We start from the raw sequence: 60,948 nt of genomic DNA, 5'->3' as shown, positions 1-60,948 counted from the left end.
GGTTAATAGTTGGTACAGGTAAAATTTCAATATAATAGAGTAGCAATGAGGTTATAGGTTTTCTTTATGCAATGTGGTGAAATATCTGTTAAACTGTGTGTGCTGATTGTATTTTCTTTTGGAGGGATTTGTATTTAAATGTGTTTGATTCATTTGTGAAAAAGAAATACTTTTTGTCATTTTATTGTTGTAACCATTGTTTAAGAAAGACAGGAAGTGACATGTTGAGGAGACGCAGGGGAGAGAGAGAGAGAAAAAAAAAGGCTAGAGGAGTGCAAGGTACGAGTGGTTGTTGGAGGACAACGAAAGGACAAAGAAAGAAAGAAGAGGAGGAAACCGGATCCAGCGTGAGAAGAAAAAGAGGAATGCACAGAGCCTACAACTGAGTGTAGGGACTTTGAATGTTGGGACTATGACAGGAAAAGCTCAGGAGTTGGTTGACATGATGATTAGGAGAAAGGTTGATATTCTGTGCATCCAAGAGAGCAGGTGGAAAGGTAGTAAGGCTAGAAGTTTGGGAGCAGGGTTTAAATTATTCTACCACGGAGTAGATGGGAAGAGAAATGGAGTAGGGGTTATTTTAAAGGAAGAGCTGGCTAAGAATGTCTTGGTGGTGAAAAGAGTATCAGATCGAGTGATGAGACTAAAATTTGAAATTGAGGGTGTTATGTATAATGTGGTTAGCGGATATGCACCACAGGTAGGATGTGACGGAGAGTTGAAAGAGAAATTCTGGAAGGAACTAGATGAAGTAGTTCTGAGCATCCCAGACAGCGAGAGAGTTGTGATTGGTGCAGATTGTAATGGACATATTGGTAAAGGAAACAGGGGCGATGAAGAAGTAATGGGTAAGTACGGCATCCAGGAACATATAGTGACCTACAAGAGCGGAGGTAGAACCACGCAGGTAGATTATATTTTGTGCAGACGATGTAATCTGAAGGAGGTTACTGACTGTAAAGTAGTGGTAGGGGAGAGTGTAGCTCGACAGCATAGGATGGTAGTATGTAGGATGATTCTGGTGGTGGGTAGGAAGATTAAGAAGACAAAGGTAGAGCAGAGAACCATGTGGTGGAAGCTGAGAAAGGAAGAATGTTGTGCGGCCTTCCGGAAAGAGGTGAGACAGGCTCTCGATGGACAACCGAAGCTCCCGGAAGACTGGACGACGACAGCCAAGGTGATCAGAGAGACAGGCAGGAGAGTACTAGGTGTGTCATCTGGTAGGAAAGGGGAGAAGGAGACTTGGTGGTGGAACCCCAAAATACAGGGAGTCATACAAGGAAAGAGATTAGCGAAGAAGAAGTGGGATACTGAGAGGACTGAGGAGAGGCGAAGGAGTACATCGAGATGCGACGTAGGGCAAAGGTAGAGGTGGCAAAGGCTAAACAAGAGGCATATGAAGACATGTACACCAGGTTGGACACGAAAGAAGGAGAAAAGGATCTCTACAGGTTGGCCAGACAGAGGGATAGAGATGGGAAGGATGTGCAGAAGGTTAGGGTGATTAAGGATAGAGATGGAAATGTGTTGACTGGTGCCGGTAGTGTGCTAAGTAGATGGAAAGAATACTTTGAGAAGTTGATGAATGAAGAAAATGAGAGAGAAGGAAGAGTTGAAGAGGCAAGAGTGAAGGACCAGGAAGTGGAAATGATTACTAAAGGGGAAGTCAGAAAGGCACTACAAAGGATGAAAAATGGAAAGGCAGTTGGTCCTGATGACATACCGGTAGAGGTATGGAAGCAATTTGGAGAGATGGCTGTGGAGTTTTTGACCAACTTATTCAACAGAATACTAGCGGGCCAAAAGATGCCTGAAGAATGGAGGAAAAGTGTTCTAGTTCCCATTTTTAAGAACAAAGGGGATCTTCAGAGCTGTGGGAACTACCGAGGAATTAAGTTGATGAGCCACACAATGAAGTTATGGGAAAGAGTAGTGGAGGCTAGACTCAGGACAGAAGTAAGTATCTGCGAGCAACAGTATGGTTTCATGCCTAGAAAGAGTACCACAGATGCATTATTTGCCTTGATGATGCTCGTGGAAAAGTACAGAGAAGGTCAGAAGGAGCTACATTGTGTCTTTGTGGATCTAGAGAAAGCCTATGACAGAGTACCAAGAGAGGAACTGTGGTACTGCATGCGTAAGTCTGGTGTGGCAGAGAAGTATGTTAAAATAGTACAGGACATGTGTGATGGCAGCAGAACAATGGTGAGGTGTGCCTTAGGTGTGACAGAGGAATTTAAGGTGGAGGTGGGACTGCATCAGGGATCAGCTCTGAGCCCCTTCCTGTTTGCAGTGGTAATGGAAAGGCTGACAGATGAGGTTAGACTGGAATCCCCTTGAACCATGATGTTCGTAGATGATATTGTGATCTCCAGTGAAAGCAGTGAGCTGTTGGAGTAACAATTACAAATATGGAAAGGAGAGGAATGAGGCTTAGCCGAAGTAAAACAGAATATATGTGCGTGAATGAGAGGGGTGGAGCGGGAAGAGTGATGCTCCAAGGAGAAGGGAGTAAAGAAACAGGTCCAAGCAGGTTGGAAAAGTTGCCTGAAGGTGTCTGCTGTGACAGACAGAAGAGTTTCTGCTAGGATGAAGGGCAAAGTTTATAAAACAGTGGTTTGGCTGACCATGATGTACGAAAGAGAGACAGTGGCACTGAAGAGATAACAGGAAGCAGAACTGGAGATGACAGAAATGAAGATATTGAGGCTCTCGCTGGAAGTTAGCAGGTTGGATAGGATTAGAAATGAGCTCATTAGAGGAACAGCCAAAGTTGAATGTTTTAGAGACATGGTTCGAGAGAGCAGACTTGGATGGTATGCACATGTCCAGAGGCGAGAGAGTGAGTATATTGGTTAAGGGTGCTGAGAATTGAGCTCCCAGACAAAAGAGCGAGAGGAAGACCAAAGAGAAGGTTGATGAATGTTGTGAGAGAAGACATTAGCGAAATGGGTGTTAGAGAGGAAGATGCAAGACATGGGCTTAGATGGAAAAAGATGACACACTGTGGCGACCCCTGATGGGACAAGCCGAAAGGAAAAGAAGAAGCATTTGTTCTGTATACATTGTTTTAATTCTTCATTATTTTTCTTTCTTATGTGCATTCTTTATGTACACTCTTCATTATGTCATCTGACACAGAATCTTTGTTGAACGTTCTGAAAGAGGGGACTCTATTATGTTGTTGGACGCAGTAATCTTCAAGGAGTGCCTATATAAGGACGTGATGACTTCTTGACAGGGATTCTTACAACCACCCAATGCTTCGGACAAGTAACGACTTGCCTTCTGCCACCCTGCCTTCTGCCTCATGCCTTTTGGACATTTTGGGATTTGTTACTCATTCGCTGGAAGCAACATTCATCTAGAGGAATGAGTAACATTTGTCTACAACGACATTCATATGGACTTTGGTGACTATACATCGTTTTGTTTGTTTGCTCATGTTACACATAACTAAACTGCCATTGTACCTCTATTTTGTGTTAGTTGTTGTATTATATTGTATGTGATTAAATTGTTTTAGGCGGCACGGTGGGTCAGCTGGAAAGCATTGGCCTCACAGATCTGAGGTCCTGGGTTCAATCCTGTGTGGAGTTGGCATGTTCTGCCCATGCCTGTGTGGGTTTTCTCCGGGCACTCCGGTTTCCTCCCACATCACAAAAACATGCAATAATAATTGGAAACTCTAAATTGTCCCAAGGTGTGCTTGTGAGTGTGGCTGTTGGTCTCTATGTGTGCCCTGCGATTGGCTGGTAACCAGTTCAGGGTCTACTCCACCTCCTCCTGCCTGTTGACAGCTGGGATAGGCTCCACGACCCTTGTGAGGATAAGCGACTAAGAAAATGGATGGATGGATCAGTTGTTTTAAACACAATACAACTGATTTGATATATTTTGCTGGTTTCATTATTCTAAATTTGCATGAAACAAAATTGGAGGTTCATCCGGGATCAAATTCATTTCATATTTAAGGAATTCTTTGTATTATTTTTGTTAAATTTCTGTATATTTGAAACTGAACTGTGAAGCTAGCAAAATGGTGTTTACACTTGAGGATCTTCTGGGATCCCCTTCCCAGGAAGCAATTAGTTCCCTGCAAAAATTTAATCTTTTGCAAATTGCTAGTCATTTCAAACTTGATTCCAAATCTGCTATGAGTAAATTCCAAATTTTGAAAATTGTTCTGAATCATTTCATTGATGTGGAAATTTTTGAACCTAACATTGGTCAAAGAGGAACCTTCAGACTTTTTGGAATTAAATAAACAGCAATTATAATTAAAAATTATACAACTTTGAAAATTGGAAATTGAGGGTCAAAGAGATTGAATTTAAAAACTTGAAAATCCCTCTCCTTCAGTCAGTTCTTCACATTTTGACATTACAAGGCATGCCAGAATGCTTCCTCATTTCAATGAGAAACAAGTTAAGTACTTTCTCCACTTCGAGAAAACCTCAAGTGGGCTAAAGAGTCATGGGCTATGCTTTTGCAAACTGTTTTAAAGGGTAAAGCTCAGGACGCATATTCGGCCCTTTCTGTAGAGCAGAGTTCTGATTCTGATTTTGTTAAAAAGACCCAAAGGAAAGCTGATGAGTCAGTGCCCGAAGCTTAAAATCAGAAATTTAGGAACACTCATAAAAGGGACAATGAGAGCTGTGTAGAGTTTGCCAGGGAAGAGAAAGCTTTGTTTGATATGTGGTGTAGTTCTAAAGAGGTTTCAGATTTTGAGGGGTTTGAAGGAGTTTGTTTTGATGGAGGATTTTAAAATGTGTTCATTCTGATCTCGAGACATTTTTGGATGAAGAGAAGGTTAATGGCTTATATGATGCAGCAATGTTGGCAAATGTCTATTTTTTGACTCACAATAGTTGTTTTTGGTCTCCCAGAAATTCCTTTTCTCGCGATAAAGACTTTGTCGGGTAAGACTACTTATCATAAAGGGTGAAGTGGTGAAACGGCAGGTTCCAATTCTTCTGACAAGCAGTTACATTTTCAGTCCAAACTCAAGATTTCTAGTGACTCTTGTGACTCTGGTTCTGTATGTGCTTATTGTAAGAAGCCTAGTCACTTGATTTTTATTTGCCAAAAGCTCAAGTACAAAAATCAGTCCACTGGCTCCCCAAACGCTCTTGTATTATCTCAACTAGACCTTTCTTTCCAGGTGGTTCTGAGGAAAGTTTTGTTCATGACAATAAACTAAGATTCTGAAGTTCCAAAGAAGTATTTCCCTTTCATTCACACTGGTTCAGTTTCACTTATTGGAGATAATTGTACCCCACGGCCCATTACAATTCTGAGGGACAATGGAGTGCTTCAATATCTGATTTTGAAGGATATTTTGCTGTTTCTGCAGACTCTTCAGCCAACTCAGACTTTATTCTTCAGGGTATAAGTGGCTGTTCTCTTGCTCCTTAACATTTTGTGAGTTTGACTTCAGATCTGATTTCTGACATAATCAAAGTTGAAGTTCTTGACTCTCTTCCATTCTCCTCCCTTGTTGATTTGTTGATCAGCAACAATCTTATGGGAGCTCAAGTTGGCCCTGATCCAAATGTCACGGTTTCTCCAAAGGGTTTGGTCACTGTGACTTTCAGGGTATTTTTCAGTCTTGTGCACTGACTCATTCGATGTCGAAAGAAATTTCTTCCAAGACTTCTTTGCTGAATGATTCCATTTCTGATTTGTCAGACACATTTATGGTTCATTCTTTTGATGCTGAGGCTGATGACTTATCTTCGAAGGGGAGTAACAAAATAAAACAAAATTACGACAAGATGTCAAAAGAAATAAGTTATATTCCTGATGAAAAGAGTGATAGTAATGTGAACATGATTAAGAAATATTGTGACCGAGTTGAAACAAAACAAGTCCGTTGTATTCATACACCCTCCCCAGGTACTGATTGTACTGTTGATTATGATGCACATCAATGACAATGTTGATGATGTTGTTAGAAATGTGAAGTTTGATTATCTGAGTGATAATGCTTCACCAAAGTTGTGCAATTCTGATGTTTTAGCTCAACTTGATGAGAAGTTGACACGTGTCTGCTGAACAGAAACCTGAAATATCACATTTGATTTTTGAGCTATCTCACTTATTTCCTGATGTGCCTGGCTGCACAGATATAATTAGTCATGATAAAGATCTAGGTGATGCTGTGCCTGTGAAACAACACCCACATCGAATAAATCCTGCGAAAAGTGAAATTCTGCACAAGGAGGTGAAGTACATGCAGGACAATGACATTATTGAACCTAGTGACAGTCCGTGGAGTTTTCCTTGTGTTCTTGTGCCGAAGAGAGGTGGTGGTTGGCGCTGCTGCTCTGACATGAAAACTGTCAATGCACTCTCACGAACTGACTCCTACCCAATAATGAGAGTGGATGATTGCATTGATCATGTCGGTCAAGCTAAGTACATGAGTAAGTGTGACCTTTTGAAGCGCTTCTGGCAGGTGCCCCTCACAGACCGTGCTAAGAAGATTGTGGCGTTTGCTACAGCCGACGGAATATTACAATACAAAGTTATGCAGCTGGGCTTGAAAAATGCCCCAGCAATGATATAAAATGCTCGTCAACAATGTGACATCAGGTCTGGAAGGTGTCAAAGCCTTGATGACATCATCGTGAATGTGATGGAACGGGACGACGACCTGATTAGAATCCAGGGACTCCTCGAGAGACTGTGTCAGATATGTTCCTAGAAAAACAGCTAAGACAAGCCTGAGGACTTTAGAGAGTGAACTCAAACCAACCAAGATTGTCTTTCTCACGAGGGACAGATGGGGAGAAACAATGTGTGAGTGCACTCCCTCAGACTGCCAAAGTGGTAGTCCTTGTCTGCTCTTTTTATTGCTTTTCAGGTTCAAAGGGTTACATGGTTACACAGTGAAAATGCTGACACAGATGGCTACACTAACAGTACGTAAACACTAAGGTACATGTTCAAGGCTGCAAGAGTGTCCTGAAAAACCCACAAGAGAAAAAGCAGGGCATTGTTTAAAGACATATTTATGGCATTTTGGGGGTATCATCTTGTGTCCCAGTGTTGAGGAGTATCTGCTTAAGATCAGAAGAGAAACGTGCCGAGGTCAGGATGGAGACATCACTTCCCAGTGTTCAGGAGTATTAGCTTGAGGTCGGCAGGGGGGCATCGCCTCCCAGGTGTCACTGGGTCACACTTCACGCACGCAGCTCACAAAGAGAACAATTCAGACTAAGACTAACAGAAACAAATGCATGATAAAACAATCCTAACAGCAACTATAGTAATAATGATATACTTTTATCATGATAACTAACATAGTAATAAATTCCTTAACAGACTGTCACCAGGCAAATTGACTGACAATCTTGCGAAGTTCAAGCTTGGAATGGCCCAAGTTGTATTTTTAGGGCATGTTAAAGGGCACAATCAGTTAGTGGTAAAGTTGAGGCTATTGTACATTTCCCAGTTCCACAGTGTAAGAGAGAACTCATGAGATTCCTGGGTATTGCAGGCTCTTATAGGAAATTTTGCCAAAATTGAGAAAGCGTTTAAATTGCAATTTGATGCAAGTGATATAGGTGCAGGTGGTGTCCTGATGCAAGAAGATGACACACGTCTTGATCATCCAGTGTGTTACATTTCCAAAAAGTTGGATAAGCACCAAAGAAATTATTCAACCATTGAAAAGGAAACTCTGCGTCTTTTGTGAGCTTTGCAGCATTTTGAGGTTTACTTCGGTATTACCACATTTCCCATTTACGTCTTCACTGATCACAATCTCTTGACTTTTCTTCTCAAGATGAGGAACAAAAATGAAAGGTAGAGACAATGTTCTGATGCATTTTCCAGAGTGTAAAATTGCTGTCAATGTTAGATGTTCCATCTCTACAGTATTGTATTTTTCTGTATTTCAACATGTTTGAAGTGTTGCTTATTTCATTATAGTACAACAGGTTACTTTGTAACTGTCTTTTCTTTAAGGGGGAGAGTGTTATGAGTGTCTATATTTAGTTAATGTGTAACATTGTATTGCTTTTGTTCTGTATTGATAATTTATTCTTTATTTTTCTTACTTACGTACATTCTAAATTATGTGCACTGTTTGCGTCATCTGACGCAAACCCTTTGTTGAACGTTCTGAAAGAGGGGGACTATTACATCGTCGGACGCGGAACTTTGTGGAATGTTCGAGAAGTCCAGATATATCAGGAAGACATGGCTTTTTGACGGGCATCTTAAAACTACCTGCTGCTTCCACCACCATGCCTTCTGCTTTGCGTCTTTTGGACATTTTGGGATCCATTACTCCATCACTGAAAGCTACAGGAATGAGTAACATTTGCCTACAACGACAGACTGTGGCGACTGTACGTCGTTTCATTCATTAGCTCATGTTGCAAGTAACTAAACTGCCATTGTACCTCTTTGTTGTTGTAATGTATCGTATTGTATGTAAACTGTTTTAAACACATTACAACTGATTTGATATATTTTGCTGTTTCATTATTCGAAATGTAAACGTTATATATATATTATACACACACAGCACCTTGTGGAAGTATTCGGTCCCCTTGAACTTTTTTCAACCTTTCCCCACATTTTTGGCTTTAAACATAAAGATATAAAATTGACATTTTTTGTCAAGAATCAACAACAAGCGGGACACAATGGTGAAGTGGAATGAAATTTATTGGATATTTTAAACTTTTTTAAAGTGGGGTGTGCAATATTATTTGGCCCCCTTGCATGAATACTTTGTAGCGCCACCATTTGCTGCAGTTACAGCTGCAAGTCGCTTGGGGTATGTCTCTTTCAGTTTTGCATATAGAGTGACTGAAATTCTTGCCCATTCTTCCTTGCAAAACAGCTCTAGCTCAGTGAGGTTAGATGGAGAGCGTTTGTGAACAGCAGTCTTCAGCTCTGGCCACAGATTCTTGATTGGATTCAGGTCTGGACTTTGACTTGGCCATTCCAACACCTGGATACAATTATTTGTGAAACATTGTAAATTTGGATTTATGTTTTGGATCGTTTTTCTGTTGGAAGATAAATCTCCGTCCTAGTCTAGGGTCTTTTGCAGACTCCAACAGGTTTTCTTCCAGAATGGTCCTGTATTAGGGTCCATTCATATTCCTATCAATTTTAACCATCTTCCCTGTCCCTGCTGAAGAAAAGCAGGCCTAAACCATGACGCTGCCACCACCATGTTTGACAGTGGGGAGCGTGTGTTCAGGGTGATGAACTCTGTTGCTTTTACGCCAACCATATCGTTTTGCATTGTGGCCAAAAAGTTCGATTTTGGTTTCATCTGACCAGAGCAACTTCTTCCACATACAGTATTTGGTGTGTCTCCCAGGTGGCTTGTGGCAAACTTTAAACGAGGCTGTTTATGGATATCTTATAGAAATGGCTTTCTTCTTGCCACTCTTCCATAAAGGCCAGATTTGTGCAGTATATGACTGTTGTCCTATTGACAGAATCTCCCACCTCAGTTTTAGATCTCTGCAGTTCATCCAGAGTGATCATGCGACTCTTGGCTGCATCTCTGATCAGTCTTCTCCTTGTTCAAGGTGAAAGTTTAGAGGGACGGTCGGGTCTTGGTAGATTTGCAGTGGTGTGATACTCCTTCCATTTCAATATGATTGGTTGCACAGTGCTCCTTGAGATGTTTAAAGCTTGGGAAATCTTTTTGTATCCATATCCGAGATTATAATTCTCCACAACAGTATCTTGGACCTGCCTGGTGTGTTCCTTGGTCTTCATGATGCTCTGTGGAGTTTAAACAGAACCTTGATACTATCACAGAGCAGGTGCATGTATACGGAGACTTGATTATACATAGGTGGATTCTATTTATCACCACCCAGCAACTTCCATTCCACTCTCGCCCTTGTCATTCCTATCTGCCATTTTCAATGCTTTTGAATGTGTGCGCAATGAGAAAGCTTCTTCTGAAGCACCCAAGAAGAAGAGGAAGATGTTGACTATCAGTGAAAAAGTTAAACTGCTGCTTTTGCTAAATGATGGAAGTTACACTTCTGTGACGCGCCATTACAACGTGAATGAATTGACCCTGCTACATGAAGGAGGACCAGGGAAACATCCATAAAACCGCATCAATAACCTTCAAAAAGGAACTGAAATGTGGGTGACTCTCCGAATTAAAAGGATTGCACGCAGACAATGATGCCGCCTGTTGTAATGTGGAGTAAGAATTTCCGAACCTCATCAGTGAGGGAGACTACCTCCCTGAGCAGATTTTTAATATTGACAAAACGGGTCTTTTTGGGAAAAGGATGCCTTCACACAGGAAACAAGTGAAGAGGCAAGGCTTCAAGGGCCACAAAGACCATGTGACTGTCATGTGTGGCAATGCAGCTGTTTTTTTTTTTGTTTTGTTTTGTTTTTTGCTGAAACCAGGCTCTATTTATGAATGAAAACATCTACAGGGATTAAAAAACTAAAATAATGCTCTGCTCCCCATCACCTGGGTGCATAACACCAAGACCTGGCTCACAAAGGCTCTGACACTGGAATGATTCCTCCATTGCGTCATTGTCCATGTCTGTCTAGAAAGGACCCCCCCTTTCAGGACCTTCTCCTGATGGACTGTTCAGGATGCCAGTGTGACAAGGTGCAGATAAGAGTTTATAAGTATTGATCAAGTATGTAGTTATATGTCATTCAAATTAAACTGTCGAGCATATCAGAAAAGCACTATTATTAAAATATGAACATGAAAAAATTAATTATGGTTGTTTTTCAGTCAGCAGTCGTATTTTAAGAAAAACATTTCACAGATTCTGCCAGGGTATGTCAACTTGTGAACAACACTATACATATATGCAGTCATACATACCCATCATATTGGAATGAAAGTGTAGACAACACGTGTTTCAAAACCTCTATGTGGTGGTGGCATATTACAATAAAATTGCACACCTTATTCATAAACTCTAGGAGGTGGTGACATATTGGAATAAGAGTACACAGCTTTTTCAAAAACTAGATGGTGGCATATAATTTACAGGATGTAAAAGCTTTTCCATTTTCCTCTATACCTATGTATGATGTGCACTATTGGTGTCAGGAGGGTGGCCAGGCCACTGCTCCGTGCGCAGCTGCTTCCGGCAGAAGCTCCTCACCTGCGCCTTATTGACACTAACTCGGCCAGGCATTTTAGCTTTGCGTTTCTCATTGTCATTTGCCAGGTTGTTGTGGTTGAAACTGCAGCATTGTGGGTAACTACACAAGCATTTTGTTATATAATCTCCCTCATTATAGCGTCTTTGCCACCTAGTCAAGTCTTGTTCTTGTTTCATCTTTTTGCCATGTGTTATTTGTGCTTCTGCCTTTTTGGATTGCTCACCTTTGTATGACCTCTGCCATAATTAAACTACCCTCAAAAATCATGTCCCTGCCTTGGAGTCCTGCATTTGGGTCTTACCCCATGTTGCCTAACCATGACAGAAGGAACTGGCTAAATATGGACTCAGACCCGATAAATGCAAAACTTCAAGCCCAGCAGACTGAAAATTTCATTGCCCTTCAAGCACAGCAGGTCGAAGAATTTGCTGCCTTCCACCTCCATTTCAAGGATCGCTGGTAGTGGAGGAATTCAACAATGAACAATGAGTTTGGGGTTCTCGTGGTCTGGATTCAGGAGAGGAGATTAATCAACCGCCCGCCGCCACTTGTTTTTGTTCCGGCGACGCCCGGCTCGTGGCGTTCATCTCTTTCCTGTTTCATCGATGCCCGACCTGCAATGTTCACTACGTACTCCTGTTCCGGCAGTGCCCAACACATGCCATCCACGAGCTGCTTATGTCTCATTGGCGCCTGACAAGCAATGTTCACCACGTGCTCGTATTCCGGCAGTGCCTCGCACGTGCCATCCACTCTGTGCTCATGTCTAATCAAAACTCGAACCACAATGTCCACCACTTGTTCTTGTTCTGGTGGCGCCAGACCAATCCTGTCTAACACGAGCCCAGGTCTCATCTGCGCCTGACCCACAGTCTCCATGTAGAGTTCAGCCTTATGCCTCCTGCTGCATTCCTTCCCAAACCACACCAAGCAAAATCCGCCAGTGGATAAAGTCATTCTATATCACTCATGTTTCTCAGTTCACCTTCATGAGTCTGTGTGCACTCTGCTACCCTCGTATCCATACCTACCAATCCTGGATGCCAGCAGGCTGAGGAGGCACCTGATGATCTGCAGCTGCCTCTTGCCTCAGCCGCCTCTTGACCTTGCCTCGGCAGTGCTCGGCCAGCAGCAGTAGCAGGACTTCAACTACAGGAATCGCCTCTACGTGGCGTGAGAGACAATGAAGAATTACTGATAACAACAAGAGAATGTGGGTTCATTCCCACGACTACCACTTGAACTACCCGCTGTTTCTCTCATTGCTCAAAAAAAAAAAAAAAACAGCAGCAGCAGCTCAGCCCTGCCTCAGCGGTGCTCGACCGGCAGCAGCCGCCGCCTCTCGACCACGCCTCTCTGGGGCTTCGTTTCCAGTTGTCGCCTGCTCCTGCTTTACCACTGGGAGCCTGCTTGTGGACGTCCATTGATTCACACCATAGGGACTCTGGTGCTTGGCATCGTAGCCGGCCTCTTGAACTGCTCAGCCAAGCTCCTTGCTTCGGGTGGCCTGGATGGATACCAGACAGACTGGGGTGAAAAAGAACAAATTCATTGTAAAAATCTTCACATTTAATGAATTGTTATTTTACAAAATATATTATGAAATTAATTTATTGAAAAAGGTATGTGTAGCTTCAAAACTAAACATTTGAGTGTATTGTGCATCACAAGTGATCACAGTGCTCATACAATGTCAGAAAACAGTTTGTCACAGGTACATAGAACTTAAAACACAGGCCTGCATGTTAATAATTCAAACGTCAAAATACAGAAATTATTTAAACACTACATTCCATATCTGGGAAGTAATTCTATACACAAATTTACTCCACACACTTAAATCTGAAGTTGTAGCTATTTTAAAGGAACTGTGTCCCTTGCTTTGTAAATGCATACATATAGCATGGACACATGACATTCCACCAACCAAAACTCTTTTGTAATAAGTGTGTTAACTAACACTGAATTACACAGTGATTACTACATCAAGTATTAATTTCACAACTGTATTTTTCATTAGTGCAAGCAATGCTGAAAGCAGCATTTCACAGAATTTAGTCTTGGTTCGTATTTGCTCCTGAAACTTGACATTTTTTTAGCTTGCACAAGAGCATCAATATCAGGCACCATGTCCTGAGTAGCAGCTTATTTCAGAATGTCATTTAAGTGCATATGTGCTTTGCTTTCTTCATGTTCATTACTGAGAAAACTTGCTCACAAAGATAGGTATCACAAAACACGGACAGCAATTCTGCAGCCAGTGCCATTAATTTAGAATAGCTTGGAAGGAAGTACATATCAAAAGGGTTCAAGCCCACACCTTCAATGCTACATAATAGTGCAACTCAATTATTTCAAGTTGCATGTCAACACGCAGAAACCCTGACGATGAATGGTGACCGAAAAAGTGCAAATTCTGTCTCAGGACCAGTCCACTCCGACTCCATCCCGCGCGCTAAAGACAGCGCTACAAATGTTCTCAGTGTCACGAACGGGGCACGAGGGTGGACCCAAATGCACGACTCCAGAGACAAGCGGACAGTGCAGAGGAAACCTTTATTCGGTCCAAGGTCTAGGATCAGGCAGACACTCTAAACAATCAGAAGTAATAGTACGGCAGGCTTACGAGGGTGGTCAGTGGGCAGGCGTGGGTCGGTGGGCGGAGAGCAGAAGTCAGGCAAACAGGACTTCGGGAACGAGGCATCAAGGATGACGATCTAGCGGAGGACAAGTCGTCCCCCAAGTCCTATATATACTGGGCGTCATCAACTGTAACACGGTGCAGGTGTGCTCTGACTAATTGGCTGGCCAAGCCCAGCCTGGGCAGGAAGCCCGGAGCATGACAGTACCCCCCCTCCCCAACGGCCGGCTCTGGACGGCCCAGGAGCATCAGTGTGAGCCGCGTGAAAGTCCCTGATGAGGGCGCGGTCCACGACAAAGCGGGAGGGGATCCAGGAGCGCTCCTCCGGTCCATATCCCTCCCAGTCCACCAGGTACTGGACCCCCCTTCCTCTGCGGCGGGAAGACAGCAACCGGCGCACAGTATACACCGGCCCACCGTCGACCATGCGGGGGGGGGGGGGCTTGACCGGAGGAGCCAGCGACGAAGTGCAATTCGGGCAAAGTCTGCTGACGTGGAACGTAGGGTGCACCTTCATCGACCTGGGCAGTTTGAGCAAGACGGCGACCGGGTTAATGATCTTGGAAATCGGGAACGGGCCAACGAACCTGGGAGCAAGTTTGCGGGATTCCGTCCGCAGCGGGAGATCTTTGGTGGAGAGCCACACTCACTGTCCCACTCTGAGCTCTGGTGCGGCCCTTCTCTTGTGGTCCGCTGCAGCCTTGTAGGCGCTGCTCATGCGCAGCAGTGTCCTCCGAGCTGCTTCCCAGGTCCGTTTGCAGCGTCACACCACAGCCAGGGCCGACGGGACCACGGAGTATGTGACCAGTGGAGGAAACAGGGACGGAGGATAGCCATGCACGACATGGAGTGAAGCCATATCTCTTGAGGCGGAGGGTAGAGAATTGTGGGCATACTCCACCCACTTGATGTGCTGGCTCCACGTGCTCTGGTCCCTGGATGCCAGACATCGAAGACCGGTCTCTAATTCCTGATTTATCCTCAGTCTGGCCATTAGACTGCGGGTGATGACCCGATGTCCGACTAGCTGAAGCGCCGATGAGGTTGCAGAACTCCTTCCAGAAACGGGCGCTGAATTGCGGACTCCTGTCCGAAACGATGTCCTGCGGTAGCCCGTGGTAACGGACGACCTCGTCTAACACCAGCTGGGCTGTCTGCTTGGCCGACGGGATCTTCGGAAGCGGCACAAAGTGGACCATCTTGGAGAAACGGTCCACTACGGACAGCACCACTGTGTTCCCTTGTGAAGGCGGCAGGACGGTGACGAAGTCCAGCGCAATGTATGACCACGGACGAAAGGGGGTTGACAGGGGTCGCAACTCACCAACAGGCCGTAGGCGGGAAGTCTTATTGGCAGCACACACCGGGCAGGCGTCCCTGCTGAGGTTAGGCCACCAGAACCTTTGTTCGACTACTGAACGCGTCTTCGCCATACCCAGGTGGCAGACCGTCTTGTTGGTATGGGCCCAATTGATGAAGTCTCCCCTCAGAGATGGAATGACGAAAAGGCGGCCTGACGGACAATCCGCGGGCGGCGGCGTCTCTCCCAGGGCCTCCTTCACCCGCCCAGGTGAAGCCGGACACGAAGCACGCTGCTGGCAGGATAGTAGCGGCTTCTGAATCCGTCCGCCCTCCCTCGTGGGTCCGCGAGAGTGCATCCGGCTTGCCGTTCTTGGAGCCTGTAAAGCGGAAGCGGGTGAAAAACAGGGGCACCTGGCCTGACAGGCATTCAACCTCTTCGCAGACTTCAGGTATTCAAGGTTCTTATGGTCCGTGAAGACAACGAACTGTACTTGCGAGCCCTCCAGCCAGTGCCGCCACTCCTACGACGCGCTCTTGACCGCCAGCAGTTCCCGATCTCCCACGTCGTAGTTCCTCTCTGCCGGGGTCAGCTTCCTAGACAGGAACGCGCAAGGGTGGATCCTTCCTTCCCTGGGACTCCTCTGCGATAAGACTGCTCCGATTCCTGAATTAGATGCATCCACCTCCACCCCAAACTGGTTATCTGGGTCCGGAACAATGAGAACGGGCGCAATAGTGAAACTTGCCTTTAGCCTGCTGAAGGCCTCCTGGCAGGTCCCGGACCACGCGAAGGTGGTGTGTGGCGAGGTGAGCGAATGCAGAGGAGCGGCCACGGAACTGAAGTTCCTTATGAACTTCCTATAGAAATTGGCAAATCCCAAAAACCTCTGTACGTCCCTCCTGTTGGTGGGGGTAGGCCAACGCAGCACCGCGTCGACCTTCCCGGGGTCCATCCGTATCTCTCCCTCAGCCACGACGAAGCCCAGGAAGGACACGGATGCCCGATGGAACTCACACTTATCCATATTCACGTACAATTGGTGCTGCTGCAGACGCCGGAGCACCTCTCTGAGTTGTTGAATGTGAGAGGTTAGGTCTGCTGAAAAGATGAGAATGTCATCCAGGTATACAAAGACAGATCTATTCAGAAACTCCCGAAGCACGTCGTTAATGAAGTTTTGAAAGACGGACGGGCGTGACGAAGCCGTTGCGTGGGAAAGTTGCGGGGATTTATCAGGTTTGCGTCCGACCCGGAATCTATGAAAGCCGTCACAGTGCATGAACGGGAGTCCGTTCCCAAGGTGAGGTGAAGAAGGGACCTCCCTGACCCCGCCGCGGTATACCGCACACTCACCGGAGTAGAGATCCTGATGTCAGAGTGCTCTGGTCGAATCGGGCGGCGGGCGATCAAGTGTCCCAAACACCCGCAGTAAAAACAGCGCCCCTCCCGTCGCCGGCGCAGACGCTCCTCCACTGGCCCGTCGAGACTCTCCACCTGAGTGGGTTCAGCAGTGGACGACCGGGCGGCAGCCGGACTGGACCCCTCCCTTTCTCCCTCATTCATCACGGCTAGTTGATCCTCCATTACTTGTCGCTGGTCAACCTTAAGGGCCAACGCGATGAGTGCGTCCAGCGAGGGAGGAAGATCTACAGCGATGAGGAGACCCCGGATTTGGGGGGAAAGCCCCTGGAAAAAGGCGTCGTGCAGGGCGTCCTCGTTCCATCGACTCTCGGCGCCTCAGATTCGGAACTCAATGGCGTAGTCGGACACGCAGCGACGTCCTTGACGAATCGTCATGAGCGAGGACGCCGCCTGGCGTTCCGGAGCTGCGTACTGGAAAACGTGGGTGAGCGCGCAGACGAACCTCGTCCATGAACGGCAGATCTCCAAGTTGCGACTCCACTCGGCAGTGGCCCACGCCTCCGCCCTCCCCGTCATGTGGGAGATGACGAAGGCGATACGGGAGCGGTCCGTGGGAAAAGCGGCCGCTTGCAGTTCAAAATGGAGATCGCACTGAACAAGGAAAGGCTTGACGTTCCCCGAGTCGCCTGAAAATCGTTCCAGTCGAGAGAGCGGGGTAACGCCGCTAAAGGGGAGCTCCGTGGAGAATGGTGCGGGCGGAAACGGTGGTACTGGTGGAGTGGCCACCATTGGCGTGGCAACCACGCTAGCCTGGGAGGTTAGCCACGGCTTAGCCGGGTGTATATCTCATGGAGCCTCTTGTTGGTTACCTGGAGAGCAGCCTCTTGCTTGACCAGGCGCTTGCCCTGATCTTGCAGCACACGGCGGATGGCTTCGGAGTCGGCTGGGTCCATGTTTTGGCTAGATCGTTCTGTCACGAACGGGGCACGAGGGTGGACCCAAATGCACGACTCCAGAGACAAGCAGACAGTGCAGAGGAAACCCTTATTCGGTCCAAGGTCTAGGATCAGGCAGACAGTCCAAACAATCAGAAGTAATAGTACGGCAGGCTTACGAGCGTGGTCAGTGGACAGGCGTGGGTCGGTGCACGGAGAGCAGAAGTCAGGCAAACAGGAGTGTGGGAACGAGGCATCAAGGACGACGATCTAGCGGAGGACAAGTCGTCCCCCAAGTCCTATATATACTGGGCGTCATCAACTGTAACACGGTGCAGGTGTGCTCTGACTAATTGGCTGGCCAAGCCCAGCCTGGGCATGAAGCCCGGAGCATGACACTCAGCTGTTGTGTTGTCTGTCATGGGCACCAGCTCAACAAACTCCTTTGTGACAGTCAAGGTCTCATCAAGTCCACGAATGAATGTGTCCAATTGAGTGACATCTGTAATATCAGTGCTCTCATCAATTGCAACAGAAATTGCCACAAATGACCAAACTTTGCTGTCCAAATCTGATGATAGTTATGAAGTTCTCTCTGCTACAGTATTCCTTGTCAGGCCAGTGCTGGCAAAAGTTTGTAGCTTCTCCGGACACAGAATTTCTGCAGTCTTCAGCAAGCAGGTTTTGACAAACTCCCCCTCAAAAGTACAGCTTTGATGCTAATGCTATTTCACTAGCAATTACGCAGCTGGCTTTCATTGTGGCATCACTGGTTTCTCGGCTCTGGATGAAAATAGACTGCTGTTTCTTCAGACCCACCAACATTTCTTTTATCTTCTGTCCTCTCAGTTCTGCTGAACTGCTGTATTTTTCTCTTTGCTGAGTCTCATAATGGCGCTGAAGATTAACATGAGCTCCGAAACTTGCTCCGTCCACACAAGGTACAAAGGTTTCCCATCCACCTCCATCAACAAATAGGAAGAGGTCAATTTTTTTAGGGGAAAATCCAACACTCAGAGTCCACTTTTCTCTTTTTTCACAAAGACATTATGATGATGAGGGTGTCAGGGCCAAATTAAAAGCAGATAAAATTACAAGGATAGGACAAAATGCCAAATACAGACTCAGAAGATGTGTTGCTGCTTTCTGCTGTTAGTTCTGTGGCAGTGGAGTGTGACATGTTGTCTACTCTGACGAAGACTTGCGACTCTGAGTGGGGAAATCAGAAACTACAGATTTAAAAAAAAAAACATTAAAATGTACATTGTAATGTTATCTTTATCCTACGGGCCGGACTGAAACCCCTGGTGGCCCAGTTCAAGCCCATGGGCCATAGGTTTGACATCCTGCTAGTCCATTTTGTTGTCCAGCAAGCGAGCAATGGATTGGGTGATAAAAGAGAGAGCTGGCCGGTGCGGGCTAGCTGCTAATTTATCTTGTACACCTCCGTTCTATTAAAAACAATAATTATATGAAATCCATCCATCCATTTTCTGAGCCGCTTACCCTCACAAGAGTCAAGAGTGCTGGAGCCTATCACAGCTATCATTGGCCAGGAAGGAGGGTACACCCAGAAATCCATCCATCCATTTTCTTAGCCGCTTATTCTCACAAGGGTTGCGGGAGTGCTGGAGCCTATCCCAGCTTTCAATAGGCAGGAGGGAGGGTGCACCCTGAAGTGGTTGCCAGAAAATTCCAGGGCACAAAGAGACAAATAGCTGGAGTCACAATCACACCTAGAGGAAATTTCAAGTTTCCAATTAATGTTGCATGTTTTTGGGATGGTTAGGTTTTGGTTAATCGTAAAACCCACGCGGGCACAGGGAGAACATATGCAAAGTCCATATGGGGAGGGCTGGGATTGAACCCGGGTCCTCAGAACTATGAGGCCAACACTTTCCAGCCGCTTCATCGTGTCACCCCTGAAATTAATTATTTAAAATTTGCATACAATTTCATCCCTATTTCAGATAAAAACAAATGACCATCCCCTCACATAAATAAAGAACTGTCAGTGTCAAAACAGTATTATTCTCCATTTCAAGGTAATTTCCATACACTGCTTGAATTGGAGCGAGCTTTGCTTTATTTTACAAAGACAAAAGGCCAAATTTGAACTAACAAGCTCTAAACTGCAAAGGTGGCTGTCTTAACCGGTTAGCTAAAATGCCATCATTAACCCTGAGGTTGAAAAAAATATTGTGGCCCAATGTTCTTGTCTTGCATTCCCATAACAGTTGAGGTTCCTGGAACATTTGTGTAAATCAGCCGCAGCAGAAGTAATGACAGTACTTTTATTTCTTCACCACAAGGAGAATAAAACTGTCCAGAAGCAGTGGTGTCAAAAATCGGGCAATTAACATTATGATTTATGACAAATTATTTTAATGTTTGTTTTTAATGTTCCAATAATGTTGAACGGGTCATTTTGTGGCAACTGACCGAAGAGGCAAAGGCAAGAATTCTCCGCCACTTGTGTAGAAGCTTGAGAATTACCTCGGCCAGAAAGTAATTGTCACCCTGTTCAAGCAAAGGTCAGCATAGTCACGATAGGTGAACCGCTGACCTCTAAATTGGCAAAATGGGAAGTCAAACATTAAGGCCGTAAACAAAAAGCATCCTAAACGAAATTTAACATGTAAAGACTGGAAAGTTGTAGAGAGCCAATGTCCTTCAAGATTAAAATGTTAAAATTTTGGATAAGAAAATATGATTTTGCTGGCCAACTAAACACACTAAAATTAATGTACCTGCAGGATAAAATAAAAACAATGTCCAAAAATAACAAAAAAAGGATGGAGAAAGACGCCTATAAAGATACAAAACTTGGGATAATTGAGGCAGAAAACAGGCAGACAGCTAAGTTGAAGAGGGAGTTAGTGGAAGTAAAATGGAAAAAAAACGAGCAGAGGGAGAATAATTGAAAAAAATGGGCGAAACATCATGTTTCATTGAGAAGAAGATGATGAGAAAGGGCCAGTGGGGTGATAGGCAGGAAGAGGAAGATAAATACCCATTGCTCCAGGCTATCAGGTATTTTACCCGGTGTTACCCCTTTCTCCTCACCCACAATATAAAGGAGTAGATGAGAGAGAAACAAGGTTAAAAGGAACAGAAGTTGGGTGGTCCAAAACATGGGGAAAAATGTTCTCCCCTAAAGCAGCCCACCTTAATGGGGCCTAGGTACAACAAATTTGGATGACAACGATTGGCATAATGTCAAGGGAATCATGAGATACTCCCTCATAACAGTGGGGAATTGACTAATATAGTTTGAGGATTAATACATCCCACTTTGATTAAAAACCGGCAAAAGGCAAATTATACTGCTATAGGAGGAGCAAAACAGAGAGATGAAGAACCTTTTGAAGATTATCAAATCACAATGACTGCATGCTTAAAGGCCAACAATGGCATTCCTAAAGATCACACCCTGGGAAGTGTTTATCAAGAGCAATTAAAAAATGCTCTCCATGGTCATTCTAATATTTTCATCAGGCACTGGATAGAAAGATATTGGGTGGGAAAACCAACTAGCAACCTCAAACAATACATTAACCAAGCTTTACTTGTTGAAAGAATGTTGCAAAATAAGAAAAAGAAAGCTCATACTTTTCTAACAGAGGACGAGGGAAATTTATGAGGTTTTATGCAAAACTTTCAACAATCAGGGAAAATGAGGAAGAGGTACGAGGCCTCGTCAAACGGCAACATACAAATCAAAAGAAGACATGAAATGACAATAGCAACCCTTACCGTGATACAGAACAATACATCTACCTATCTTTCTGTATTATACGTTGGCCATATTAAACGAATTACCATTACAAACGGGTAATAAGCTCTTAACAGAGGGCCGTCAAATGATGAGAACACAGGAAGACAAAATGGGAAGTAACTGCACATAACGTTGTGGTACAGGCACTCAGAGGGTCATGATGAGGAATTTGAAAGGCATTTAGATCAACTTACGTTGAACAAAATCAAAACTGACTACTTGTATTCTGAAAGAATCTCAAGTGTGGGTGCAGGAGTAATGCTCCTGGAACAGTTTAAATGTCTGTACAGAGGAAGGCATGTTCCACATGTCTTTATACAAAGGTTTTGAGACAGAGTGGTCAAGCTTGGGATCCTTTGTGCAGAGAGGGCAGGAAGCATTAGATTGGACACCGACAGGAAAAGACTACAGTGAGACAGCTGAAATGTACAGGAAGTCACTGTTTTGGACTGCACAGGTGCAGGGAGGCATACATTCACATTGAAGAAAGACAGATCCTCTAAATTTGATGCTAACTACAGAAGAGGATGAAATATTGCATGTGATAAGTTGTTTGTGGTGAGGGGGACCGTCAGATGTTGGGCTGATAAAAGGAGTACTTCATTTTCTGATAAGACCAAAAACGGAATCCAGTTTGGACATTTAAATTGGACGCACGTGAAGGGATCAAGCCAGTAATTGACGATTTAATTAAAGCAGGAGTCATTGTGGAATGTCACGATTCCCCATGCAATAATATTTCCTGTAAGAAAAAAAAAAGCGCCCCCTTCTTTTGGTTGGAGGATAGTTCAAGACTTGCAAGCAGTTAACGCATCAGTTATGCAGCGCAAACCATGTATGCCTGGTCCACACACACTATTGAATAATTTAAGACCGGTCGCTGACATTTTTACCGTGAGTGATATCAGCAATGCATATTTTTCTTTTCCTGTAGATAAGGACAGTCAATTATGGTTTGCATTCACTTTTGAAGGGAAGAAATATACTTATACTCCGTTGCCACAGTGGTATTGCGAAAGCCCCAATATCTATTCGCAAGCAATGACAGCCAGCATGTCCAAATTCGAACCTTGAGGAGGAAGTCAAATTGTAGTATATGTGGATGTCGTACTTGTGGCATCACCTGACTTTAATGGATGGATCTGTGAGAATGATTGACAGCTCCCTTTTGACCAATCAGTGAGCATCATTTTCTGAACACTGTCCATGCTGTCCACAGCTGCGATCTTTTACCCACAAAGAGAGCATGTGGTTATGTTAAGCCTCGGAATTGCAAGTGTATTGTCCTGTTTTTATCCAATTCGGAAATATGGTGCTTCGATGTGGCTGTGTGCCATGTAATGGAGACGAGCGCTATCCAGAGAGATTGCTCGGAGTATATCAGGTGTGCTTTCCCACCCCAAAGCGTAATTTAGATAAATGCAAATGGTGGATTAAGGCTTGTGGCCAACCTCATGACTAGCTGAACCTATCGAAGCTAAAGCAGCACAAAGCCATCTGTTCCAAGGTAAGCTATTTAATTAGTCGGTGTAAAAGCTATAAAGGAAGGATTAAGCCCTACCTCAGCTGGGGGAAACTCAAAGCTTCCAGCCGCACCTTGGCTCTGCTCTCAAGCGTTCTTATCCATGATTAAATATATCACGTGAATACAAATATTTTGGGCCTACATTTATGTGTACAGTACGTAGGTTCAGACTAATAGATGACACGCATACTGCCATAATTTATGTAAATTAATTATCCACTATGAACAAAGATATCATTTCGAATCAACATGTTTTTGTAGCGTAAAAATACAAACTTACCCTGCTTTGCATCAACAATAGGCATCAGAAATCTTATCGCATTCGATGTCCAACATTAGTTTATGAGGTGGTTGATTCTTTCGCATGGACGGCCAACACATTGCAGAAACTTTAACTGACGTTCCAATTTGGGAAACTTTGACATTATTAATATATCCTTGTTGAAAGTAATTCAGGCCTTCCTGTACACTCTTTGTCGATATTTCTGATACCATGGGCAGAAAGGAAACAGAAATACTATCAGGAATTCGCTCCAATGAATCGCTCATAACACGCTTCAGCTGCACTTTTGATCAGTAGCTTGGGGTGCATAACAACAGTATCTAAGTAGGCGTGACTTGGGTGCCCTGCGGGATCTAGCCATATGTGCAGAGAAGACATGATTGTGGTACTACAACATTCAGCCAATGAAGGTCATAAGGGCACAATTTGAGTCAGGGAGGCAGAACAATTTTAGAACATAGGAAAACTAGTGTGTTGAAAGCACCCAAACTGAAAAATAAAAAGCAGATGATGTCATTTTTATGACTTACAAATTCCTCTCGGAGTTGGATTCCTAATTATGCTCAAATTATTTTTCCATTGTCTAAAATTATATATGAAAAGGACCAAAAAATGCCATAATTAAATTGGACACCTGAAGCAGAAAAAGCCTTCTGCGAAATTAAACAAATGTTAGTATCTAACGTAACATTAGCCTGACCGAACTATTCAAAACCATTTACACAAATGGTAGATTGCAAAGGGGAATACTTGACCTCTGTGCTTTTACAGCAACATGGAGACAGGCTGGACCCGTTAGCTTACTTCTCGGCCAACTTAAGATAGTGTGGCTTCTCCACTTCCTCATTGTGTAAGAGCTGTGGTTGCAGTGTCCATCGCAGTAGAAAGTAGTTCCTCTATTGTGTTATTTCACCCTCTGACATTAAAAGTACCTCATTCAGTAGCAGCTACGCTACTCCAAACCAATATAACGTTCATTTCACCAGTGAAACATTTATCTTGCATGGCATTGTTGTTATCACAGCCACACTTAACTTTGGAGAGATACGCAGTTTTAAATCCAGCAAATCTGCTGCCACTTCCGAAAGAGTGTGATCAGCATGACTGTCAAGAGCTGGCAGAACAAGTAACAAAATGCAGGCCAGATTTAACAGACCAACGGTTAGAAAGAGGAACGATCCTTTTTGTAGATGGCTCATCAAAAAAGAATAAGCAAGGCAAAACACAAATGGGTTAATGCAGCCGTGACGCAAGAGGCTGTGATAAAGGCAGAGCCATTTCCCTCTTATTATTCTGCACAAGCAACTGAACTTGTTGCATTGACAGAGGTGTGCAGAATCATGATAGGAAAAACAGTTACAATTTATACAGATGTATGCTTTTTCTACGTGCCATATATTTCCGCAATACTGGAAAAATAGAGTTGGTTACATCTACAGGGAAATCTGTTATGGATGCTAAACTTTTCAACAACTTATTGAATGCTGTTCAGCGAACAAATAAAATTGCAATATGCAAATGTGTTGCACATACTAATAGGATTTGCAAACAAAGCTAAATAAAAAGACATTCAACTTAATATGCACAACAAAGTCCAATTCACAAACAACAAAAAGGTGGCAAAACAAGGGTGCAACATTGAGAAATGAGATTTATATCAGCATAGACAACAAGCGTATTCTATTAAAATAAAATTTAAAAAAAAAAAACTTTTTAACTGAGCAGCAATATTGAGCCACGGGAAGTCTCATGTCTCAACAGGTGGGATGGAATGGAAAAATAAAAAAAAAATAAAAAAGGTTGAAGAAATGTATGGAGAAAACCTAATTGCTAGTGAACCTACTAAAACAATACATCAGCATTACAATTCTGACATTTTTGACTCCATTTGAAATTTTTGTTTGGGAGACCATAAAAATTACCAATATTTTCCACACAATGAAATTAGATTTTCTTCTTCTTCTTTTGGCTAGTCCCGTTAGGGGTCGCCGCAGCGTGTCATCTTTTTCCATCTTAGTCTATCTCGTGCATACTCTTCTCGAACAGCCACTGTCTTCATGTCCTCCCTCACAAAATCCATCAACCTTTTCTTTGGTCTTCCTCTCGCTCTTTTGCCTGACAGGTCCATCCTCAGCACCCTTCTACCAATATACTCACTCTCTCACCTCTTGACATGTCCAAACCATCCAAGTTTGCTCTCTCGAACGTTGTCTCTATAACATTCAACTTTGGCTGTCCCTCTAATGAGCTCAGTTCTAATCCAATCCAACCTGCTAACTTCCAGCGAGAACCTCAACATCTTCGTTTCTGCTACCTCTAGTTCTGCTTTCTGTTGTTTTTTTTCAGAGCCACCGTCTCCGTACATCATGGCCGGCCTCACCACTGTTTTATAAACTTTGCCCTTCATCCTCGCGGAGACTCTTCTGTCACATAGGACACCAAACATATTCCGCCAACTGTTCCATCCCGCTTGTACCCGTTTCTTCACTTCTTTACCACACTTTCCATTGTTCTGTATTGTTGACCCCAAGTATTTGAAGTCGTCCACCCTCGCTATCTCTTCTCTCTGGAGCTTCACTCTTACGCCTCCGGCCCTTACATTCATGCACATATATTCAGTTTTACTTCGGCTAATCTTCATTCCTCTCCTTTTAAGTGCGTACCTCCATCTTTCTCACTGTTCCCTACTTTCACTGCAGATCACAATATCATCTGCAAACATCATCACCTCATCTGTCAGCCTAACCATTACTACCCCAAACAGGAAGGGGCTCAGCGCGGAACCCTGATGCAGTCCCACCTCTACCTTAAATTCTTCTGACACACCAACGGCACATGTGGCTTTCTCTAGGTCTACAAAGATACAATGGAGCTCCTCTGACCTTCTCTGTGCGTTTCCATGAGGATCCTCAAGGCGAATAGGGCATCTGTGGTACTCTTCCCGCACTATGTCAATCTTATAATGAGTGCCTTTAGCTGTTTGCCGCTCCCATTATTAACCAGTGCAATGACAATTGTGCAAAGGGAGCAGTTTAAAGTGACAAATCAAGCAGTCTACAGCAGGGGTCAATAACCTATGGCTTGCGAGCCATCCCTGGCTCTTTTGATGGTTGCGTGTGGCTCGCAGAGCCCTCACAACGACATACTGTATACAGTATTTCATTTCTGTCATGTAGGCAATGTAAATGAGGCTAGGCCAATTTATTCTAGTAGGGTTGCCATAGTTTGCTGCCCAGTGTGGAAGTCGATATGGGCAGGTGCAGAAGGATCGAACGCAGATCAGGTGGAAATATATTGTGGAAATCCTTTTGACAAAGATGGCTAAAAGAAAAAGATGAGGAGTACAGTCGCATACTTTTCAGTCAGAATGACAGACGAATTGGCCTTTGTGGAGAAAGAAGTTTCCTTTGTGTCTAATTTATAATGACAAATTGTAATGATGAAATGCTCAAACATAAAGTGCCACTTCAACACACGCCATGGGATCAAAATATCCTGCGGGGAACAGCAAGAAGAAAGCATGTCACGAGCTACTGTCCAGATTCCAAGCTAGTTTATCGCAACTCTTTCTTTGGACACAACAAGGTAACTGCAATTCATATAGCTTTGCTGGTGTTTTGGCAATTGTGAGAAACGGAAAGCCATTGACAGATGGGAGTTTGCCAAAACGGTCTTGCTTGATGTTGCCACTGAATTTATTTTATTTCTTTTTACATGAAAATGAGCTAATCACTTCCCGTCACATACCACACACTGCGGTGTGTGAGTATTGCTGTACCAACAATGTTCTACCTAATAATGTGAAAAGACCTTCTCACTGTCGGAATAATTGTGAAGATAATTATCATACATCTGCTCTCAATGAAGAAATACTTTGCTCTGCTCTAGATTACATGGCAGCCGCTTAGCAAGAGATAGCACAAGAACAAGAACATCTAATCATCAGAATTATTAGAACCAGGAGCGCTTGTTGTCTGTTGAAGAAATGATTACCACACATGTACTCAGCAATCTTCCACACACATGCACACCCACACACACGAACAAACAAGTACACTTTGTTTCCAATTACGTTTTGCTCCCCCGTGTCCTTTATGTAACATCTGTGTAAATAAAAGGCGTTTGAAACCAAATAAATAGAGGTCCTGAGGAGAGAATAATATGACAGTGCAGTGCTGAATTGTACGAGAGAGTTCCTCTCCTCTCTCCTGGCGAGCCATCAAACTTGAACTGGTGTCTTTGCTTCCCTTTTTGTCCGGTTTAATGAATGTCTAACTGGTAAACCTGATACATTTAAAAAAAAAAAAAAAAAAAACATTAAGACCAACCTACGTTCACAAATAACGGAAGTCTCAAAGGCTGCATAAAGTTTAATTTTATGAAGTATGAAACAGACAACAAAGCCATCAGCAAAGAAGTCGCATAAGTGGTAAGAAGTACTTTTGTCATCATTGGTTAGCATTAGCATAATGTTATTCCAAAGAATTTAGAGACTTGTTGTACTCTTTTAGTGTTGGTCTAACATAAAATGCACAAATACAATAGAATTTGGTTTTCAAAATATCATATAGCTATTTTGGAATTACATTTTGAAATATTTGGCATTTATGGCTCTCTCAGCCTAAAAGGTTCTTGACCCCTGAACTAGCGCAATACACAGTGGAAATGGTGTGAATCAGTTGAGAAATAATGAAATTAGAAGTACATTAAGTTTGGGAAAAAATGGGAATTTCAGGCTTTTATTTAGAAATGTGGAGAAACAAGGGAAATGGTACCGTGCACAGGTTGGTTTGAAGAACCGGAACATGTCGAAGTTGGAACAGTGGGAATTCGTAGAAAAGTAAGGAAGTGAGAAGTAAATTAGTAAAAAGCAGGAAGTTCAATCTTGAAAAGAGCACCATTATTTTTTTTTTAAAATCAAATCGTCGGGTCAACTAAAATTTGTCTTGCCGACAGGCTGTTTCTTTACGGCACGTGAAATGGGCCAGTTCCTTGACCACCCCCCAAGCTATTTTTCCTTTAGTCCGCCCCATGACATATTGTATATACTGTACTCTCCTCACCGTCATCCATCAAATTAAATGAAAATTAGCCAAATATGTGTGAATTAAAGCATAATGCATAAAAAGGATACTTTTTACTCCTCCTTGAGCCGTCACCTTATCGTGGTGGAGGGGTTTGTGTGTCTCGATGATCCAAGTAGCTAAGTTTTTCTGGGGATTCATGCCCCTGGTATGGTCACTCATGGCACACAGGTCCTAGGTGAGGGACCAGACAAAGTACGACTCCAAACCCCCTATGATGACTGCAAAAATTGGATCTTGGTTTCCCTTGCCCAGACGCGGGTCACCGGGGCCCCCCTCTGGAACCAGTCCTGGGGGTGGGGCTCGAAGGCGAGCGCCTGGTGGCCAGGCCTGCACCCATGGATCTCGGCCGGGCACAGCCCAAAAGGGTAACATGGGTCCCCCTTCCCATGGGCTCTCCACCTGTGAGAGGGGCCGTTGGGTTTGGGTGCCATGTGAGCTCGGTGGTGGCCAAAGGCTGGGACCTTGGCGATCCGATCCCCAGCGACAGAAACTAGCACGAGGGACATGGAATGCCACCTCTTTGGCAGGGAAGGAGCCCGAGTTGCTGCACGAGGTTGAGAAGTTCCAACTTGGAATAGTTGGACTCTCCTCTGCCCTCCACTTGGGCTCAGGCACCACTCCTCTTGAGAGGGGTTGGACTCTGTTCCACTCTGGAGTTGCCCATGGGGAGAGACGCTGAGCAGATGTGGGTGTACTTATTGCCCCCTGGCTCGGGGCTTCTACGTTGGTGTTTACCCAAGTGGATGAAAGGGTAGCCTCCCTCCGCCTGCAGGTAAGGAGACAGGTCCTGACTGTTTGTGCTTATGCACCAAACAGCAGTGCAGAGTACCCACCCTTTTTGGAGTCCTTAGAGGGAGTGCTGGAGAGCGCCCCCTCTGGCGACTCCATCACTCTGCTGGGGGACTTCAATGCCCACATGGGCAATGACAGTGAGACCTGGAATGGCATGATTGGGAAGAACGGCCAGAGCATTTCATTTCTGTAAAAAGCACAGAATACACGTTTTTATATATATATATATATATATATATATATATATATATATATATATATATGTAGTACAGTTTCAGCTCCCTCCAAAGATTTTTTATTGGGTTTAAGTCTGGAGACTGGCAAGGCAATGCCAGAACCTTGATATGGTTCTTACGGAGCCACTCCTTGGTTTTCCTGTCGGTGTGCTTTCTCATGTTGAAAGAACAAGCCACAACCCATCTGCAATGCCCTGATTGAGGGAAAGAGGTTGTTGCCCAAAATCTCACAATACATGGCCGCGGTCATCCTCTCCTTAATACAATGCAGTCATCCTGTCCCATGTGCAGAAAAACACCTCCAAAGCATGATGGTGAATTCTAAGTGGGAGAACTTGCAATATAGCAAGGTGTTCAAATACTTATTTTCTTCACTGCACATAATACAATAAAAATGTATGCCAAGTATGCCAAGTATAAATACTGTTGACATGTTTTAAACATTCTGGTACCCCAACCTCCAACACACCACACACAGAAAACAACACTCCATCTCAAAGGTAACAAAAAAAAAAAAAACTCGGCTACATTGCCAGCACCTCCAGCAGAGAAGTCTCCAAGTAATGGATGGTAACTATACAGTAATACAGGGGTCAGGAACCTTTTAGGCTGAGAGCCATAAACGGCAAATATATTTACATGTAATTCCAAAAGAGCCATATAATATTTTTAAGACTAAATACAAGTGTATTTGTGCATTTATGTAAGACAAACACTTTAGGAGTACAATAACTCTCTAAATTCTTTGAAATAACATTATGAGTTTCCTAACCAATGATGACAAAGTACTTCTTACCATTAGTGCGACTTGTGGTGCTGCATGGTTTTGCTGATAGCTTTGTCTTCTGTTTCATACATCATTAGATAAAACATCATGCAGCTGTTGAGATTTCCTACAGTTACTCGTGAACATAGGTTGGTCTTAATGTTTTTGTAAATGTGAGAAAGACTTTATACATGCATAGGCAGAACCAAACATTGTCAGTACAGCAATACCCACTCGTCGGAGTAAGTGGTATGTGATGGGAAGTGCGTTCCAAGTTTTCACAATCAGCTGGTCTGCAGGTTTCATGTTTTTTCATTTCTCCTCACTTACAGTATGTGTGCTCGCCAAGAATGCTTGCTGTCAGAGGCATGTATTTATGTAAAAAAAATAGTTCATTGGCAACATCAAACAGTGGTGTGTGTGAATGACTTTCCATCCATCCATCCGTCCATCCATCCATCCATCCTCTAAGCCACTTATCCTCACAAGGGCCATGGGACTGCTGGAGCCTATTCTTCCTGTCAACGGGCAGAAGGCAGGGTACACCCTGAACTGGTTGCCAGCCAATCGCAGGGCACATCAAGACAAACAGCCACCCTCACAATCACAATTAGGGGCAATTAAAAGTGTCCAGTTATTGTTGCATGCTTTTGTGATGTGGGAAAAAACAGAGTGCCTGGAGATAACTCACGCAGGTACGGGGAGAACATGCAAACTCCACACAGGGAGGGCTGGCATTGAACCTGGGTCCTCAGAACTGTGAGGCCAACGCTTTCCAGCTGCCGCACCGTGCCGCCTCAATGGCTTCTTGTTTCTCAAAATTGTCAAACCACCAGCAAAGCTATTTGAATTGCAGTCTCCTTGTTATGTCCAAACAAAGAGTTGCTGCTGACTGGACTCTGGACAGTAGCTCTTAACATGCTTTCTTCTTGCTGTCCCACGCTGGATATTTTGATTCAATGGCATGTGTCAAAATGGCTCTTTATATTTGAGTATTTCATCGCTGCAATTTTGTCATTATAAATTAGACACAAAGGAACCTTCTTTCTCCACAAAGGCCAATTCCTCAGTCCATTCTTATTTCAAACTATGCTACTGTACTCCTGATCTCTTTTTCTTTTAGCCATCTTTGTCAAAAGCGTTTCCACAATTAATTTCCACCCGATTAATGTTGGACAATTCTGCGCATGCCCACATCGACTTCCATATAGGACAGCAAACTACAGCAACCCCACGAGGACAAATTGTTTCTTCCTCATTTCCATTGCCTGTGCGACAGAAATGACATACTGTATACAGTCGTCGTGATGAGGGCTCTGGAAGCCATACACAACCATCAAAAGAGCCAGGTATGGCTCACGAGCCATAAGTTCCCAAACTCTGCTCTAGTTGTACCGTGTGGTGCGCAACCCACGGCCAGGGGTCCATTTGCTCTCCGAGGCCCGTTTACTGCTCTCACTTCGACGCACCTGTACCACGAGTTTCCAGGTTACTGCTGGTACTCCAACATGGCACAGCCTGTGTGGTGCACAAACAATGACCTAGGGGCTGTTTGCTGCCCTTGCTTCCACGTGCCACTACCCTTACCTGTCGCTTTCCCCAATACTGGTTGTACCCCAACGTGCAAGTACCTGCAACGTGCAAGTTTCTCCAAAGTCACATGGGTGTGAGGTCCCATATCATACCTGCTGGAAGGTCAACTCATGATTATTATTACTTTTTATTTTTTCTTTTCCCATATATTTTAGATCGGTTTTCAATGTGGGACGACACATTCATGGAGTGAAAATTGTCTTTGTCGCTATTTTAACAGGTCCATCTCCTGTGAGGTTGGAACTTTTTTTCCACTCTAAGCTGATCTCAGGAGTAGGGCATTTGGACCACATGGGTGACTTCTCTGAAGGTACTAGCTGTGTGATTTTGACTGGCCCATGTCCCGTGAGCGCTTCAGTGGTGACGGTAGGTATCCTTCTGCTGGTAGGAGGGGTGTGGCCCCTTTGTTTTTCCTTGGGCTAGCTTCTTCTCTCCATTCCATGCATCCCTCTCCGCATGCCTCCTCCTCTTCCCACGGGGGGCCCAGGTGGTTCCCTGTGGGCTGTAGGATCTGGTGTGTTTTTTTTTTTTAAGTCCCTGCCTAGTCTCGGGGGAGTCCACCTTCCACACTGAGAAGCTGGTAGTGGGTGCCGGTAAGGTGTCGGGGCCATCCCTGGAGTGTACTACAGGTCTGCAAATGGCGCCCCTTTTCGTCAATGGTTGTCCAGCCTGATGGGCCTGACCTGAAGGAGCTATACCTCTGAATCACTCACTTAGCACACATGCTATTCCCTGCACATACTTTCTCACTGGTCCCCCAGATTTCAAAGGGGAAGTGTGGTTGTTTGGATTAACAATGTATCCTATAGGTCATATCATATGTAATGTACCTTGAAAATTTCAGGTTAATTCTCTATCATTTAATGGTGTTTTGAGAAGATTTTTTTATCGGCAATTCCGAATTTTCATGGCTGCCATTTTGGCGAGTCACATGACCTACGTGTGGAGATGTGAGGTATTACGTATGCAAACAAAGAAATCATCACCGGTTTGTAGTGTCTTCAGATGCGGCACCACAACAATTGGACACGGTAAAATCCCTTACTGTGTCACAAAATTTTGCCATAATTTGGATAGAAATAATTCGCGGAATGTTCAGTGGCATGTTTTGTTCAGTAAGAAAAAGAATCATTCAAGGACCGGAAACCGGAGTGCCTGAAGAAAACCTACACACACACACAAAACTCCACAATAAAAAAAAACAACTCCACAAAAATCAAACCCGAATCCTCAGAACTGTAAGGCCAATGCTTTAACAGCTGACCGACCATGCCGCTATTGTGGAGGCAGTATTAACTTCCACCAAGCCAAAGATCATTCCATTATATACCATACCATACCACCCTGTTGGCTAAAACAACCTTTCCCACAATATTAGGCCGACCTTTAACTGATGGGTTCTACCATCCTTCATGGCAATGAGTGCTGTCCTCACTGCAGTCCTTTGACGGCTGGCCTAAACACACTCCAAAATTGATAGGATGAATAGTGTGTCCCACGCGTCGGCCTCCGCGGAGTCAGACTTGCGTCATTCCCGTCCAAATAACCCTCAGAATATTCAACATTATTTACAGCCACAGGTTCAAATGTGTATGAGCGTATTCCTCCGTCTTCCCAAGCAACCGATATTGCTATTTCTTCATCAGATGAGGAAAAATCCAAGAAATCAGCGCTGGCCATAATTGTGTGCCAACATAAGCGAGCCTTTGTTGGGGCACCTAATATATCACATCTGCACATGTAGGTCATGTGATTTGCCAAAATCGCAGCGCCCATGAAAATTCATAATTGCAGATAAAAATCTTCTCCAAACACCATTAAATGATATCGGATTAACCTCAAATTTTCAAGGTACAGTACATATGATATGACCTATCGGATACATTTTTAATCAAAATGCACACTCTTCTCCTTTAAATGCACCACACCACTTGAGGAGGGGCACTTATTCATGGGGTAGGGCCAATGGCAACATGTGTGTGCTCTGTGGCCCCCCAGGCCAGATGTTTTTTGGCGGAGCTGCTCCCTGGGTTCCCAGCCTCATCCTTCTCTTGTTGGATGCCCCTATCACCCCCACCCTTTCCAACAAACAAGAAATATTCTCCCACCTTCAGGCTAAATTGGGACTGGTTGTATCACAGGGCCTACAGGTGTGAGGGGGAGGGGCTTCCTGTTCTCCTTGGGGGAGGGGCAGTCAGGGAGAGAGGTTGTTGCTAGGTGGGTGACATTGGGTTCCTGGAGCCACCGCCCGGTGTTCAGTTGTTGGGGCGCCTTGGGTGGGCCCTGGGTACCTCATCGTGGGACATGTCCTGTCCACGGTGTTGCTCTTTGGCAGAACCTTGGTCCTGGTTTCCATCTACGATTTATTGGGTGACGTCTTTTGTTTCCCGTCATGGACAGCAATTGTTGGACATTTCGGTTGGTCTTTTTGCATGCATAACAGTGTGAATTCACCTGCTTGTGTTCGAAGGCACACTCATTTGATTCTTTCATTGGGTGTGGGATTACTCACTACAGTCTCAAACAACATTCAAAAATATGAATCTTTGTTGTAGATATGGCATCACGTTTCTCATTCTGTTTACAGTTAGCATAATGTCTTGTTTCTCTCTCAACCCTCTGGAAATTCTGGTTCGGTTCAAATTCAGTATTCAGTATTCTGCTTGATCTAACAGCTACACAGATCAGATATATGATGTGAAAGTATCTTTTTCACAAAAACCTGTACTTACACACAATGGCGCAGTGTCTAACACAACAAATTGGCAACTGACAATGTAAAACACAAGGTTTATATGCCTAGCCTAATTAGCGTCGATGAAGTACAGGTGTGGAGCTGCTTGCAGAGGCAGTGGCCTGACCATTCCCCTGACAGAGCCCCCTCCCAAGGCGCGGATCCCAGACACGACAAAACAACAAACAAAGTACCGACTAGGGGCAGACAAAAGGGGGCCCAGAGGAGGCCACAAACACCCACCTCAAGCTGTCTGGTGCTCATCCAGGCCACCCAAAGTGAGGAGCTAGGCAGAGCAGTTCAGGAGGTCAGCTAGTACGCCAAGCACCAGTATCCCTATGGGGTGACTCAGGCGGATATCCATGAGGAGGGTCCCAATGGCAAAGCGGGAACCGAACAGGAGCAGGTGACAGCTGGGAATGAAGCACCGCTGAGGCATGGTCAAGAGGTGGTAAATGCTGCTGCTGCTTAGCACCTCAGAGGCATTGTCAAGAGGCGGCTCGGGGTTCAGCGGTACTGAGGGTAGGGGGAGAGGTGGCTCGGGGTCGAACAGCGCTGAGGCATGGGCAAGAGGCAGTTAATCAGAGGCATTTAATCTCCTCTCTGGCTTATGCTTGAAGGGCAGGAAATTCTTCATTCTGCTGGGCTTGAAGTTCACGTTTATCGGGTCTGAGTCCGCTGGGTCCATGGTAGGCCATTTCATTCTGTCACAGGCATGTGCCAAAGGGTAGGACCCAAATGCAGGACTCTGAGGCATGGACATGATCAGGGTAACACTGAGTTATGATGTTACTGTTAAGTTTTTGTTGTTAAAAATGTTCATTAATCAACCAACCTTTAGTCTGTTTGTATAAAAAATGTGCTAGTTTCTTATACAAACAAAACAAAGACATGAGCCATAAATTCCTTCAGGCATGCCTTTGTTATAATGGTGTGGGTGTAGATATGTATTTCAGCATGAGTCAAGAGGCAGGTAGTAATTATCAGGTCTTTTGAGACTGAGACAGCTTATTAAGCCAATTAGAATTTCAGGACAACAGCCAAGAGCTGGGGTGTTGAAAGGCTGCTCTTTTCTGTTCTCAGTTAATTCCCCTACCATCAGGCATCACAACAGCAAAGGTAAGATTTTGCATCATTAACATTTGCATTTTTATTTACACAAAATCTTGTGGCCTTTTGGAAAGATGTGAGACAGGCTCTAGATGGACAGGAAGAGCTCCCAGAAGACTGAAATACTACTGCCAAGGTACTCAGAGAGGCAGGCAGGAGAGTACTTGGGGTGCCTTCTGGTAGGAAAGGGGAGAAGGAGACTTGGTGGTGGAACCCCAAAATACAGGAAGCCAGCCGAGGAAAGAGATTAGCGAAGAAGAAGTGGGACATGGAGAGGACTGAAGAGAGGCGGAAGGAATACATTGAGATGCGACGCAGGGCCAAGATATAGGTGGCAAAGGCTAAACAAGAGGCATATGATGACATGTACATCAGGTTGGATACGAAAGAAGGAGAAAATGATACAGGTTGGCCAGAGAGAGGACTAGAGATGGGAAGGATGTGCAGCGAGTAAAGGTGATCAAGGACACTGATTTTCTGATGGAAATATATTGACTGGTGCCAGTACTGTGCTAAGTACATGGAAAGAGTACTTTGAGAAGTTAATGATGAAGAGAGTGGGAGAGGTAGAGTAGAAGAGGCAAGCATGAATGGCCAGGAAGTGGCAATGATTAGTAAGGAGGAATATAATACTAGCAGAAGAGAAGATGCCAGAAGAATGGCAGGAATGTGTGCTAGTCCCCATTTTTAAGAACAAAGGCGATGTTCAGAGCTGTGGATACTACAGCGGATTAAAGATGATGAGCCACATAATGAAATTATGGGAAAGAGTAGTGGATGCTAGACTCAGGACAGACGTAAGTATCTGCGAGCAACAGTATGGTTTCATGCCTTGAAAGAGTACCACAGATGCATTATTTGTCTTGAGGATGCTCATGGAAAAGTACAGAGAAGGACAGAAGGAGCTACATTGTGTCTTTGTCGAGCTAGAGAAAGCCTATGACAGAGTACAAAGAGAGGAACTGTGGTACTGCATGCGTAAGTCTGGTGTGGTGGAGAAATATGTTTGAATAGTACAGGACATGTATGAGGGCAGTAGAACAGCGGTGAGATGTGCTGTTGGTGTGTCAGAAGAATTTAAGGTGGAGGTGGGACAACTTCAGGTATTTGTGCTAAGCCGCTTCTTGTTTGTGGTCGTATTGTATAGGCTGACAGATGAGGTTAGACTGGAATCTCCTTGGACTATGATGTTCGCAGATATTGTGATCTGCAATGAAAGCAGAGAGCAGACGGACGAACAATTATAAAGATGGAGGCATGCACTGGAAAGAGGAGGAATGAAGATTAGCCGAAGTAAAACAGAACATATATGCATGAATGTGAGGGGTGGAGGAGGAGGAGTGAAACTCCAGGGAGAAGAGATAGCGAGGCTGGATGACTTCAAATAATTGGATACAGAGCAATGGAGAGTGTGGTAAAGAAGTGAAGAAACGAGTCCAAGTTGGGGTGGAACAGTTGGAAGAAGGTGTCTGGTGTTCTATATGACAGAAGAGTCTCTGCTAGGATGAAGGGCAATGTTTATAAAACAGTGGTGAGGCCTGCTATGATGTACGGATTAGAGACGGTGGCACTGAAGAAACAACAGGAAGCAGAACTGTAGTTAGCAGAAATGAAGATGCTGAGGTTCTCGCTCGGAGTGAGCAGGTTGGATAGGATTAGAAATAAGCTCATTAGAGGAACAGCCAAAGTTGGATGTTTTGGAGAAAGGTTAGAGAGAGCAGACTTCGAAGGTCTGGATATGTTCAGATACGAGAGAGTGAGTATATTGATAGAAGGGTGCTGAGGATGGAGCTGCCAGGCAAAAGAGCGAGAGAAAGACCAATGAAAAGGTTGATGGATGTTGTGAGGGAGGACATGAGGGCAGTGGGTGTTAGAGAGGAGGATGCACGAGGTAGCCTTAGATGGAAAAAGATGACACGTTGTGGTGATCCCTAACAGGATAAGCCGAAAGGAAAAGAAGATTTAATTCTGTCAGAGGTAACACACAGGTAAGCATTCCAAAAATTCAGAAGCACAAAAAAAACGTTGGAAAAAAGCAAGGTCCAAAAATCCTGAAATGAGGTCTGATAAATTCCAGGCCAAACTTGGAATATGAGCACAAACAAGACTCAACTAAAGTGCCACAGAAACGCTTTAATGAGACATACATTTACAAAAGATACATTAACACTTGTGTACTTACACACAATGATGCAGTGTCTAACACAATGAACTGGCATCTGATAATCCAACACACAAGGTTCATATGCCTGGCCTAATTAGCGCCAATGAGGCGCAGGTGAGGAGCTGCTGCCAGAGGCAGCTGTGCACAGGGCAGAGGCCTGGCCACACCCCTGACAATCTTTGCGCTTTGATGGAAACCCGCTGGGGGCAACTGACATTGTTGATGGTTCGAAGGACTATCAAAGCAATATATTCTTGCATTCAGGGTCTTGTTCAGGAACCAGGTATCCAAGCCATAGAACACGAGGTGCATTGCAGAGTTTTCACTCCAAAGCTTTGTACTGTGTGAGATGGTGTAATGCTCCCAGAGTTGTTTCCAGAGAGATTGCAGGGTTTACGCTGTGAGAGCTCCTATGCGGATCTTTTCTAGTTTTAGTTCTGCCTCATCTGTCACTGTGGACCGCAGATACACAAAGCTCTTGACCACCTCAACAGTATGATTGCTGAGCTGGAGAGGGTGTCTCTTGGGCTAACACTGAGTTATGATCTTACTGTTAAGTGTTTGTGAAGTCTACTTTTAGCCCGTTTGTATAAAAAGTGTGCTAGTTTGTTGAACAAACAAAACAAAGAAATGAGCCATTAATTCCTTCAGGCATGCCTTTGTTATAATGGTGTGGGTGTAGGTATGTATTTCAGCATGAGTCAAGAGGCAGGTAGTAATTATGGGGTCTTTTGAGACGAAGACAGTTTTATTAGCCAATTAAAATAGCAGGGCAACAGCCAAGTGCTGGGGTGTAAAGAGGCTGCTCTTTTCTGTTCTCAGTTAATTCCCATAACATCAGGCATCACAATAGCAAAGGTAAGATTTCTCCTGATCAACATTTATATTTTTATTTACACAAAATCTGGAACTGTTTAAATTAAGTTGAAGAGTAATTGTTATATGGTAAATGTGACTCTAAACCTGTACATCCAATATTGAAATATGCATTTTTTTTTCTCTTTCCATAGATGGATTTTTGTCTTCACTTGTTGTTGCTCTTGTGTTGTATCAGTGGACTGTTCACTGGAGCTGTAAGTAAATGGATAAATATATACAGTAAACCACTTTCTGATTTGAGCAGTTAATTTAAAATACAGTAAAATAATCTACTATGTCAGTTCCATATAAGAAACTAAGATTTGCATTAATTTTACTCATAGTCCACTTCATATTAACTGTTGTTTTTTCAAATTTAACATGATCTTTTTCAGTGAAATTTAATTAATACAGTGTTTCCCCCATCCCTTTCACACAGTGGGCTTTTGCTATAAATAGAGGTTAGTAACTGTTTTCTATACAACTACACATTTTAATTTATGCTTCAGGATTGTGAGACATGGTGCGAAAGATGAGACTCGCTGTGAGCTGATCATTTGTAAATCACAGGACTGACGTGGCTGACTGACTGACCAAGAGACAGACAACTATTCATATTCACACATATAGAAAATTATGAACCTGTAATTAAGATTTTTTTAAAAAGGGTCAGTCTGAAGGACAGCATATTAGATGCACTAATTATTGAAGCATAAGAACTGGCACTTGGTACAAGATTGATGGAAGCTTAGCTCTACCACATAAAGGAGAATTATGGCTACCGGTTGTGACATGACACCCTTGAGACACTCCCGTATGTGTCACCAGTGTGTGAGACACATGCGGGTATCATATAATGTACATTTTACTGTACAGGAAGCCAGAGTACCCAGAGAAAAACACATGACCACAAAGACAATTTGCAGGACAAAACTACACACAGAATGACCACAGTCAAAATTCAAACTCAGAACCTTCTAGTTCTGAGGCACAAACTCTTAATAAGACTTCTGCTATCCTCCATGTCTTTGTTCTACAAAATATGTTGCAGATCGTTATTGCCCTCCAGAATGGACTCGGTTGGACAACCGCTGTTTAATCTTTCAAAATGAGGAATTAAATTTTGCTCTTGCTGAGGTACATTTGATGACACGGTACACGTGAGCAGTCCTCTGCACATTAAATGAAAATTCATAATGAACCTCTTTTTCAGTGGTTGTGATTTGGGGGGAATTCTGTTTATTTTGTAATTTACTTTGTTACTCCTGTTTTCCTACCATTAGACTGTTTGCAACATTCTTGGTGGAAACTTGGTTTCAATCCACAATAGCCTGGAAAATGAAGTAGTTCGACACCTGATTCTGGCAGGGGCTGGCTCTTTTCAGCGTTCTTGGATTGGACTCTATGACCGGATTGTGGTAAAACATGTTTTTGTTGTTTAATGGAGACTTTTACATCAAATTGTATTGTTTTAAAGTCACCCCTTGAGATTGAGATCATTTTAGAAGGGCTCTAACACAAATACAATACATTTTAAACAACAATACACCACCAACATGCACACAACTAAATCCCTCCCTATACTATTCATATATAACGCCACCCAGTCAGAAGTCCATTCATCCATTTCCAGAACCACTTATCCTCACGAGTCGCGGGATACACCCAGAACTAGTTTCCAGTCAGAAATAAACTACCAGAAAATCTGCCCATCCAAAGCAGAACTGTATGCCTAACCACATGAACAGTTCATATAGTTCACGACAAACAGTACATGAGAAAATTAGGGAACAGCAGCAAGAAGAACTCTCTAGCGCCTAAAAGCACAGGATGAAATGGATGAAATTAAATTGTTTAGTTTTGAAAGCTCTCAATTTACCAGTCGATCTATGTTCCTACCCTCACCTATGGTCATGAGGTGTGGCCCGTATAGAAGATCTCGGATACAAGCGTCCGAAATGCGCTTCCTCCGCAGGGTGTCCGGGCTCTCCTTTAGAGATAGGGTGAGAAGCTCGGTCATCCGGGAGCAGCTCAGTGTCGAGCCACTGCTCCTCCGCATTTAGAGGAGTCAGATGATGTTGCTGGGGGATCTGATCTGAATGCCTCCCGGACACCTCCCTGGTGAGGTGTTCTGGCCAAAGCGCCTTATAATGTGGGGCACAGTATGTGCACACTGAGTTCCAACATTTGCAAATGTGTGACTTGTCTAACAAAGTCAGAATCAGAATCAGCTTTTTTGGCCAAATATGTAAGAACACACAAGGAATTTGTCTCTGGCAGTCGGCGGCACTCCAGTACGACATTCAGAACAAAGAACAAACGAACTAAGGACAAGAGACATTCAGTGAATGGAATAATTCCTTACAAGAGTCACAGATGTGCAAGATGCAGAGTCTTCTTCATTTAGAGCAGTCAAGAGTGCGTCAATGCTGCCTCATCCCCCCACAACATTGTGTTAAGCAATTACAGCATGCCCTTACCCGTTCGCGGTTCCCGTTATAGACCAGTGCAATGCCAGTTGTGCAAAGGGAGCAATTTAAAGTGTAGAATATATTATTAATACTAATACTGATTGGAATAGCAGGATATGAGGGTGTGTCTCAATAGGTTCGCTGATCAAAAATTTAAAGCCTTAATTCCCAGAGGGAAAAAAACAGTTTGAATGCCTGCAAGCTTTGACTTGCATTGATCGGTACCACCTACCTGATGGAAGGAGCTGGAAATGCTGGTGGCCAGGATGTGGAGGGTCCAAAAGGATCCTGCCAGCTGTGGACCTAGTTCAAGTAGCATGAAAGTCTTCAATAGTAGTTAGAGTGGTGCTCAAATCTGTTCAGTGGTTTTTATTGTCCGAGTTTGTCTTTTTTTATGGCAGCCCCAAACCAGACTGTGATGGAGTTACACAGTACTGGTTAGATGACCGCTGTGTAGAACTGTCTCAGCAGATCTTATGATAGGGTGAACTCCCTCAGAAGCCGCAAGAAGTACATCCTTTACTGGGGTTTTTGAGGATGGAGTTGATGTTCGTTTCCCACTTCAGGTCCTGTGAGACTGTAATTCCCAAGAACTTGAAGGTCTTGACGGTTGACATGAAATAGTTGGACAGCGTTGGGGCCAGCTGTGGTGAAGGATGCCTCCTGATGTCCACAATCATCTCTACAGTCTTTAGAGTGTTCAACGCCAGGTTGTGTTGGCCACATCAAAGCGCCAGTCTCACAACTTCCTGTTGATACGTAGACTTGTCACCATCTTTGATGAGGCAGATTACTGTGGAGTCATCTCCAGGACAACTTCAGGATTTTGAGAATCGGGTGCCACGGGTGCAGTCGTTTGTGTAGAGAGAGTAGAGCAGAGGGGAAAGGACACAACCTTGGGGTGCCCCAGTGCTGATAGTGCGTGTGGATGAGGTGGTGTCCCCCAGCCTCACCTGCTGTGTCCTGCCCATCAGGAAGTTGTAGATCCACTGAGAAATGGCAGACAAGACGCTGAGCTGCTATACACTTACACATACTGGAAACACCGTTTCCATAAATGTCAGCAATTGTTTTAGTATATACACAAGCTACCATATGATGGCACCTGTAGGCTCACTCTTCCCCCTCCACCCAACTCATTCACGCACATATATTCTGTTTCACTTCGGCTAATCTTCATTCCTCTCTTTTCTGAGCCAACACTCTAACCAGTTGCTCCACCATGCCGCCAAATATATTATCCATCCATTCATGTTCTTAGCCGCTTATCCTCACGAGTGTCACGGGTGTGTTGGAGCCTATTCCAGCTGCCAATAGCCAGGAGGCAGAGTACACCCTGAACTGGTTGTCAGCCAATCGCAGGGCACATTGAGACAAACAGCCACCCTCACAATCACAAGTAGGGGCAATTAAAAGTGTCCAGTTATTGTTGCATGGTTTTGTGATGTGGGAAAAAACAGAGTGCCTGGAGATAACTCACGCAGGTACGGGGAGAACATGCAAACTCCACACAGGGAGGGCTGGCATTGAACCCGGGTCCTCAGAACTGTGAGGCCAACGCTTTCCAGCTGCCACACCGTGCCGCCTCAATGGCTTCTTGTTTCTCAAAATTGTCAAACCACCAGCAAAGCTATTTGAATTGTTGTGGGATGTCTTGACAGTTATGGCTGCGTAAGATGTTTCTCAGAGTCTGAAGGACACACTTAGGTGTCAATAGTAAATCAGGAAACAATTGTTGCGGCGCCAGGTGGGATGGGTAGGCCACCCGTCCTTTCTCTCGCACGCAACTGAAAAGTATAATAGAGAGATGCAGAGTACAAACAGGTAGAGTCTGCTGCGGGTTTCGTATGGACACCCAGCTGGTTGACAAGCGGACCTCTACCTGGGTGAATGGCTCTCCACCTTCTCGGCATAGGTAAGGGGCTCATATGATTGATTTCACGCAATGTCAACTGTGTTTTGAGAACTTGCATTTGGTCGAAATAAATATGCCATCATAGTTATTGAGGCTAAATAGCATTTGGGAATGTTGATCATTTGTTGAGTGTCGTCTTGGTCTCCTGAGCGCCGACCAGCACCGATCCTTTCAATAAAACAACGGTGAACAATTGAACAGAGTGTACGTTTGACAGTTCTGAGGCTGGAGGTTCAAATTCCAGCCCCGAGTCTGTGGAGTTTGCAATGTGTGCAATGAGTTTGAAATGAGCTCGTTCCCACCGACTCCAGCAAGTTTGTTTGTAAAAGTTTGTTTTGCAAAAATAATGAAAAATTTTCCATACTAATGTAAAAAAAAAACATCCAGTACTGTTTTTTATGATAGAAGATAGAATCATAAAACTAAATACAAAAACAAACTTAAAATTTAGAACTGAGCTTTTAACTATTTTTTTTTGTACTAAACAAAGTGAAACAAAGATTAAGAATCAGATGTAAATCAGAATATACGACAAGCCAAAATGTATGATCTCAGTAACACGTTCTGCACTTTTGTTCATTTTTGTTCGCCTTTGGCGAAGCTGTGCTCCCTCACTTACATGAATGACATCTACAGAATCATCTTTATTTTCTATTCCATGTTCTCAGACGCGTATGTGTCTACCTCTGATTCTGTGGGTTTTCTCCATACATTCCGCTTTCCTCCATTAATCCATTTTCTGCGACACTTATCCTCACAAGGGTCATGAGAGTCTTGGAGCCTATCCCAGCTGTCATCAGGCAGGATGCACAAGTAATTTGTGTCCGGTAGTTGGAGTTACAAAAAAAAAATACAAAAAAAGACTTTGAGACCTGAAAACATCCGTACATCCATTATTTGAGCCACTTTTGCTCACAAGGGTTGCAGAATGCTGGAGCCTATCTATCACAGCTATCTTCTGGGTACAACCGGAAATGGTTGCCAGCCATTGGCAGGCAACATAGAGACAAACAACCAGTCATTCTCACAATCACACATCAGGGGAATTTAGAGTCTCCAATCAATGCATAATTTGAGGATTTGAGAGGAAACCGGAGTACTCAGAGAAAAAAACATACAGAGAACGTTGTCTCTTCAGTGCCACCATCTCTAATCTGTACATTATGGCTAGGCTCACCGCTGTTTTAAAAACTTTGCCCTTCATCCTAGCAGAGTCTCTTCTGTCACACAACACACCTGACACCTTCCGCCAGCTGCTCTAACCCGCTTTTTTTCACTGCTTTACCACACTCACCATTGCTCTAGATTGACAACAGGTATTTGAAGTTGTCCATCCTCGCTATCTCTTCTCCCTGTAGCCTCAATAACGAGCCCAAAAAAATGTATATACACTTTAAATAATGATATTTGTAAATAATTTTACATGTTAAAATGTATTTGAATTGTAATAAACATCAAGTTTACAATTATTTAAAGTGTAAAGATCTTCTTGGGACACCCTGTCTATTCTGTCTTGCTTCAGCTAATCATTATTCGTCTCCATTCCAGTGCATCCCTCCACCCTTCTGTTTCTCTATCTGCTCCCTTCTTTCACTGTCATCTGCGAACATCATTGTCCAGGTGTATCCTATGAGGTTTTAACAAAGCTAAACTTAACCACAACCTCCCTAAATAATAAAGTAGTATATAGATGCTTAAGTTATGCTTAAATTTAATCAACTTAATAACTACATACAGGCAAGTACATAAGTGTGTGAAGTCTTGGGTAAAATCAGTGAAAAAGTGGACCAACAAGAACAAATTTGAAAATTCAGTGAGCACCCTAGATGAATACACAGATGCTGTCACTGCGTATGTCAGTTTCTGTGAGGTCTGTGTACCAACCAACACTTTTTGCATAATCAATAACAATAGGCCGTGGTTTACAGACAAACTCTGGCAACTCCGCCATATTAGAGAGGTCACATATCGTAGCATGGATAGTGCCCAGTACAATCGCACTAGAAACCAGCTGACTAAAGAATGGATGAGAGCAGATGGAAAAACAGTTTGGCACTAACGACTCGAAATCAGTCTGGGACGGATCAGGAACTTATTACAAGTGACGACACCCCCACATGCACCCAATAGACAAAAATAGAAGCCTAACCGATGACCTGAACAGCTTTTACTGTAGATTTGACATGGACACCTTGACTCCACACACCCACCAAGTCGCACTATTGGCAACTTCAACATCTCCGAATCCTTGAACAGGACATGAGGTGGATCTTCAAACCACAAAAGATCAACAAAGCGGTGGATCCAGACCCATCCTGCCTCAAAGTCTACGCAGACCTAGGCTCTTCAACAGGTCTCAAGAACTGTGTGTCGTACCAACCGGCTTCAAATGTTCCACCATTACCCCGATCCCGAAGAAACCAGCAGTCTTGGGTCTAAATGACTACAGGCCTGCTGCCGTGATATCTGTGGTCATGAAGTCCTTTGAAGACCTCATGCTGGACCACATCAAGAGTTGCAGGTCCCCAGCAGGATCCACTGAAGTTTGCCTACCGAGCTAACATGTCTGGGAATGACACAATAAACATTGGTCTGCACTTCATCTTTGAACCCCTAAACACCAAGAGAACCTATGTGAGGATGCTGTTTGCATTCTTCAGCTATGCATTCAGCACCATCATCCTCGAACTCTTCTTTTCCAAGCTTCACCAGGTTAGCATCTCGCCTGCCATCTGCCAGTGGATCTAACACTTCCTGACGGGCAGGACACAGCAGATGAGGCTGGGGGACACCATCTCATCCACGCGCACGATCTGCACCAGTGCACCCCAAGGTTGTGTTCTCTGCCAGCTGCTCTTTTCTCTCTACATGAACGACTGCATTTCAAGCCACCAAGCTGTCAAACTCCTGATGTTCACAGATGAAACCACAGCCATCTGGCTCATCAAAGACGGCGACGAGTCTGCATATCAACAGGAAGTGGAGAGGCTATAGCTTTAGTGTGGCCAAAACAACCTGGAGTTGAACACACTAAAGAGTGTAGAAATGATTGTGGACTTCAGGGGGCATCCTTCACCACAGCTGCCCCTCACACTGTCCAGGTGTCTTGTGTCAACCGCTGAGACCTTCAAGTTCTTGGGAATTACTATCTCACAGGACCTGAAGTGGAAAACAAACATCAACTTCATCCTCGAAAAAAAAAACAGCAAAGGATGTACTTCTTGGGGCTTTAAGGAAGTATGGCCTGCCACAAGAGCTGCTTAGACAGTTCTACACAGCCTCCATCACAATCTGATTTGGGGCTTCCATGAAAAAGGGCAAATTCCGACAGCAACGAGCAATCTGCTAAAGAGATTGTCAGCGCCACCCCACCCCACACTTGAGCAGTTGCATGCCACCCGAGCATCGGACCCTCTACATCAAGTTCGCCAGTTCTTTCAACTCCTTCCATCGGAAAGTAGCTGAGTGGGAGGGGCCTTTCTCATCTTAGTCGATGGTTGTTTTCGGCGAGGAGGGGTGGGAGGAAGATCTCGGCGTGGTGTGGGCTGGACTCCATCATTGACGATAGGCTTCACCCTACCCCTTAGACCCAATAATGCATTCAGGTTAGTCGAGGGGTAATTCTGCGTTGGGCTTGGCTCCAATGGGGCATGAAGACGTGTGGTACATTTAAAGTGCTGGCTCATTCCATTTCTCATTTGTTCCTCCGATTGTTTGGATGGCTCAAATGAGTCTGTCTGCCCCTTGTGTCACCTTAACTCTTGTTCCCCCAATTGTTTGGGAACAACTGGAGCCTTTCATTCTTGAGATTTGCCAGGATTTCCATGATTGTCTTTTCGGGCCAGTGAATGACGTACACAGTAAAAAAACAAAGTTGGAAGCCAATAATTTAACCCCTTGTCTATTTAGACAGAAACCGTCGACCTTGTAAAGATGTCTGCGCTCCCAAAATGTGGAAATTATCAATGAAACTCATTGATAGTGCAGTAGATACTTGACGTAACCACTTATTCAATTGATTGAGCCTCAAAAAACGTTAATCTCCAAATCGTACAAGCGGGGGGTGTCCACTTATAAAAACCTCAGCATCTAAACTTTGCACTTTTGTTAGGAGATAAATGAAATCTCGCTTCAGTTCCTCTGATTGCTGCTGAGAACATGCAGACGCCGTGTGTGTATCATGATGGATTTTACAGTATGGTGCTTATTAGTGATCTCCGGGATTTTTTGAGAGATGTAAGACACCATGTCATGAGTAAAACACAGCACTCTGGTGTTCATCTCACTGCAAAAGTGTCTCACATCCTTGACAGCTCCATAACCAACTACGAACATTTGGGGTCCAAAATGTTCTTGAATATCTAATTTCAGGCGGCACGTGAGCACAATAGTAAAGTGTTGGCCTCACAGTTCAATCCCGCCCCCGCCTGTGTGGAGTTTGCATAATCTCCCCGTGCCTGCATGGGTTTTCTCCAGCTAGTCCGGTTTCCTCCCACAGCCCAAAAATTTGCATTAATTGGACACTCTAAATTACCCGTAGGTGTGATTGTGAGTGTGACTGTTTTCTGTGCCCTGCGATTGACTGGCAACCAGTTCTGTGTGTATCCCGCCTCCTGCCCGATGACAGCTAGGATGGATGGATGGATGAATGGATGGATGGATTTTAGTTCATACCTTTCAGTGGTGGTGGGGGATGAGCATTCTTAGCCAGAGTCTTGTGAAAGTGGCTCAAATCTATTTGTAAGTCCAATGTCAATGTTTTGCATTAACTCAGTCTTTTTTTCTCGGTCAATATCCACTCACTCGGGCCTGAGGCAGCCCACTACACAGGCCAGTCGGATTTCTCAGTGATGTGGTGGTTTTGTGTCCTCCCTTTTAGATGTCCCCTATCTTTGGGCTGTGCTTCCAGTAGAATCCAGGGAGAACTGCAAAAAGATTTGTTATTGTTTCCACAGTCAATATCTGTCCTCGTTGTTGAGCTCAGTGAATGTCTGTTAGTACACTCCTGCTGACCATTTTGAGAAGTCAGTAGAGTTCTTTCATCCCCAAATGTCCATTAAAGGGGAAATCCAATACTTGCATGAACAGTGTATCCAATAGGTCATGTAATATGTACCCTATTTTGACAATGTGATGTTAAATCATTTAATAGTGTTTTGAGAAGATTTTTTTATCGACAATTACGAATTTTCAGGGCACTGCCATTTTTGCAAGTCACATGATCTACGTGGGTGTATGTGATGTGTACCGTGCCATTCCAAACGCTGGATTACATGGGACACCATTATGCACAGACCTGATTTCTCAGATTTATCCTCATCTGATGAAATAGCAGTATCAGTTGATTGGGAAGACGGAGGAATACTTCTTAGAGATTTGAACCTGTGGCTGTAATTAATGTTGAATATTCGGATGGTTCATCGGGCGGAATGACATAGAGTCTGACGAGGAAGCTGAGCTTTGGGGTCCGGCGGAAGCCGCGAGCCGAAGCTCAGCAACAAAGGCCCCGGGAGCTCAGCTAACAGCCTCCGCAACTGAAGCTCGGCTCACAGCCCGCCGCTGGAGCTCGCTTGTCAGACTCTGCGTCATTCCCATCCGAAGAACCATCTTTGGCTGCCAGCCCGGAGCTCCCGGGGGCCTTTGTTTACGTACTTATGTTGCACTTTGGCCTCCGAGTAGTCAGACTGCGTGTCATTCCGCCCGAAGAAACATCCTAATATTCAATATTAATTACAGCCACAGGTTCAAATCTGTATGGAAGTATTCCTCCATCTTCCCGATCAACCGATACTGCTATTTCTTCATCAGATGAAGATAAATCCGAGATTTTTCTTTGTTTTTGGATGTATAACAAAAAAGTGACTTTGTCTTTAAGGATGGAGAATTCTTATTTACGGATGGCTCACCCTTTGATTTTGATGACTGGGCAAATGGCCGTCCGAGAGTGGATACAAATCAAGACTGCGTAGAGATAAACTTTCAAGGTAGGAGTACACATTTTGTAATTATCTTCATGTGAAAAGTGTAGTACATCAATCTATAATCTTATATTTGAATTCTGAATATCAAGAATAGTTGTTTTTATATTTGGGTGATTTAAATTGTCTTCCGATTTTGTAAAATATTATTGCAGCTTCTTGTCTGATGTAAATGAATATTAATTAACAACAAAGCTAATCAAGAAGGTAGTCATACCAAAATTAACAGTTTGTGTTTATTTCTATTTACTCACAGGTGAAACCTGGAATGATATTCGGTGTGCTGTTCGAAGATCATTTGTCTGTGCCAAAGATTTGAAACACTAAAAACACAAGCAGGTCAACTTGTTTTGCTTGCAGTGTGATTCCCGCTGTTTTGATGACTTTTTGCAAAAGTATCACAATTTTACAAATAGTCAAATAAACATGGTCACTCAAAGCCTTGCTAATTAATATAATGTCTTTGACCAGGTTTCTGCTTTCATCATCATGCATTTAAAAATTTGAGTCACAGTTGCAGTTTTAATTTAAAGGGCCACTGTCATGGAATGCATTATTTTTAGTATATTAATGAAAAAACGGTAGCCAACATGGACCCATGTGTTTTTTTTTCACCACAAAACATAATTTTGACGTATACAGCTTTTTGTAACTCCCGCCGTGAAAAACCTCTGAGGGATTTGTTTTCGAGAAGAAGCAGGACGTGACATACAAGGCAGGACCGCCCTGAAGTGGACTCGTTTGTTTCTATTAGTTTTACCGCCAGGAAGGTAGCTTGTTGTTCCTTCGTGTTGTTGTTCCTTCAAAATGCCAGCTCGTTGCATTGCTGGACATTACTTGAACACATGGGAGGATGGATTTACCCTTCATAAATTTGCAAGAGACCTGGTTCATCGTGGAAAATGGATTGCACGGCTGCAAAGGACGGGAGCTTCGTGGGTTACAAATGACAGGTAGGTGTATATACAGCTACTAAAAAAAATAATAGTTTGGGGCGGACCACGTAATCGGTCTCTCATAATGTAACAAAAGATCCGCGTACATATGACAGGCGTGCTCAATGTGTTGATGTGCAAGTCGGATGTGCCGGCGAAGGCTGCTGCCTTGCCTTGCCGGTGAAGGCTGCCATGTCGGCTCGTGGACGGTAGCGGCTATGAACAACGCTCCCAACAATGGCGCACTCAGCCGTGTGCGACAACAATGCCATAAAGCAGCCCAGCTCGGCTCCGTGATAACCCACCTCGGCGCTGAAAATGAACCGCGCCGTGTCCGCCGGTCACGGCTTCGGCGAAGGCTACTGTGTCGGGCTCGCGGACAGCGGTGGCTCTGAACAACACTGCCGACAATGGCGCACTCAGCCACGTGCGACGACAATTCCGTAAAGCGCCCCAAGTCGGAGGTGTTCATTGTGGACGGCGGCGGCTATGAACAACGCCATAAAGTGACCTGGCTCGGCGCCATGATAAGCCACCTCAGAGACAAAAATGAGCTACACCGGCAGGCTCAGCCTTGTCGTCAAGGGCAGGAAGGCCGAGCCAGCCACCGACCTTCTCGACCGGGGTTGCTCGTCACGGTGCCGGCCCGCAATGGCTCATCTCCACCGCGGAAGTGGATCGGACAGGGAGGTGGTGTGGCCGTGATTGCATATCATCTGAATATGGCTCGAAAGAAAAGGGTAATATTTCCCCAGTAACTTCGTTCGGTTATGTGATGTTCTCTTTTTGTTTTGTTTTTGTTCTCTTTTCCGTGTCACAAGGGGCGTGTTCGTCTCCCATAGTAGGGTCCACCGTGTGTTTTCAATGGCGAATGTCTGGGTTGACATCACAGACAGGAGATGCAGCAATATGGCGACCACTTGGATTTCGTCGAACTTTGCGCATGGATGACACGCTCTCCGCTCATATTTATTTTTTCGTATGGACATTGAAGTGAATAATCTTATATGTATTTTTCATTACAATATCTATTTTACAATGTTTATAGGGATGACACTTGACATTTAATATGGAGTCTCTGTCCTGCTTTTCTGCATTACTTCCAGTGTCAACTGGACATGTGTCAGTTTGGGCTCGAATGAAACAAAAATTTTGGCTGACATTTTATCTTTCTTCATAATTATTGGAGCACAACTGATTAGTGATTTACAGTATGTATTTGTTACCTAAAGGAATGTATTTTATTAATACCCTGTCCCGAGTGGGCATTATACTTACAGGTACAATTTCTATAGAACTAAATTGAAGTTCAGTTAAATTGAGTTGAAATGTATGTAATATAATCAATGAAATGGATATATGGATGGTCAATTGTGTTCCTACCAATGTTGCCTCTAAACTGCGCAACTACACGATTGCGCACTGGTCGCACACTCGGCGCACAGAAAAATCTATCCAGCGCAGTGAATGCACTGCACATGAATTTGATATCTTAACTTTTTTTCTGTATCATTTTGCTGTGTAATCCAGTGAGTGACAGGTGTCCAGCCAATCATACGATACAATGCAGTTAGACTCTACAGCCAATCATGGCATTGACAGTACTTGCGCAAGTGCTCTGCTCGTAAACGCTCCATAACGTGTGGCGAAGTTAAGTAACTCTAATGCTAGTCCCTAATCAGGGCGAAATGAGCGGGCAGTTAATGTGATACGTCGACTCCCCAAACCAAAGTAAAAAAGATCTGTGGTTCTTTTAAGATGGAATGGCTGTCGGTGTATGTGCAAATAGAAGAACAAGCGGTGAAACTGGGTGATCTCTTTTCTTTTTCGAGTGAGGAAGATCTGCTCTGCAAAACATGCTGCGGAGCTAAAGTTGTGAGCGATTTTTCCGATGGAAAAATATGGACTAAATGGAAGCTGGACTACCTCAAACGACACATTGGGGAAAAAAGTATTTTGAATGCTGTTGGAATTGTACGAAGACTCAGGATGGGAAAAGTTATTGTTACATTATTGTGGGAGAGTGCAAATGCCCGGGAGAAAAAGGATGATCTATCGCACAAAAAAAAATCTGACCCTGAGCAAGTTAAAGTTATTTTAACATTACGACATTTAAAGCTTCCGGTGCAGATTATGAAAGCGGATTTAGTCTAATGAGTCATAGCCAAACAGCATCCAGAAATCATCTTGAAGTGACACATTTGGACCAACTGGTGCGCATAAAGTCAAAGCTAAAAGCAAAAGTGTAAAGACATGTCAAAATGAGGTAAATTTTAAGTCAAATTTGTGCATATCCTAGTGACATTAAGATATATTTGTGGATATTAATCATTAAATATTATATTCTGATTAGATCATTTAATTGTTGTAGGGATGCTAATAAGACACTGTATCACAAACTACAGCACATTTCATTGTGGAAAATGTGAATGTTTGAATGTGAACAAAATGCTTTGTCAGAAAGGTGTGTATGTCTCATTTCTTCCAAAGCAAGACACTCACCTAGACCAAAACTGAACGTCAGTTACCAACGCCTAAGCAGGACTCTCACATAACATACTACAAACCTCACGAACAATCTTTAATCAATGAGTTTTGTCTTTTTCGTTTTACGTGGTCCAAATGAGTTATAGTAAATGTAAATTAATGGAAATTGTAATTTGAAACTTTCTATGATCCCAGTTGTGATACTGGTGTATGGCCACAGAAAGCACTTCTGATGTTGCTCACAGTGGTCCTCAGTGTGTCCAGAGAGCTTGTCTGTATGCCCAGACGTGAAAAATTAGAGGGAATATTGGTTACTACCATCCATTCATATATTTTGTGAGCCACATATCCTCACAAGGGTCGCAAGAGTGCTGCAGCCTATCCCGGCCATTATTATTAGGGGGGTACACCCTGAACTGATTCCCAGCCAATCGCAGGGCACATAGAGACAGACAACAGTCGCACTCATAATCACAACTAGGGGCAATTTAGAGCCTCCAACTAATGCAAGGTTTTGCCTGGAGAAACCCATGCAGGCACGGTTATGTCGTACAAACTCTGCACAGGCAGGGCTGGGATTTGAACCCTGGTCCTCAGAACTGTGAGGCCAACATTCTAAATAGTTTCTCCACTTTAACGTCTGTGGTAATACCACTAACTTATATTCTTCCAGAAATATGTCCACCATAATCATATGTCTGCCATACAATGTTGTGTAAATGCATCAATAGTTATTTCCTGATATACATTAGTAGAGTGTCAATATGGTCCAACTCAATATCCATTATGGACTTCATACTTGCAATCGTTAGTATGTTATCATTAGCTCTGAGACCGATAGTAAAAGCATTCCTCAATCTAACTACAAAATAATTGAGTGGAATTAAATCTGAGGTACCTTTTTTCCCCAATAAAAGATGAGTCGTAATAAGGTTTTGTAAATAACAATTGAAGGCCTTTGAGTAGTCTGACAATCTAAGGACTTTCTTCTGTGTGAGAAAATCTGCCCCAGCATCTTTGTCCAGGGATGCCACTGATACAGTCATTTCGTAATACATAATTGTTAGGGGAATGGCCAAGCCACTCCCGTGGAGGGTGATTCCTGTGAGGGGCATGGCCAAACCACTGCTCTGGGCGGTACCACCTCTGACCGCTGTCACACAGCACAGTCCTCTTTCTTTCTGGGGCACCCGTTTGGCCATCGATGGGGGCCCTCCGCGTGGCGGCTAGAGGAGACGACCAAGTAGGGTGCCAACCGTCCGAGTCCCATTGTTTTTTCTACGGTAACAGATTCACAACCGATGCTCGTCCATGCATTGGTAGCGACCGAGCCGCAGCCGACCCATGTCCATGCCTCGGTGGTGGCCGAGCTGCAGCCGACCCACGTCCACCCCTTGGTGGTGACCAAACTGCAGCCGATTCACATCCATGCCTCGGTGGCGACCGAGTCGCAACTGATCCATGTCCACGTCTTCGTGGCGACCGAGCTTCAGCCAATTCTCACTCATGACTTCGCGGCGGACCTTCCACAGCTGCCTGACTTGGCGGCGACTAATCCCTGTCTGCCTGATGGCCACACCTTGATGGCCACACCTGGATAGCGACCAATCCCTGGCTGCCTGATTACCATGCCACCGTGGCGACCCATCCACGGCTGCCTGTTGACCACGCCTCGACAGTGACCAATCCACGGCAGCCTGATGACAACAACTCAACAGCGACCAATTCTAAGCCACCCTGCGCTCTTGTTTCGGTAGTGACTGATTCTCGGCCGTCTGACGACTACGCCAAGAATTCTCGCTTTGGGTGGCCTGGACGGCCACCGGACAGACTGGATTGGGGGGTTTGTGCCCATCCCCGGGCCCTCTTCTGCCCTCCCCTGGTCATTTTTTTTTCTGTCGCGTCTGGGATCTGGGCCTTGGAGGGGCAGTGCTTCCTGTGAGGGCATGGCCAAGCCACTTCCCTGGGCAGTACAACCACTGGCAGCCGTCACACAGCTGAATTCTATTTGGACACTAATTAGACCCCCCATTTCAGTTGTGAATGTGCCATCGGCATTTGCAAATTAGTTGCATTTTAGGATACTCCGCGACTGTGCGTAAGTTCACTACTATTGTGTAGAGCATCCACTTGTCACAGCATTATCTGTGCCTCCTTAGTCTTGTTTTGTCTGGTTCATGTGTCAAGTGTTGCCTCATAGTCATCGACCCTTGTTTTTGGATCTTACCTATAAGGTCGTGATTTTGTGCCTCAGCCTATTTTGGACTACTTATTCGTATTCGATCTTTTTTTGAAAAAAAACGATGCTCAATCATGCCCTTGTCTCAGAGTCCTGCATTTAGATCCGCCCCCAAGCCGCTTGCGTATGACGCTTAATAACTGATCCAGAACCGGCAATAATCTGTCCTGCCGAAAAATAGCTTTTGTGCATGTTGTCGGAGCAATGTGGTTTTCGTCGTGGCCGTGGAACAGTGGACCAACTCTACACCTTCGGCAGGATCCTCAAGGGTGCATGGGAATTCGCCAAAGCCATTCTACATTTGTTTTGTAGTTTTGGAGAAGGCGTTCAACCATATACCTCGGGGAGTCCTGTGGAGGGTTCTTCGGGAGTAAGGGGTACCGAACCCCCTGATACAGGCTGTTCGGTCCCTGTACGACCGGTGTCAGAGTTTGGTCCGCATTGCCGGCAATAAATCGGACTCGTTTTGAGAGTTAGACTCTACCAAGGCTGCCCTATGCCAACGATTTTGTTCATAACTTTTATGGACAGAATTTCTAGGTGCAGCATTTGCAGTGATACAGATTTCGTACCAGTCTGTTTTTGTAAAGAGAGTGTTAAGTCAAAAAGTGAACCTTTCAATTTACGAGCTATGTTCCTATCCTCACCTAAGGTTACGAGCAATGGTTGTGACCAAAAGAACAAGATCCTGGATACAAGTGGCTGAAATGAGTTTCCTCCAAAGGCTGCCCGGGCCGTCCCTTCGAGAAAGGGTGAGATACTTGGTCACCTGGGAGGGGCTCATTGTGAAGGTACTGCTCCTCCAGACTGAGAGGAGCCAGATAAGGTGGCTGGGGCATCTGATCCAGATGGCTCCCAGACGCCTCCCTGGTGAGGACCACTGTGACGACCCAGTACACACTGGAGAGATTATGTTGCTTGGCTGGCCTGAGAATGCCTCAGGATCCCTCTGGAAGAGTTGGTGAAGTGGCTGGAGAAAGGGAAGTCTAGATATCCCTACTGAGGCTACTGCCCCCGTGACCCGACCCGGAAAAGCGGTAAAAGATGGGTGGATGAGTATCCACACAGGTACTGGAAAAATACAATCAACAATGTCTGTGTGAAATAGATGCTGTCAGTGTTGGTGGGTAGGCAGTTTAGCCCTAGTTGAATTGGGTATTGTTCCTTATTAACCTATATTTGCAGGTAAACCAAATAATGGGGTTTGACTTGGGAAGTGTCCAGAATGCAGAAAAGAACATTGCGCATGAAGTACATATAATAAAGACGCAATGTAAAGCATTTATGCATGTTGTGATTGCTCCAGAAAACTCTGAGGAAAAAAAACATCCCCTAAGCCTACGAGAGCGGGATCAGAAGATGGCTCATCGGCAGGAAAAGACTACAAAACGTTTATCAGCATGAAAAGAGCTCCGACAGCCAAAGTAGTACTTAAGCTCCAAATCTGCATTTGTGGTTGGGCAAAGGTTACCTCCACTGAGGGCCTGAAGATTCACCAGGGCAGGAAACAGTCCCAAAGAAGTGACAGCGGGTAAGTCGCATTGACAGCTACTTTTTGAGAAGGACGTCGTGTCAGTCGGCAGAAGTTCAGCAGAAGCAGTCAGGAGGAGGAGGAGGAGGAGGAGGAGGAGGAGGAACTGGGCACAGGAGAGCAACCTGGAACCAAACCACCACTACAACCAACCGCAGAGAGGAAGATCCAGGGGCGTTGGTCAAATGGCCAAAGGCCTGCCACAAGGCTTTGTGAAAGAAGGTCAACATGGATTTCTGAGCATTTTGGAAGGGATCAGATGCACCAGTACAAAGAAGCTGGAAAGGATGTGTGATCTCATTTATACATGTAGGGCTGAACAATTTAGAGTGGTGGAAGGCAAACGAGCTGCCCCAGCTATCCCCCAAAAGTCTAGAAGACAGAAAGAGATAGATCGCCTTATCAAGGAGATGAGGCAGCTGAAGAAGTTGTTGGGGAAGGCCACAGAGAAGGAGAGGGAGGGCATAAACCTTAAACCATAAACATTTCATTATTGCCAAAAACAATTGTCTCAGTTTTGTTGTGATTTAGTTGAAGACAATTTTGGCTCGTCGTTGAAAACCAAAGCAAAAAAAACTCTAAATTTTCATTCAAAAACCGGTTCCAAAACCAAGGTATCACTGTATTACGGGTTGTCCTGCTAGGGGTCACCACAGAGTGTCATCTTTTTCCATCCAAGTCCATCTCCTGTATCTTCCTCTCTAACACCAACTGCACTCATGTCTTCCCGAACAACTTCCATCAACCTTCTCTTAGGTCTTCCTCTCGCTCTTTTGTCTGGCAACTCCATCATCAGCACCCTTCTACCAATATACTCACTCTCTCGCCTCTGGACTGGTCCAAACCATCGAAAACTGCTCTCTCGAACCTTGTCTCCAAAACATCTTACTTTGGCTGTCCCTCTATTGAGCTCATTTCTAATTGTATCCAACCTGCTCACTCTTAGCGAAACCTCACTTCATTTATGCCACCTCCAGTTCTGCTTCTTGTTGTCCCTTCAGTGCCACAGTCTCTAATCTGTACATCATGGCTGGTCTCACTTATTTGCTTTCAGATTTTCACTGTAACTATGATGAAAAAAATTCAATTTCACTTTTTCCAATCATATTTGCGCTGGCTCAACCAGCTCTTGCATCTTCATTCAGTAAATAAACAGAGCTTTCAAAATTAGCAAGTAACACTTAATAGCACTGACTCCAGTAAGCTCTAAAATAGATTTTTAGATTCTGCTTCTAAATACATGAAAGAAATGCTAACGCAATCCAAACCCAGTAGGCCTCTGAGGTCTACTGAATTAGGTTTAAATAGTGAATTGCAGAGTCCAAAGCAAACATGGTGAAGCAGCATTTAGCTATTATGCTGCACAAATATGGGATAAGGTGCCAACAGAGATGACGTCACCCCCAAGAGTGAATGTTTTCAAATCCAGGTTGAATTTTTTTTTTTCTCGTGCATTTTAGAGTACTTCCATTTTTCAATTTTATTTGTTACACCGTTAGCCGTTTTTGTCAAATGTTTCTATTTCTTTGCAATGGAATGGTTTTGCTCATGTAAAGTACATTTAAGGTCAAGTGTCATGCAGAAAATATTCTAAAATAGATATTGTAATGAAAAATACATATAACAATATTCACTTCAATGTCCATATGAAAAAATTAATATGAGCGGAGAGCGCATCATCCATGCGTAAAGTTGAGGAAGTCTCATTCGACATCCAAGTGGTAGCCATATTGGCTGCATCCTCTGTTCATTACATCACACCGCAACATCGCCATTGAAAACACACTGTGCCACCTACTATGGGACACAAAAGATCATTTCAAAGAAGAGAACATCTTACAATCGAGTGAAGTGACCGGGGCAATATTACCCTAACGTTTTGAGCCATATCTAGATGATATGCGGATCACTTCTAACTAACAACAGACTCCCAGACAGTATGTATGAGTCAGCCCGGCTGAAGCCATGCCCCTCGTCCGAAGCCGTACTCGCCACCGACGGGTACATCAACACATTTAGCACCCCTGATTTAAGGTGCGCAGATCTTTTGTTATATTCTGAGAGGATTACGCCCCTCCCCCAAACTGTACATTTTTTTAGTAGCTGTATACACACCTACCTGTCATTTGGAACCCACAAAGCTCGTGTCCTTTGAACCGGTGCAATCCATTTTTCCCAGTGACCGGGTCTTTTTGAAAAGTGTGAAGAATTAATTAATTAATTAATTAATATATCCTCCAGAGTGTTCAAACAATATCCAGTAATACAACCAGCCGGCATTTTGGCTAACACGAAGGAACAAAGAGCTACCTTCCTGTCATAATCAGAACTCTAGTGTGGACCCAAATACACTACTCGGTAGGCAGTTAAAGGAAGGTCTTTATTTCTTTCCAACGTTGGAATCCGGGAGGTCAGTCAGAGAGAGCAGCAGAATCAAGGACGTTAAGCTTACTGGGTGGGTCGGAGAACAGGCAGAGGTCGATACACTGGGATTCAGGTTCAGGAACAAGGAAGTGTGGGAATGAGCCATGGATGGCAATGATTTGGCAAAGCCAGACCGTCCGCTGGGTCCGACATATACTAGGGTTCATTATCACCAATGAGGAGCAGGTGTGTGCCTCCTCATCAACGCATGTGTGTAGGGGACCTGCACAGCCAGGGCTGGGACTGTCAGGACCATGACAGTACCCCCCGCCCCCACCCCACCAAACGGCCGGCTCCAGACGGCCCAGGAGCCTCAGGATGGGATGCGTGAAAGTCTCTGATAAGTCTGGGGTTCACAATAAAACGGGACGGAACCCAGGAACATTCTTCTGGGCCATATCCCTCCCAGTCCACTATGTATTGAAGCGCCCTCCCTCTATGACAAGATGAAAGAAGCCGACGTACCGAGTACACCGGACTGCCATCGATCATGCGGGGGTGCGAAGAGGGCTTGGGTGGAAGGACGAGTTTGCCGGAGCCGGCTCACATGGAACGTGGGATGAACCCTCATCGATCTAGGAAGCTTCAAGGAAACGGCGACAGGGTTAATGATGTTGGTGATAGGAAAAGGACCCATGAACCTGGGAGCTAGCTTGCGTGAATCGATCTGCAGCGGAAGATCCTTTGTGGAGAACCATACACATTGTCCCACTTTGAATGCTGGTGCCCTTCTTCTCTTGAGATCTGCCGCGGAGTTGTAGGAGCTGCCCATGCGTAGTAACGTCTTCCTGGATAGCTCCCAGGTCCGCTTTCAGCATCTCAACACTGCAAATGCGGATGGCACCGCAGAGTCGGCAGCCACAGATGGAAACAGAGAGGAGGGGTACCCATGAACAATGTGGAATAGAGCCATACCTGTGGAAGTGGAAGGCAGTGAGTTGTGGGCATATTTCACCTATGCTGGCTCCAAGTACAGTGATCACGGGATGCCAGACAGCGTAGACCGGTCTCCAGATCCTGATTTATTCTTTCCGTTTGACCATTGGACTCAGGTTGATAGCCTGACGTAAGGCTTACTTTTGTCCTGATGAGGGTGCAAAACTCCTTCCAGAACCGAGACACGAATTGCGGTCCTCTGTCCGACACTACATCCACTGGCAGGCCATGATCGCAGACGACTTTATCTAACAGGAGCTGACCAGTCTGCTTGGCGGACGGAATCTTAGGAACTGGGACGAAGTGAACCATCTTGGAAACCTGATCGATGACCGAGAGTTCCACCGTGTTCTCCTGGGAGAAGGGTAGACCTGTAACGAAGTCTAGAGAGATGTGTGACCAAGGACGAGAGGGAATTGGTAGCGGCCGCAGCTCACCCATTGGTCGCAGGCGAGAGGTCTTGTTAGCCATACAGATCGGGCACTCATTAACATACTCCTTCACACCCATTCCCAGGTTTGGCCACCAAAACCATTGTTCAATTACTTAGCGGGTCTTCTCCATGCCACCAACCATGCAGCTGTATTTCAAACCTGCATTAACTGGAGACTCAAAATTGTCCCTAGGTGTGCTTTTGAGTGTGACTGTTGTCTCTCTATGTGTCCTGTGATTGGCTGGCAACCAGTTTTTCCATGCCTGAAGTATACTCATACCTACCTGGCGGCTCTACCGTGGGCAATTCCAGAATGTAAAAGAGGCCAGCCATTCTCAGGAGGACTCGTATCAAAACCCAAGCTTTATGTGGAAGTTAGCCCGAGTATAGCTAGTTGCAACTTCTTGACCTCACACACCAGCTCAGGCTGCTTCCCTGCCAGAGGTGTGACATTCCACATCCCAAGAGCCAGTTTCTGTAGACAGGGATTAGATCGGCAAGGTCCCTAGTTTCAGACACTGCCCAGCTCATACTGCACCTAATCCCTGTTGCCCCTCTCAAAGGAGTCCATGGGAAGGTGGACCCACATTACCCTTTTGAGCTCTGCCTGGCCGAGAGCCCCATGAGTGCTGGCCCTGCCACCGGGCACTCACCTTCAAGCCCACCTCCACACCTTGTTCCAGAGGGGGGCCCCAGCGACCCGTTTCTGAGCAAGTGAAACTTAAATCTATTTTTACTCAGCATAGGGTATGTGGAGTTGTGCTTCACCCGGTTCCCCATCTCGGACCTGTTTGCCATGGGTGATCCTACAAGGACTTGAAATGCCGGACATTTTAGCGGGGATCATTGGGACACCCCAGACAACATAGCGGGGATCATTGGGACACATTCTAAATTAGGGGTATTTTTTCATAAATTAAAAAAGAAACTAATTAATTCATTAATTTGATAAATAACTTAATTGTGATTAATCACGTCTTACATGTTCTACGTCAAATGTTCATTCTGCAGACTGTTAATTGAAAGCAGTCATCCAAGTGCCACAAGAGTCTGATCATGGGAATTCTGTTGAAATATAGTCTGTAAGCATTCACATGTTGTATTTTGACAACAACTCTTAACTATATTTCTAATTTTGAACCGGTGGATGAATTATCAAAGTTGTCAGTAGCGTTTGTCGTCCGACCATTCCATTGGCATGAATGGGACGGAAAAATGAGCTCAGACTCGCCCCTCTTTTGATTTTCACGCAGGTCCACTCTCAATTTTCAGTACATTTTTCCATTAGTGTGC

The 60,948-nt window shown here is 44.5% G+C and overlaps 2 protein-coding genes across 3 annotated transcripts; one reads left to right on the top strand and one right to left on the bottom strand.

The window, feature by feature from the left end:
- Positions 1-13,782: 13,782 nt before the first annotated feature.
- LOC133510002 (uncharacterized) lies at positions 13,783-15,721 on the bottom strand. The gene is made up of 2 exons (XM_061837636.1): positions 15,574-15,721; positions 13,783-15,459 (listed from the first exon to the last, which is right to left on the bottom strand). Exon 2 carries the CDS (start codon positions 15,436-15,438, stop codon positions 14,332-14,334), a length of 1,107 nt encoding a protein of 368 aa, XP_061693620.1. The 5' UTR covers positions 15,439-15,459; positions 15,574-15,721; the 3' UTR covers positions 13,783-14,331.
- Positions 15,722-33,699: 17,978 nt separating this feature from the next.
- On the top strand, positions 33,700-49,042 carry LOC133509802 (galactose-specific lectin nattectin-like). 2 transcript variants are annotated; one of them, XM_061837177.1, is made up of 9 exons: positions 33,700-33,858; positions 35,258-35,293; positions 38,271-38,306; positions 38,459-38,521; positions 38,746-38,767; positions 39,358-39,443; positions 39,590-39,724; positions 48,568-48,676; positions 48,927-49,042. In XM_061837177.1, exons 1-9 carry the CDS (start codon positions 33,745-33,747, stop codon positions 48,995-48,997), a joined length of 672 nt encoding a protein of 223 aa, XP_061693161.1. In that variant the 5' UTR covers positions 33,700-33,744; the 3' UTR covers positions 48,998-49,042. The 2 variants fall into 2 exon arrangements, with proteins under 2 accessions (XP_061693161.1, XP_061693160.1); XM_061837176.1 differs by lacking the exons at positions 33,700-33,858; positions 35,258-35,293 and adding an exon at positions 37,377-37,754.
- Positions 49,043-60,948: the final 11,906 nt, after the last annotated feature.

The sequence above is a fragment of the Syngnathoides biaculeatus genome, chromosome 12 (genome assembly GCF_019802595.1).
Source record: "Syngnathoides biaculeatus isolate LvHL_M chromosome 12, ASM1980259v1, whole genome shotgun sequence".
In the NCBI taxonomy this organism is placed as follows: domain Eukaryota; kingdom Metazoa; phylum Chordata; class Actinopteri; order Syngnathiformes; family Syngnathidae; genus Syngnathoides; species Syngnathoides biaculeatus.
The sequence above is the reverse complement of the archived record's forward strand: the minus strand, read 5'-3'. Positions and strand labels throughout refer to the sequence as shown.

What these genes read in the sequence shown, in the direction of transcription:
- LOC133509802 (XM_061837176.1), top strand. Translation starts at nt 37,530, where the DNA reads ATGCCTGGCCTAATTAGCGCCAATGAGGCGCAGGTGAGGAGCTGCTGC. An exon ending in CAGGCATCACAATAGCAAAG is followed by an intron (nt 38,307 to 38,458) that starts GTAAGATTTCTC and finishes CTCTTTCCATAG; the next exon opens with ATGGATTTTTGTCTTCACTT. An exon ending in CGTAGAGATAAACTTTCAAG is followed by an intron (nt 48,677 to 48,926) that starts GTAGGAGTACAC and finishes ATTTACTCACAG; the next exon opens with GTGAAACCTGGAATGATATT.
- LOC133510002 (XM_061837636.1), bottom strand. Translation starts at nt 15,438, where the DNA reads ATGCACTCTCGCGGACCCACGAGGGAGGGCGGACGGATTCAGAAGCCG.